Source organism: Lycium ferocissimum, chromosome 1, assembly GCF_029784015.1.
Source record: "Lycium ferocissimum isolate CSIRO_LF1 chromosome 1, AGI_CSIRO_Lferr_CH_V1, whole genome shotgun sequence".
Taxonomy (NCBI): Eukaryota; Viridiplantae; Streptophyta; class Magnoliopsida; order Solanales; family Solanaceae; genus Lycium; species Lycium ferocissimum.
In genome coordinates, this window is record NC_081342.1 from 16,465,784 (window position 1) to 16,537,872 (window position 72,089).

General features: G+C 35.6%; 4 protein-coding genes across 5 annotated transcripts; 2 read left to right on the forward strand and 2 right to left on the reverse strand.

Moving 5' to 3' along the window:
- The first annotated feature begins 18,269 nt into the window (after window positions 1-18,269).
- On the forward strand, window positions 18,270-23,682 carry LOC132050332 (bifunctional TH2 protein, mitochondrial-like). Its single transcript, XM_059441550.1, has 6 exons — window positions 18,270-18,983; window positions 19,378-19,486; window positions 20,603-20,893; window positions 21,017-21,431; window positions 21,526-21,792; window positions 22,732-23,682. Exons 1-6 carry the CDS (start codon window positions 18,793-18,795, stop codon window positions 23,142-23,144), a joined length of 1,686 nt encoding a protein of 561 aa, XP_059297533.1. The 5' UTR covers window positions 18,270-18,792; the 3' UTR covers window positions 23,145-23,682.
- Window positions 23,683-28,841: 5,159 nt separating this feature from the next.
- LOC132050339 (MDIS1-interacting receptor like kinase 1) lies at window positions 28,842-32,548 on the forward strand. Its single transcript, XM_059441561.1, has 2 exons — window positions 28,842-31,888; window positions 31,982-32,548. The coding sequence occupies exons 1-2, from the start codon at window positions 29,227-29,229 to the stop codon at window positions 32,392-32,394; spliced, it is 3,075 nt and encodes a 1,024-aa protein (XP_059297544.1). The 5' UTR covers window positions 28,842-29,226; the 3' UTR covers window positions 32,395-32,548.
- A 348-nt stretch (window positions 32,549-32,896) lies between these two features.
- Window positions 32,897-38,520, reverse strand: LOC132050345 (auxin-responsive protein IAA12-like). The gene is made up of 5 exons (XM_059441576.1): window positions 38,016-38,520; window positions 34,519-34,841; window positions 34,024-34,159; window positions 33,556-33,623; window positions 32,897-33,478 (listed from the first exon to the last, which is right to left on the reverse strand). The coding sequence occupies exons 1-5, from the start codon at window positions 38,342-38,344 to the stop codon at window positions 33,426-33,428; spliced, it is 909 nt and encodes a 302-aa protein (XP_059297559.1). The 5' UTR covers window positions 38,345-38,520; the 3' UTR covers window positions 32,897-33,425.
- Window positions 38,521-59,946: 21,426 nt separating this feature from the next.
- LOC132050352 (hypothetical protein At1g04090-like) lies at window positions 59,947-64,473 on the reverse strand. 2 transcript variants are annotated; one of them, XR_009413388.1, is made up of 3 exons: window positions 64,159-64,473; window positions 60,398-62,310; window positions 59,947-60,294 (listed from the first exon to the last, which is right to left on the reverse strand). XR_009413388.1 is itself a non-coding variant. In XM_059441583.1 (2 exons), exons 1-2 carry the CDS (start codon window positions 64,259-64,261, stop codon window positions 60,710-60,712), a joined length of 1,704 nt encoding a protein of 567 aa, XP_059297566.1. In that variant the 5' UTR covers window positions 64,262-64,473; the 3' UTR covers window positions 59,947-60,709. The 2 variants fall into 2 exon arrangements, 1 of the variants encoding a protein (XP_059297566.1); XM_059441583.1 differs by having other exon boundaries at window positions 59,947-62,310.
- Between the last annotated feature and the right edge of the window lie 7,616 nt (window positions 64,474-72,089).

The window sequence follows — 72,089 nt, forward strand, 5'->3', positions numbered from 1 at the left end:
GCCTTCGGTGGTAAGAAATGGTGTGTTGATAAGCTAATTAGCTGGTTATTGTATCTATTATTTATTCTTTTTGCTTAATTTACAATCAGCTCTCGATGTTTCCTAACTATCTGAACACTCCAAATTTAAAGTCGAATACTTAGCAAAACTTAAAAAGCACATAAAGCCATGGTTTAAACTACAAAGCAGTAAGACACGTAGCATAAATTGATTGTGAACTGTTTGGTAAATTTTGGTTGGGAAAATTGGAGAAAATGAGAAGATAAGGAACTGATTGGAGCAATAGACATGCAGACAGTTTCTTTCTATTGTACTTTCTTATGCAGTTTCTTATTTCTCCTGGTGGATGAGAGTGACCTTAAACGATTCTATATTTTCATGATGAATAAGAGATCTTTGCGAGACATATTGTGGTTAGTGGTTAAAATAGGTGCAAATTAGCTTTCTATGGTGAAATCTTGTTGAGGGTTTGTGAGTTTCTTTAGCTAGCATTTCCTAGAATAAATTTGCAAGGACAAACATGGATGAACATAGTTTATAGGTTGCAAAGTCATCAACCACAGAAAATTATTCTGAAGATATTAAATGGTGTCCCTACCTATTGATTTAGTGACGTTGAACTCGGACAGTGCTTCTCTTGGGAGCCAAGTGTGTCTCGGGGAAGGGATATTGTTTGAAGTGAAAATGGAGAAATCGACCTTTTGCTATTAGAAATATTTTGGTACAATAGTGACATGGAAACAGAGGCATTAGCTTTACTGTATGGAATGAAGTCATTTTTTCAAGCTGTGCTGGTTCCTGTGATGTTCATTTAAGCTTTGACCCAAGTAGTTTGGTTAATATGGTTTGAGTTTTTTCCTTCAACAGTAACTATTTGATGTGCAGTAAGACTTAAGTCTAGAGTTGTTATATTGTAGGAAAAGTGCATGTTTATGTGACTATGATATAAGAAATGACATCTCTACAGATTAACATCTTTACAATGACTATAATTAGATGATTTCTATCTAACTATAATTTCTATTTGCTTCAAGAAAAATAAAATGAAAAGAATTGCTTAGGTTATTCAAAAAACAAATTAATCATATTGTAAGGTGATGGATATATATAAACCTGAAGAAGCTGGAACTGCTGATCTATAGGTAGTCTTAAAATATTGTTAGAGTTCAAGTTATATACACTATTAGCATAAGAGATTTGTAACTCATATTATTATTGTTATATGCAACAATAGTAGATTTAGACTAGACTAGGCGGAAGTTCGACTAGTCTAGTGTATGTATATACATATAGATATATTCAAGCTTTGCGACACAAAAATATACAGTAGTAGTACAATATATTTTACTTACTATGTACATAGAAAAAGCTAAATTTAACGAGTGAGGGTGAGACAATAGAATAGGCCTTTCCAGTAGTCAATCATTAGTGACAATTAGACATGAGTCTCACGGCCCCAAAGTTAAATGTTCATACAAAGTGGACTCTTTTGAAAGTTTGTATTATCTTAAGGTCAATACAATGTGGATATCCCAAATCCTAGCATTTTAAGACGACTTAAAAACTAGTTTCAATTCTATCTTACATGGGGTGAAATGGCCATTTGTTAACAGTCACTCTTTAGACGAAAAAAGCTCTTTCTATTGTTTTTTTTCTCCCAAGTCTCTACAACATAAAAATTTATGTATGTAGTTACAGAAAAGAAATGTTATGTTTCACGCATTTTGCAGAGGTCAATGATTTGTGGATATTTCAATTGATAGTATTTAAAGATGAATTAAATACTAACAAAATTTCAATTCCAAAAAATAAAAGAAAAAGCCATAAAGATACAATTCTTAGTAAGGTAAGTAGCTACAGATAATGATGGCTAACTTTTGATTGTGGCAAGTTAACCTGTCATCAATAGAACTTTGTCTATTTGGCTGATTGCTAACTCATCGAAGAAGCAGCTTTGCTTTTCTAGTGGTTTAATTGCAGATGATAATCTTATTGTTTAAAGTGATATCTTATTGAACAAGTAAAGTATAAGGAGAAATTACATTAATTCAAGTTAGACGTATTCCTTTCTAGTTGTAAATTTCAATATCTCCATGGTTGTCCATATTAAAGGTGTAAGCCAAATATCTGTCATGGTCTTTATTTGCTTGGAACTTTAACAACTCTGAAAGTGAGTATGACATCAACATATTAGTTAGCAGCCTGTGAAACTTTTGAAAGATTCTGGCAAATTTTATTTCTTGGTATAGCTCCTTCCAGTTTGTTTATAAGAAATGATGGTATCTTGAATTCTTGTTAGATGTTTATTTCTTTTCCATAGTTTTATAGCTATTGTATTCTAATACTAAAGTTTCATTTTCCACATTACATTTCATCTTTTGACAAATTTATTTAATATTTCAGGTCATGTTCGAAAAATTCGCATTTGAAAAATTTCAATATGATGAAGAGTTGCAAAAGAATTTTGAAGACATTATTTTATAGCATTGGTTATATTAGTTCAAACAATATATGTTCATTATTTAAGTTGGGACATTAATATTTAGTACTTCCTTTTTGTTTGTTTAGATTTAAAGGAATATATTTTGTTTTATGAATCAATATTAATATGTTTTTTAGCATTTGCCAAACTTTGTTGTCTCTAAGAGGCTTTCTTTTACTAACAATTTTGTTGGATTTTCTAGTTACAAAATTATCACTAGAAGTGCAAACTAGATCATTATTAATGGCGGCAAAACAATTGCCACTAAATCTTGTGACGTTTATCATCAATTTAATTGAATTTACTCGCCATTAAAATGGATGCTAAAAGGGCAAGCTAAAATGCTTTAAGAAGGGATATTGTATCCATTAGAATTGCCACAAAACAATTGTTGTTAAAACTATAGATGTTTTAGCGGCAATTTAATTGAATTTACCGGCTATAAAAATGAATGCTAAAAGAGCATAGTTAGCCGTTATGTATTGAATTTAGCAGCCAAAACAATTGCCGCAAACAATTGCCGTTAAAACTAAGGGGATTTAGCGGCAATAAATTATACCCTTTACCAGCTTTTGTGAGAATGGCCGCCAAAGTCTTTGACGACTCCCGATTCACCGGCCAAAGATCATTAGCCGGTAAAGGATATAGCGACAATTCTTATTGCCGCTAATGCCAATTTTTATTGCCGCTAAAGTCCTTTTTTGGATTCGCAAGGCAGCTCAGGCAGAGTTTCAAGTTTTGCCTTGAGTCAATTTTTTTTTTTTTTTACTTAGTTGAAATTTTACAAACCTCTACCTTAAGGCCTAACTTTTTCCCGAATGGGGCTAATTCTAGGCAAAAGTTAGGCCTTAAGGTAGAGATTTTCCTTAAGTCCTAATTTTGGGTAAAAGTTTGCCTTAAGGCAAACCTCTACCTTAAGGCCTAACTTTTGCCCGAATAGACCTAACTTTGCTAAAAACCTCTGCCTTGCGAAATTCCTTTTTTTTTTTTTTACTGAGTTGGGGATCGAAGCCAGAACCTCTTAGGCAAATGAAAAATTAAAGACAACCAATTTGAGGGGCAAAAATTAAAGACCAGTGCCTTTGAAGGGCAGTCCGCACAAAAAATGTAAGTTTATATGTTCACATCGTAATATCCTACAAGTTATATTCCGGCCCTTAAAGAACTTAAGCCCACAAGCATAGGTCTGATTGCTAAAAGGTAAAAATTAAAGACTAGCCAATTTGAAGGGCAAAAATTAAACATTCCATGTGAAGGGAAAATCGTGAAATTTCTTCTCTAAGGCCACCTATTATTTAAAGGCACAAGTATATATACAGTCATCCGGGTAAAAATATTAACAACCAGATGGCCACAAAAATCCAATATACAAATCATAGCCCATATAAATAAATTACAATGGCTCGCCGACATAAACAACGCTAATTCTAACACCAAGCACGAGAAAATCTCGGCTAGCAAAGATCCCCTCCCCGTCTCCCCGGTTTCTAATCATGCAATCGCACGTTGAGTATGAAATTTTCAACCTATAAAAGGCATGAACCACACCCACAAGTTCTATTTGCTACAAAATGGGGAGGGTTTCTGAGAAGTAAGATCAGAGCAGAGCTCCAAAGAATCACAAATTTGGAAAGCTTTCCAAACAAATTGTGATCCACAATCAGGTTCGTAGAGTTTATTCTTTCTGAAATTGCGAAATTCATACCAAATCGCCAAACTTATACCATGTCTTCTGTTCCAAAATTTGATTTCAATTTTGATACAACACAGAGGTGAATGAGTAAGTGAGAGTAAATTTGATAATTTTAGTGTTAATGGAGTGTCGTTCAATTCAGAGTGTAATTATGGGTATTTTGTTGATGAATATACAAGTAATTGGGTAGAGATTATACAATTATGATGTAGATAAATTACACATTACAACAGGAATATCAAGCAATGCATGTATACAATGATATGAGTGTCCGCTTGTGATAAGTTGGTATTTTACCAACTTATCTCTTCTTTAATTTTATATTTTTGCTATGTTTGATTGAGAAAATAGTGCATTTACTGCTGTTTACTTTCACTTTACAGGTTTTATGTGATTTAGAAGTGATCGGGAAGAAACCAATTGAAAACAAATCAAAAAGAGGTCAAATTGAAGAAATGGGAAAAAAAAATAACTAGAAGTGCAAAAACGGAACAGATTTGCAAAACTGAAACTTTGGGGTAAATTTTGTCATATTTTGACTTGAAAAAATGGGGGCACTACAAAAGCAAGACTTGAAGACATTATTTTTCATCTTTGGCCATTTTACAAGTCTTGGAGAGCTAGGGTTCTAACACCCACACTTGGGGATTGAAGATTTGAAGACTTAGATGAGAAATTTCTTACTCTTTTACTCATTTCTTCAATTCCTTATTTTGTATTGACTATTTAAGTGTGTAGTTTTTCATTTCAATGCTTGAAACTTGTTTATGGAAATATTCTATGATTAAAGTGTTGGATGAAACTCTTGTTTTGCTTATGTATTGGATGATTTTTATTACTAATGAAGTGAGTTAATGTTGTTTTAATTAATCTTGTTCTTTAATATTTCTTAAGGGATCAGCTAACCCTAAGACCCGCCCATTTACTTCGATTTGAGCTCGAGAGAGGAAGATTGAGGTTGGAAAAGATTAATTAACAAGAATTTGGGGCTTTAAACCTCATCTAATAACTTGAGCTCAGTGTTTTAAAAGGCACGGGCGTAAGGCGAGGCGTTTTACATATGCCTCGCCCAGGCGTAAGCCCCGAGGCACAGGGCATAAGCCTCATGGGTACTTAATTTTTAATATTTTCTAAATTAATAAAATAAAAATATAAGTAAAAAATATATTAAAATTATATAAATAAAAAAGAATTAGTATAAAAATGTATATATTTATTATTAACATGTTAACATATGCATGAACTATTAAAAAAATCTTGAAAAAGTGAATGTAAAGATGCATTACACAATAACATGACTATGATGAAACATAATTAGAGTTGACAAAACTATGCTCTGTCCTAATAATTCAAAGATAAAATTGACAATAATATAAAGTTATTATTTTAAAACCTAAAACTAGATACAAATTAATACTCATTATAATACAAATAGTCAGAGTAGAGTCTTTAGAACATTATATAAAGTAGAGTGATATCAAAAGAAATTCTAATACTAAAAATTATCTTGAAAAAGATAAATTGAAGAATGCTAAGAAAATCTTGAAGAAAATAAAGCATAAAGAAGGAAAATGCAAACATGGAAGCTAGTAAGAATTGGAGGACAAAAACTATTTGCTTTGTAGTTTACTTTGCATACAAAGGTGTAAAGTGTATATGTTACTCCGTAAACAACAATGAGAAAAGCTTATGAAATTAGGATAAACGATTAGAAAAAACTTTTGACTTTTTGAGATATTTAGTTTGAGAATTTACGATGAGCTAATTACAGGATATTTAACTTTTTTAAAAAATATATTTGTTATATCCCGTATTTCGTACATTGGAACAATCCGGTTTATCTATGGTAAGTTAGAGACAAAACCATTCCGGGATACAAAGTCGGGACTTTTGACCTTCGATTTTGTTTTAAGACCTAAAGTGTTCATGAATTTGTTGGCATGGAACAATTAGAAAAAATTTGGGACCAAAATTGTAGTATTGGAAAGTTGAAAATCATGAAAAATTGTCATGTTGGCCATGTGGCTTGGAAATGGTCCCACACACTTTGTGGCCAAATTTAATTGGTCCAACCCATGTGTGGGCCATGGACACTTGGAAGATTCATCTAGGAGCTTAAAAGATGACTAATAAGTCATCTTTGTTCACTTCCACACTTAGAAAAAAAATCAAGAACTTGGAGAAAGAACAACCACACCATTCGGCCAACTCTTGGAAAATTCAAGTCAAAAATTAGCCATTCGAAAATTATTTCTTCTATGCAAATCCACTAATTGGAGGTCCCTAAGTAGCGTGGAAGTGTTGTTTGGGTCATCAAACCATCCGTTGTGTCAATTGGAAACCCTATCCTATTTGTGAAGTTGAAGAAGAAAGGTAAGATTTAATCATGTTTTATGTGTTATGAAGGGTGTATGTATGTTGTAGTATGTTAAAATGGAGGAAATTCATGAAATATGGCATGTTGGAGTTGAGGTTGTGTGTGTAGTGTATAGCCGTGTAAGTGTGTGTGTGTGTGTTGTGTTGTGTTGTGTTGTGTTGAAGCTATGAATTAATGTCTAGTTGGTATGTTGTGATTGTTGTAGAATGGAGGAATGAATAAGAATCATAAATATGTGCATATGTAGTGTTGGTCGAAAATGGGTCATATGATATGACAATGAATGGATTGATTCTACTTAACATTTTAGTTGTTGTCGTTATGAATTCCATGATGAGAATGAGAGTTTAATGACTCAAATTGATGTGGTAATTGTTGCGGACTGATTTGGAGGTTATTGTACATTTAATGTAATTTGTATTTTGATGAGAATAGCATTGTTAGAATATGAATTGTTGGTGCAAATCATGATTTGGAAGTGAGGGATGAGTTATGGAGGTGTTCTCGGGTTTGGGCAGTTTTCGGGTGAGTGGGAGTATTATTTGGAATGTTTGAAATGTTGTATGAATTGCTTAGAATGTCTTTGAATATTGTTGGTATGGGTTCGGGTTAGTATTCGAATGTATAAGCGTGGATGTTGGCTTGAAGGTAAGCCGTTGAATTGAATTCATGAATGTTGTTGAATGATGAAAAAGAAAGCTATTAATGTTGTATTGCCTTTCAGATTGATTATGAATGCTGCTAGGTTGGTTGTTGTTGTTGTTGTTGATTGATTTGGCCGAGTTAAATTCTCGGGGTGGCCTATTTACGGAAATGCTTGCCTAAATTTACGTAGAATTAAGGGCTAAATTGGAATTTAATGCCCAAAATGTCTTTAGCTAATGTTTGGCATATTATGACTTGTTTGTAGACCTTGGGCAGCCCGAGGCGTAGGTCGTGATTAGCTTGAGTTTGGAGTAGCGTTGGGAGCGATCGAGGTATGTAAAGCGCAACCCTTCCTCCTTTTGGCATGCCTTAGTCGTAAATAGGCGATGATACGAGCCTCGAGGAAATTCTACTCTCGCGATCCGACCATGTCTGTGATTCTTATTTGTTTCTTGGTCTTCGTATTCTTGATATGATGAAATATTGGTTCTTATGTCTTTTGTATGACTACGTTTCAAAAGTTGCATAAAAATTGATTTTTAATAGAGTTTTGTTCCTAAATGATTTCGAAAACTACGAAAGTCCGTAACTTTCACAGACAGAACCGGATCGCCTCGATATGCTCAAAAATGATTCCATGATGTATGATGATTATGTTTTCCATAGGCGGGCCCGACCTGAGTCGACACCTTTCTGTGGGCCCCGCGACTTTTCTTATGTACTTATGACTATTCTTGAAAGGATATGATATGACGATTATTCCGATTTCAAGTACGATCAGTTTACGTGTCTTTTGAGTTGGTAATAATGATTTGATAATATATGATAACTATGATTTTCGTAGGCGGGCCCGGATTGGGTTGACGCTCGTCCGTGGGTCCCGCGATCTTCTTTTGTAAATTCTAATGGCTTTTGAAAGAATTCAATATGACTATTTTTCCGACCCCCGAATATGATTACTTATTTATCCGTTAAGTCTGAAATGAGGATTTTTATGCATGCGATTTGGATACGTGGTTATGATTTCTGAAGTTCGGTTTGATATATTCCGAGTGACAATCGGAGAAAATTTGATTTGACTATTATCTTGGTTTTGAAATAATAGTTCGCTTTGATGATTCTGTTGAGTTTGTAATAATGAATTGTATGCATATGGCTACTTACGATTCTGCTCGTGCGTTTTGTTGTTACATCCTTCACCGGATCCCGGGCCGGTTGCTATCGTCCGCACTATTCTGAAGTATGATGTGTTTTCCGAAGTATGATGTGATACGAAGTATGATGTGACCGGTACGCCGAGCCCCTCTTGGCCGGGTACCGTGTATATGTGTTATGATGTGTAACGGAGATGTTCGGAGATATAAAACCTTCTGAAGTATGATGTGTTGTGGCGTCCAGATGGAGTGGCGACCACGTTCTGTCTGCCGGGTCCCATTGCGAACCGTATGTGATATGTGATATGATGCTTGATGATATGATAATTTGATATGATATGATATGATATGATATGATATATGATGGTGTGATGTGATGTATGATTATTATTTTATTTATGGATCGGGCCGTACGTTCCTTGGCATTATTATTTTATTTATGGATCGGGCCTTACGTTACTCGGCATTATTATTTTATTTATGGATCGGGCCGTACGTTCCTCGGCATTATTATTTTATTTATGGATCGGGCCGTACGTTCCTCGGCATTCGGTTAACGTCAGTTTATACGATATATTCTATTTTCTGCATATGTGGGACAGGAATGTTTTTCAAAATAAAGTTAAGCATTTTGGGCGTTCTGATGGTTATACTCGTCTTCTACACTGCTTATGTGTGATTTGTATTTCGGGTATACGTACTTTGGCGTTTGGGTTATTATGCTCACGTTCTGTACACCTTACTTCGGTTATGACTTCGTTTTTGTACTTCCTGCTTTGCATACTCAGTACATATTTCGTACTGACCCCCTTTCTTCGGGGGCTGCGTTTCATGCCCGCAGGTACAGATACGCATTTTGGTGATCCACCGGCGTAGGATTTCCGTTCTGCTGTTCAGAGTGCCCTTTATTCCGGAGCCAGCATTTTGGGTATATACTCTTCCGATGTATATGATTATGTTTATTCAGGGTACGGCGGGGCCCTGTCCCGTCATATGATTCTATTGTTCTGTATTAGAGGTCTGTAGACATAGATGTGGGTTATGTACAGTTTTGTTCGGACGCGTTGAGTAAGGTGTGTTTGGGCGTCCCATCCGCCGTGGCAGCCTTATCGGCTGCGTGTATGTATGCTTTGTTATGTTATGTACATTATGATAGCTTTGCCGGCTTCTGCGCAGTATATATATTTGTTGGCGCCAGTTTGGAGCCACGTTTGATACTGATTTATGTACGAGTCGTTTGTATGCCGAATCTGATTAGTGAGCGTGTATGAGTGCCCAGTTCGGGCACTAGTCACGGCCTACGGGGTTGGGTCGTGACAATATTAAGCAATTTTGGCTCAAATTTGTAAAAATTCCCGGAATTTACGCCCCAAATGTTGGGGCTTATGCCTAGGCGAACGCCCCGAAGGTTGGGGTTTACGCCCCAAAATACTTATGCCCCGCCTGTACCCCTCGGTGCGTTTTTGGTACGCCTCCTCCCGGGGCTAGCCTCGGGGCTTGCCCCAAAAGGACCTTTTAAAACACTGCTTGAGCTAGAGATAGGAAAGTTACTTGAGATTATATTGATTGTTCACATTTTCTACATTCTAAGGCTTGAGAAAGCTTAGTAATGACATTCATCAATTTGGTCGAGAGACTTTTGATGAGATTTTAGAAATCATTAGCTATTAACATCAAAAACTCGCTCTTAGTTGTAAAATCGTGAAATACATTGGATCATTATTTGAGCGTAATTTCCTTTGTGACCATTGATCATTTTACCCGCTTTCTAGTTAGTTTTATCTTTGTTAGTTGTTAAACCAAAAATCAAATATTGAAAAAGTGTTTGACTTAGCCTAGTTGGTGATAATTCCTTACTTGTATAAATCGCCTTTATATTGTTCCCTGTGGATTCGATCCCGACTCATAGTTGGGTAAATTATATTGCGACGACTGTGTACCCAATTTGGCGCATTTGGGTTAGTTTGGGATTTAAGCTTGTTGGCTTTGGTCCAAACTTGTGAATATGTGTCGGCGTCTCAAATCTATGCTGAAATCTAAATATCAGATAGATAGAGATATTACTGGGGAAGGTAGTGGAAATCAGGTGGCTGGTTTATTTATTACGAGTAAATCTGATGCAAAGTCCATATACAACAATTTAGTGTGTCATTATTGTCATAAAAAGGGCCACATTAAGTTTGACTGTCCTAAGTTGAAAAAAGAAAAATGAGTACGGGGATTCTGACATTGCAGAAGCAAGTGTTGCAGTTGATGAGATTGAATGAGCTATATTCTTCGTAACTGAAAATAATTTTAGTTCTAACGATGAGTGGATTTTTGATTCGGGTTGTTCGCATCATATGTGTCCCAACAAGGACTTGTTTTCTACATATGATTCTATTGAAGATGGAGTTGTTTTTATGGGCAATAATGCTGCCTGCAAAATTGTTGGAAAAGGTACAGTCCGAATCAAAATGCACAATGGTGTGATGAGATCTCTCACCAATGTTAGATATGTTCCTGAGTTAAAGAAAAATCTCATCTCTTTGGGCACTCTAGAATCTCTTGGGTGCAAATACACAGGTGGAGGTCGAGTTCTTGAAGTCTCTCGAGGTGCTCTTGTGGTTATGAAGGCACGTAAGTCTGGGACGTTGTATACATTGTTGGGATCTGTTGTTACAGGTGTTGCTACTGTTTCGACATCATACGGAGATCCGTCTGATTCTGACATTGTGAAATTATGAAATTTGCCTCTTGGAGCGTTTTGAAGAAAGTGGAGCAATATTGGCCAAAATCAGGCCAAGGTGGAGATTTGTAAGATGTGGCCTTATTTGACATGTGCCAATTTAGTTGGTCACAAATATTTCTTGGAGCCAAAGCATGGTTATGCGGTAGAGAAAATTTGACCATTTATTTTTTCCTTTATTATAGAACTTGAGCTCCAAGTTTTGCTCCTATAAAAGGATGTTATTTTTTCATTCCAAGAACACACCAATTTGAGAACTTAGTTGAGTTTTTGTTCTTCTATAGAGAGTATTTTGTAAGAGAGTTGTGTTGAGAACACTTGTGTGAACCCTTCGTTGGAGTGATCTTGTGAGGTTATTCTCTTGGGGGTTTTGGGATATTAAAGTATTTAATTACTCTAATTATGTACTCTTTTTTGTTGTTTTGTACTCTCTTTTGTATCCGTTAGTGTCAGTAAATTTGCTCCTCTTTTGGTTGTGGATGTAGGTCAAGTTGACCGAACCACGTTAAATCTTTGTCTCCTATATTATTCTTGTTATTGTCTTTAATTGACTGCTTTGTCTAATTCCGCACTATCCCGGACTCCCGATCCTAAGACAAACAATGTATAGGCTGGACTAAATGTTAATACAATGATTATTTTAAATAGTGCAGCCTACCAAACGGATCCTAAATGTTTGGGAGATTTGCACAAGTTGGATAATCTAATATTGGGCCATCAACACTTCTACACTTATTTTGGGTTGGTCTTTAATTTTTCCCTCTCAACAAATAATTTTTTCATGGGGCATAAGTTTATATGTTCGCATCATAATATCCTACAAGTTATGCTCCGGCCCTTAAAGGACTTAAGCCCACAAGCATAGATCCGATCGCTAAAAGGCAAAAATTAAAGACCAGCTCATTTGAAGGGCAAAAATTAAACATACTATTTGAAGAGAAAATCGTGCAATTTCTTCTCTAAGGCCCCCTATTATTTAATGGCACAAGTATATATACAGTCATCCGGGTAAAAATGTTAACCACCAGATGGCCACAAAAAGCCAATATACAAATCATAGCCCATATAAATAAATTACAATGGCTCGCCAACATAAACAATGCTAATTCTAACACCAAGCACGCAAAAATCTCGGCTAGCAAAGATCCCCTCCCCGTCTCCCCGATTTCTAATCATACAATCGCACGTTGAGTATGAAATTTTCAACCTATAAAAGGCATGAACCACGCCCACTAGTTCGATTTGCTACAAAATGGGGAGGGTTTCTAAGAAGTAAGATCATAGTAGAGCTCCAAAGAATCACGAATCTGGAAAGCTTTCCGCACAAATTGTGATCCACAATCAGGTTCATAGAGTTGATTTTTTCTGAAATTACGAAATTCATACCAAATCGACAAACTTATACAATGTCTTCTGTTTCAAAATTTGATTTCAATTTTGATACAACACAGAGGTGAATGAGTAAGTGAGAGTAAAATTGATCATTTTAGTGTTAATAGAGTGTCATTCAATTCGGACTGTAATTATGATTATTTTGTTGATGACTATACAAGTAATTGGGTAGAGATTCTACAATTATGATGTAGATAAATTACACATTACAACAGGAATATCAAGCAATGCATGTATACAATGATATGAGTGTCCGCTTGTAGAGGAGATTAAAAAAAGAAACTGAATATCAATGAGTTGACATTATACATCACATTGAAAGATGCATGTACAATTGGTGAATGTTCAAATGGTAACTTGTTGGCAACAACTTCAACTGCTATTCAATGTCAGGCCATTTAACAAGTACAGATTGCTCCAATTGCTATGGATGCAATAGACATTGTTGATATTGTTATGATCGATTGCGAAAACGAACGACATAGCAACGGAAGAAAAATGTATAATAAATGATCCATTTCATAAAGAAATTGTGTTAATAGTAGTGGGACAAAGATACAATATCTAGTGTGATGAGACACTACGCGATGCGAGAGAGATTTCAATTTATAGTTCATAGATCATCTACAACAAGGTATGATTCCTAACTGTAATGTGTGTGTATTACTAGTGCATAAATGTATGTATAAAAATGTATCACTAGTGTATATGTCTGTAATCAGTGTGACATTGTGTATGCTGCTTATACATTTCAATTAAACCTGCATATTGTCATTTATATGTTTTACATAGCTATTGTCTTACGTGTATGGGTGAAAGTTGCAAATGAACTTGATTTATCAGAATCTATAAATGTCTTCTTGTTAAGGTTCATGACCATATATATATATAGGCGTGAAAGTGACTTGAATAGGCGAGTAAGAGCTCGGAGCTCTTACGATTAATATTAACCCTGTTAATTACTAAACTAGATAAATCATTTACCAATAGCCCTGGAGTATTTTTCTCTTATTGAATTTAGTCTTACTTATTTACTTTACTTGTTTAGTTTCTAGTGTTGTAATCTTTTTAGTTAATAAAAATCACTTTTAAGAAATTGTTTGAATAAATAATTAGCATTAGTTTAATTTAGTAAATAGTTAATCACAATTCCCTACGAGTTCGACGCTCTAATATCATCACTATATTACTTGTACGACGATCGCATATATTTGCATGTGCATTTGAAAGCACCAACAGTATAATTTACGATAATATTTAATTTTTTTTGAATAATAAAGGAATAAATAAGACCCTTTTTTCTATAATAATCTACAACAACTTTAGCAAAAACGTAGAACCGACGTTACTTGTGCTGTCAACCGCAACCACCTCGATCACATTACGTAGTTCTTCTTAACTGTCTGAATCATGCAGTTCCTTTCTACTTTGCTTAAGTCCAAAAATTTCATTCACAATCATGCAATTTGTGGATGGTATTATTCACTCCTCATTAAGGTTACATTATTATTTTATTATTATTATTATTATTAACAGAGAGTCGGTTTCGTCGACATACAACATATTTGAGGTACCAACACTTCTGACGGATGTGCAATATTTTATATGGTATTTACCCGCATCCATTAGTTGTTTTAAATACAAAGCCGTATTTGATCATGTTTATTTTTAGTTCGTTAAGAAAAGAATGATTTTTTCCTACAATTAGATGTAATTTAAATTTAAAATTCTTATTTTACCCTAATTAAAAGTTTTTTCAATCACAAAAATGTTATGATATGCATGTTTAAGATCACAAGTTTTAAAAAATTTCTAGCCGTATAATTATTATATCGTGTTTGAGACCATAATTTTTTTAAAAAAAATATTCTAAACTCTATCTAATTGAATGGGTTCACGTAAATTAGAACGCGGAAGTACATTTTAAACTCATAACATTTAATCATCCTATGAATGGGAAGGAAAGAGCAGAATGTTTCAAAAGAGAAGAAAAGAGTTCAAGCTGTGCGAAAGAAACAATCTCACACTGTTTAACAGGTTTTTCTCTTCATTTTCCTTTCCAACGAACGATACATATTACATCATGGAGTAATTAATATCTATAAAATTATTGAAAGTTGTAAATGTACTGTTTGTATAAAGTAATTCCCACTATAAATCATACAGTTCCATTTAAGCATATTTTGCTTTAAGTATAAAATAATTGAATTGTTAGATAAATAAAATAGTAATGGTCATTACAATGTTAAGATGGTAATGGTGGTAGAGGAAAAAGAAGTATTAGTGATGAAATAGCAACTGGAGGAGAAGATTAAATTGGGCTAGAGCGTTGAGGTGGCATGCCATGTGACGTTTACCTCATCAAAATGGCAGTGCGACATAGAATTAATTATCCACATTCACCTTGAACGGGCCTAAGAGAGGAGTGGTGTATTTGAATCATTAAAGTAATGTCGGAGGTATTTTTGTACGGATGATATAACGGAAGGTAAAACATTCATTTTCGCATAGTAAAGGGAACCTTTTTCCCTATATTTAAAAGGGTACTTAGTAAGTAAATTAATTGTGTGAAAAAGTTATACTCCCTCCATCTCAATTTATATTAAGGTGTTTGACTAGGTACGAAGTTTAAAAATGAAAGGAAGTTTTTGAAACTTATAGTCCAAAATAAGCCAAAAAGTATTTATGTGGCTATAAATACCTTAAACAAGGCTAAAATGTAGGAATGACAATGGGGCAGGACGGGGCAAGACAAACTCTTAACGGACATGATAGTGAAAATTTTAAACGGGTTAGGACAGAGCGGGACCGAGGAAGATCCGTTAATTTTACATTTTTTTTTTGCACTGATTGCCCTTCTTTTGGGGTGGTCTTTAAATTTTGCCCCTCATATTTGTGGTCTTTAAATTTTGCCCCCCATATTGCTGGTCTTTAATTTTTTCCCTTCGTATTGCAACCCTGAGCGTTCGCGCAGAAATCATGAGGTTCTGGGTTCGAACCCCCGCTCAAGCATAAATTAAAAAAAAAAAATCGCAAGGCAAGGTTTGGGTTGCGTGTATGCCGGACCTGACATACGCTTGTTAAGGAATAACCAAAGTTATGCCGGACCCGGCATACTCATGCTTTATGGGCAGACTTGGCATAAGTATGCCGGGTCCGGCATAACTTTGGTTATTCCTTAACAAGTGTACGCCGGGTCCGACATACTTATGGGCAGACTTTTCGTTAAGCCTTAACTAAAAGTATTTTCCTAGTTATGCCTCATGGGGCAGACTTTTAGTTAAGGCATAACTAAAAGTATGCCCCATAAGGCATAACTTTTCCTTAAGACATAGACTTTGTCTTATAAGGCAAACTTTTAGTTATGCCTTAAGGAAAAGTTCCGCCTTATGGGGCAGACTTTTAGTTAAGGCATAACTAAAAGCATGTTCCTAAGGCGGAACTTTTCCTTAAGGCATAAACTTTGCCTTATAAGGCGGAACTTTTAGTTATGCCGGGTCCGGCATAACTTTAGTTATTCCTTAAGGAAAAGTTCCGCCTTATGGGGCAGACTTTTAGTTAAGGCATAAATAAAAGCATGCTCCTAAGGCGGAACTTTTCCTTAAGGCATAAACTTTGCCTTATAAGGCAGAACTTATAGTTATACCGGGTCCGGCATAACTTTAGTTATTCCTTAAGGAAAAGTTCTGCCTTATGGGGCACACTTTTAGTTATGTCTTATGGGGCACACTTTTAGTCAAGGCATAGCTAAATGTTTACCTTGAAAAGTAAAATATATATATATATATATATATATATATATCATATATAAAATCTTGCTCCATCGGCGGACTTGTGGTTAAACATAACTAAAATTCTGCCGGTGGGGGTATAGCGAAATTTAAACTCTGCGTTGCGATTTTTTTTTAAATTTTTGACTGAGTGAGGGTTCGAACCTGAAACCCATAAATTGTAGCCGAAGGACAAAATTTAAAGATTACAAATATGAGGAGCAAAATTTAAAGACCACCCAAAAAGAAGATTTAAATGGGCTAGGGCAAGTAGTGGGTTTTTAAGAAGAATAGGCCCAAGCCCACGAAGTTAATAGGAAACCACAAGCTGACTTCCCATGTAAACTCCGACGCATCTTTTATCATTATATATTCAATGTTATATAAGTTACTGCCAAAAATTTTAGGTGCCGTTTGGCCATAAATACTAAAAATAAATTCTTTTTTTTTGGAATTTTTGAAGTTGGAGTTGGAGTTGTGTTTGGCCATAGTTTTTGAAATTGTAGTTTTTGGTGAAATGTAGTGTAAAAAAGTGATTTTTTTTTAAAAACAAGTTTTTCTTGTTTTTGATATTCGAAATACAACTAGAGTTGTATTCCGAATATTTATATTAAAAACGCCTAAAAGTAAAAAAAGTGAAAAAAAATTTCGGAAAAAAGTGAATAATTTTTTTGGCCAAACGGCTACTAAATATTTAATGAGTGCATGACATTTCTAAGATTTAGACTTTTCTTAATATTTAGAGAAATTCTAAATTGGATTTTTGAATCAAGCCAGTTGCCGTTAGTCGTTAGACGAATAAGTCAATGGACTAAAATTCTTACAGCGACTCAAATGGAAAAAGCTAGCTATAGAACTTGTAGAAAATTTTAGTTTCATTACAAGGGTCTTCATTGTCCGAGGAAATGGATTTTACTAAAGTGTTATTTTTCAGATGGTCATATTTTCCTCAAACGTTTGTTATAGAATCGAAGTAAACTTTACATCACTATTTATTGATTCATTAAATTGTTTCTTGCATTGAATATAAAAAACGTAAAAGGAAACCAAATATTTTGTAATTAATGTAGATCTGTATTTAGAAGGAAAATAATTATTCTAGAATATTTCTAGATAAAAAAATAGATACTATCATTAATGTAAATCATAAAGTAGAAGAAAAGTGAATTTTAACAACACTGTCGTTAAATTTGATTATATTATATAAACTCTACTCTATAAAGTTCAACTAAATTTTTTTAATAAAATACTGCAAATAAGAAATAAAGAGGAAAAATAATATATAATTAAGGTGCGGACGGGCAGGACTAAGGCAAAATTTTGAAAAAAATGTTAATTGGTACAAGGACAAGGCAGGGAAAAATCCTAATAGGTGAAGGCTTGTCCTGCACGCTATTCCTATTTACTTTCCTGATAAAATAGAAAGTTTAAAGTTAATAATTAATTATTAAATACAAAAAAATGTTATTATTTTGAATTTACTAAAAATGAAAGGGGGTTACATAAATCAGGAGGTAGCAATTTAATCAAACCTAAGATCTTATTCATTGTTTTGACTTTTTAGATTAACAATCTAGTACATAGTAATTTAATCAATTCTAACGTGTTATTGATTGTTTTGGCTTTTCAGATTAACAATCTATAATTAAAAAGTGAAACTTAATAAGTTGTTTAATTGTGTGAAAACAGAATCATAATATTAGTAATTACTTCCTCCGTCTTAATTTACGTGATGTAATTTGATTGGATACGAAATTTAAAAAATAAAGAAAATTTTGAATCTTGTTTTATGATTATAAATCATCGCGTTAAATAATAAAAAGTAAAATTTAAAATTAAATTATTATCATTTTTTTTTTGAGATCGACTAAAAGAAAAGTAGACTTATAAACTGTGAGAGAGTGACTACTTTGATTGACCAAGAAGGAGAGAATAATGGGAGGGGTGTGTAGTTTGAATGAAAGTACAGTAGCAGTTAGGTAGTCCGGATGGTATACCTGCAACTTGCTTGCCACCGCATTTAGTGCTGCTGTCCCCAATTAACACCAACCCCAAACTCTCTTTTTCAATTCTTGATTTCGATTCCTTGCTTTCACCAACACGTCACGGTTCTTCTTCTTTCTTCTTTATCATCTACAGTTCTTTCTTAGGTCGACGACCATTCAATTTACCCCTTCTCTGACCAAATTTAGACTACCCCATCTGTGACCAAATTTAGACTTAGTCCCCTAACCTTTCTTTACTTTTTCTCATTAACGCGCATTCCCATTTCTCTTCTACACCCACAATCTATAAAAACATAAGACTTTTCTCACTTCTATTACACACCGTTTTCCTCTTTTTCAAAGAAAGTTAGCAACTTTTCCCCTCAACTTGGGCACATCTTGACTAAATTACATCACACAAACATAGGTGTTTGGATAATTCTAAACGGGTCAAAGTTTTCTAGGAAGTTATAACAGCTTTTTTTAATCAAGTATTGCTGCTACTTGTAGTGAGAAGATAAGATTAGTTTGAGAAGTTGGATATTGTGAAAGGGTAGATTCTTGATATGGAAGGATTCCAAGCAAATACAGATGATGGTGGGATAGCTAAGAGGCTTTGGGTCAAATTCAAGAATGAATCTTTATGTGCTCTTTATACTCCTTTTGTGGTGTGTTTAGCATCTGGGACTTTGGATTCTAAATCATTTCTTCACTGTATCTCTCAAGATGTTTATTTCCTTCAAGCTTTTGCTCATGCGTAAGCACCCCTCCCCCCCGAGTTAGGGAATGGATATAGAGAGTTGATTTCGCATATGGTCACTCAACTAATAATATTATCTTGGAAAGTCACTTTCTTTGTTGAAAGAGATTCGAATCAAGAAGAAAGGTAACTCTACGAGATAATAACTATTAGTTGAGTGACCATCTAAATAGTTATTATCTTAGAAAGTCACTTTCTTTATTGAAGGAAACTGGAATCAAGAAGACAATAACTATTACTTGAGGGACCATCTAAGAAATAAATCCTGGATATAGAGGATACTTAACTTGGTATTGAGGGGAAATTGTAGTGGTTGTTGCATATGGTTATAATGGTAAATATGGTGAATTTTATGGAATCTGTTGATTAATTATTTTGTTCTTTTTAACAGATATGAACAAGCAGAGGATTATGCTGATGATGAGGATGATAAGGAAGCTATTCGTGATCTGAGAAAGCGTGTCTTACGGAAGCTTAAAGATCAAGATGATCTTGTACGGGTAAGCTACACCTATGTTAATCTCTATGTGTTCATATTGAAATTGATAGAACATAATAGGATGATGGTAGCAACTAGTAGATTTAGCAAATGATGATCTTGTTAGGATTAAGGCTCAAGTGGTTATTGTTATATAAATTTAATGGTCTTATTAGAGACTTGTATCGCAGGTTAGTGTAGGGGTGTGAGATCTGGAATTGAGGCGGAAAATGTTTTCGTGGAAATTAAGTGGTTTCTTCCTTATTTTCTAGTGTTTGGTTACTAAGCATAAAATATTGTCCTAAAAGCATTTGTGTATAATCTATTCAAACACTATGGAGGTGGGGGCGAGCGAAGGGTGTGTGGGTGGTGGGATGGGGGCGGGGTGTTGGAGGGTGGAAAGGAGACAATCAGACATTTTCCTCAATTTTAAGGAACTTGTTTTCCGGTAGAAAATGTTTTCCAAAAATTTTGACCTGGGAAAATTGGAATACCAAACACACCCATAATTGATTAATTTTTCATATTATAGTTCAGGCTTAACCATTTGAAAGTAAACATTGACTAGGTCTCTTCTTGTATTTTCTACTCAGGCTTGTAACATTGATGGTAATTTAGAATCATAAATAGAAATAGATTCTTTAGTTGAACTCAAGAGGGCCGTGTTCATTTTTTTTCCTGCGACTCAAGCCTTAGTTGATTAGGTTCAAATTGAGTTTCCTTCTTTTCCATTTTCCCATTGGGGGAAAAGGGAAGGTTGAAATTCCTCCATCCCCCAATCTGATCTCGTCTTGTGCTTTTTGAAAAGGTTAGTTTAATCGAACATGAATTTTGCTGGATAAACAGTGATCTAGTAGTTTATCTGTTGGTAAATTTGGGGTACTGCTAGAAGATTTTTTTAGAGTTAGAAGCTCACTCTTTAATATGTCCGTAAGTTATGAAGTGAAATACGACAAAGAGAAGAAAGATGAGAGTCCAGTGGTTTGATGGACTGTTGCACACTTAGCTGAACCTTTTCTAAAAGTTCAGAATTCTTTTTCATGGAATGAATAAAGTCCAAAGAGCGTCTGTTCTTGCATTAATAAGTATTTATTGGTAATGTCCATTCTTCAGTTTTAAAGGATATATCATGATGCAGGAATGGGGCTTTGAACTTCCAAAAGTCAGCACTTGTGACAGTGCCACAGTTAGATACACAGACTTTTTGCTGGCCACGGCAGCAGGAAAAGTTGAAGGGGAAAAAGGTCGTGGTAAAATCGTGACTCCTTTTGAGAAGACAAGACTTGCTGCCTATGCACTTAGTGCAATTGCACCCTGTATGAGGCTTTACAGCTATCTTAGTACGGAGATCAAGGCTGTTCTAGTCCCTGAAGAGAGCAATAACATCTATGAGAGATGGATCGACTGTCTATGTTCAGAAAGTTTTGAGGTGCGTTTGATTCTTTCGAGATATGCATTGTCTTTTAATTGTGTATGGACCCCTTAACCAAATGCCAAGTATTCTACTAGTTGAAATTTGTCTAACTGCTCTCTTGTGATGATTCTGTACTAGGCATATGCTTCAAGGATTGAGGACTTGCTGGATAAACTAAGTGTTACCTTGACTGGCGAAGAACTTGATGTCGTGGAAAAGCTGTATAACAAAGCTATGAAACTTGAATTGGAATTCATCTCTGCTCAGCCAATTACTCAGTCCACTATAACCCCTATTTCTCGAGTACAAGAGCCAGCAGGAGGCAATCTTACTATGTTTTGTGATTTCGACATGACGTGCAGTGCTGTTGATTCCTCTGCCCTTTTGGCAGATGTTGCTATCATTGCAGCAGCAAAGAGTGATCTGGATGATTGCGAATCCCCATATGCTCGTATATCTGCAGCTGATCTTCGGGCCACTTGGAGCTGTCTTTCCAGCAAGTATATTGAGGAATATGAGCAATGCATAGAAAACATCATACCTAGTGAAACAGGTATGTAGTCTTCGCTTGTTCTTTTGATAGATGCCTCTTTGTAGTCTAATATCACGACAATGAGAAGCCCTAAGACATCTCCAATTTATCGCAGTTGGGAGATTTGATTATGAGGGTCTGTGTAAAGCACTAGTGCAGCTATCTGATTTTGAAAGTAGAGCAAATGATATGGTGGTTCATTCTGGTGTATTAAGAGGGTTGAGTCAGGAAGACGTAAAACGGGCTGGGGAACACCTCGTTTTCCAAAACGGTTGCAAAAAAGTTTTGCAAGAAATTTTGGGAAGTGAAAACCTGCATGCAGATCTTCATGTACTGTCATACTGTTGGTCTGGAGATCTCATCCGATCAGCTTTTTCATCAGGTATGCTTGTTTCAGCTCATTGACTGATCATGTACTTCATTATATTTTCAGATCAGCCATTACCTCATAAAAATCACCAATATGAAAGTTTTGAGGGCTGACAAGTGGATATCTGAGTTATAAAGATAAGAATTTTAGATGACCCACGCAAGAGATCCCAATGAAGGATAGAGAGTTCACTAGAGAAGATTATGTGTCTCATTGAAGGAGAAAGTTTACGAGTAGAGAATTTTAGGAATTCTCTAAGAGTTGATAACCAAAAATAGCTAGTGAGTATCTTTGCACTCCATTAACGCATTATCTGGAAAGATATAGATTGCTGCAGAACACAAAGCAAAGGAAACGTCTCCAATGTGTAATAATTAACTGGCTGAATGTGATCAAAGCGGGAAAAAGAGTTTTATACCAACCCAAAAAAATGTAGAAAATGCACACAGGGATTGGTTAGTTGATTATTCATGCCCGGTATTCTATAGCTTAATCAAATAGTGCAGATGTGAACACTAATGAAATAAAAAGGAACTTGTGGATGGAACTAGGTTGTGTACCACTAGATGCAGGTATTTTTCTTTTGATGAAGTAATGGTATTTCATTGAAAAGCATCAAGAAGATGCATAATTACAAATTACAAAAAACAGAAGTACTGAAGTGCATAAAAAAGAGTTTGATGCCCCTTTACAATGTATCGATCTATCAATAGGGAGCTAACAAAACCCAAAAATCAGTCAGTTTAACTTGATACAGCAAAAAATGGTTAAGTAAACATTTAGCTTTGAGAGGGTGATTTGGAGTTGAAATCCCGTCATAGATTCAGATATTCTTATGCCCCGCTCCTGTGGTCAAAGCAAAAACTATGATATCTGGAATTGTTTTTGTGTTAGATATGGGTTTCTTTCTTGAACTTTAAGCTGTTGGCTGATATTCTCTTCCATTAGCAGGGGCCTTGCCAGTGTTAAATGTGCACTCAAATGAGTTACCTTATGAAGGATCTGTTACCACTGGTGACATGATTAAGAAGATGGAATCTCCTATGGACAAGCTTCAAGCTTTTAATGACATCCTGAAGTCCCGTGAGAATAATGGCAAACATACTACAGTTTATGTTGGAGGTTCAGTCGGTGACTTGCTTTGCCTGCTCAATGCAGATGTGGGCATTGTGATTGGTCTAAGTGCTGGCCTCAGGAAACTAGGTGAACAGTTTGGTATTTCTTTTGTTCCATTGTTCTCTGGTTTGGTAACAAAACAGAGAGAACTAGCTGAATGTCGCTGTTCTGGTTGGACGGGGATGTCTGGCATTCTTTACACCGTGTCCAGTTGGGCTGAGATACATGCATTTGTTTTGGGATTATAACAAGCATATAGATAGGTTATATCGTCTAACATGTGGCTAATCGAACTAATAGATTCCATGTTTCAGTCCTTGGTCATTTTTTCGTCGAGGACTAGTAGGCTGTGTCAAGTTGTACTTTACTGGGTGATTTTTAGTGGCCCAAGGCAATTCTCACTCAAGGCGGTTAGTATTATACTTTGTTTTCTTTGTGCTACTCACCTCTAGTCTGGTGCATCTGCTTCTTGTTTCGAGCAGGCTGATTACTTTCTCAAGCTTTTAGAGTTTGAGAGGAGTATGAGACTCATTGAGGGAATGCTACAGTGAATTTGTTAATGTGTAAATCCTGAATATGAGATGATTTATTAGGAATCTCATTTTCAGGATATTGTTGCTTCACATTTATTTTAGTAAGGCAGCATGGAAATGTCAATTGTTTTTACAGGTTATTTACTTGTAAACTCTTTTTTTTTATTTTTATTTTTTATAAAGCTATTTACTTGTAAACTGAACTAATTGATTTGAATTATTGTTCACTGTCATACTGAGATTTTTTTGGCTATCTTTTTCCCTTGAGTTATGAACTAATGATGGGAATGTCTTAGTTTATCATTTGTTAAATGTGTATCTCGTGCGAGGTGCCTTATGACTGTTAGCATCTAATCGTTGGCTATTTGAGATTATATTTCAAACTCAGGCAGGAGGAATCTAGATTTCCAATATTTGATTTCCTGGAGGTAATTGCAAAAGATTATTTTCTTCTTGGAACACTAAACCAAATTTTTACATGTTCTCTACAGTGTCTCTTAACTGGTGGAGCAATATAAGTTAGCAATCAGTGTAAAAAATGTTTAATTATAATGAATGCTTTCGTAGTACTGATCTTAACTACTTTCTTGAATTGATTGTTCCCTACACATATGCTGTCTACTTTATTGAAGTACTTGGCTATAAATTAAGCCATAACTTTAAAAGGACAGCAAACCGAAAGATTGCTTTGCGCCGTTTGCCAAACAGATTAACAGAAAAAAAGGAAAAAGCTACCCAAGGAAACATAGCATAAAACCAGAAAAAGCTCCTTAGCAGTTATGTCATTGTTTATTTGTCCCTATCAAAATTAATTATCTTTTGCTTTACTTAATTAGCTAGTAATATTATTAATAAAATCAGCTAGTAGGCTCCATGCCTATTAGCATATTTTTTCTAAAAACAATTCCTAATTTGAACGCACTTCAAAAAGTAGATGTTACTTCATATAACAAGCATTAAATAACTTTTTTCACGAAAACTTAAACAAATAGGAGTAATAATTTGTTGTCATTACTAAGATTTGGCACCATTATTCATACTTCATACATTTTTAAAGGAATGGCCTCATTATTAGTTGTAGCGTCAAGCATTTTTTGTTTAAGTCTGACATAGAATACTTTAAACAAAAAATTAGATGTGTTAACCCCTCCCTTAATCTTAATGAAGGCACTCTCTTGGAAATAAGAGGGAGTAGTAAATTTGCACAACGCTTTGACGTTCCTTTTTTTCTTTTCCTAATCTTTTTGTAGGGATGTAACACGTTAGTGAGTAAGACTATTTGTCAAGCACGTGCCACATGTGGAGCCACTGTGATTTTGTTTTTGTTTTTCCATCAATCATTCAATTCTCTCTGTTTGGGAAATGAAAAATTGAAAACATTTGTGTATGGGTTGTACATTTGGTGCACATAACCCCATGTGGATTATGGATGCCTATTTGCTCCCACTCCCATCTCTCCCACATCAAATCATTGAGAATCCTCTCATTTTCGTATCATTAAATAATTTGTTTTGTCTAAACAGATTAGAAGATTAGATCACCGAATGTGAATGTCGAATAAGTACGTAAATATATAATTTTGTAATTATCATGTGCTAATCACTCACTAACTACTACTACTCCGTTACAAAATAAAGCAAGTGACAATTAAAAAGACTCGCGACTTGCAAACTACATGTTAGAATCACTGAATTTTTTACTAAAATAATACATTATTTAAAATAGTTAACAAGAATAATACAATACTTTTAAAATTTACATAAATAGAATAAACATAGTTGTGAGTAACGTTTTAGGTAATATTTTATTAAAATATTTTAACGGAAAAAAGTTAGGACAGGCGGAATAACGAAAATATAAAAACGTAGCTTGTGAGAACGTTTTACAAGTATTCGTTAACGAAGTTACGACATTTACTCGATTCTATTAATTACTCTCTACTAAAGTACAATTTGTGGGTCCAAGATGATTTTCATTTCTCTCACACCTTTTTTCTATGCTTATTTTCTTACTTTTTTCTTACAAAAGTGAGAAATCTCCCATACTACAATGTATATTATAGTTTCTACACAATTTCCTAAGATAAAAGATAAAATTGAAGACCATTCAATTTAAATAAACATATGTAAAATTTATTCGGTTGTGAAATTTGATTGATACGAGTCGCTTTTTTTATGGCTTTTTGTTCCTTGTGGCCGAAGTGCATTATTGTCCTTACATATTTCGAAAAAGTATGCAAAGATATTTGTCTATCATAATATAATTACAATGCAATTTTAAATATCATCTTTGATTGTAAAAGTATTATTAATTACAAAGAGATAGATATTTCAAAAAATGAAAATAAAATTTAATTAAATAAACTTTAGTGACACAAGTATGTATATTAAATAAACCTTTTTTCTTTCAGTTGAAGAAGTAAATAAGAACTAATGTGTGGTTAGGAAAAGAAAAACGAGTGTATCATTTTTATTTGTGCAAATTGAATTCATTGTGTATCATTTTTGGTGTAGTTTGTTAGAAAGAAATAAAAGAGAGAGAGAGAGAGAGAGAGAGAGAGAGAGAGAGAGAGAGAGAGATAGGAGAAAAAAGTAAGAAAAGAAGCACAGAAAATAGGAGAGAAATGAAATCACTTGGACCCACAAGTTTTAATTTAGCAGAAAGTAATTAATAGAATCAGAGAGTCGTAACTCCCAGTAACGAAATACTTGTAAAACGTTACTCACAATTACGTTTTATGTTTTCGTTATTCCGTCCGTCCTAACTTTTTCCGTTAATTTTTTTAATAAAATATTACCTAAAAACGTTACTCACAACTACGTTTATTCTATTTCTGTAAATTTTAAAAATATTGTATTATTCTTGTTAATTGTTTGAAATAATGTATTATTTAGGTAAAAAATTCTAGAATCACTAGTCCAAGTGCAAAGCAAGAAAATATGTATAGCTAAATAATATTTGTAATGGACTATATATAAGAATAAATTGCAAAGCTTAATAGTCTGTCTATCCATAACAAAGAAATCAGATACAAAGTAGATATTATATTTTCGAAAAATGAGATATTTATTCGATCTGCCTTGCGTGAATAATGGAAAGACTTTAGTTGGTCGTTCCATTTGAGGACGCATCTTCTAACGTATGCAGGTTGGGCAAATTTAGGCAAAATGATAGAAGTTTCAAAAGATTCAGTTCTCAATATTATGGACAATATATATATATATATATATATATATATATATATATATATATATATATATATATATATATATATATATATATATATATATGTTTATTACCCATAAATTCAAAATATTTATTGCTAGATAAGGAAAATTAATATATTCCCTGCAATTAATAAAATATTAAAAGTATTCATAGATTCTTGTAAATTTTAACATGTCTTTTTTTTTTCTTTTTGAAACTAACATGTCATTTTAATTCTTAAGAACATGTCATTAATCATAAAATAGCATGCAAAATTTAAAGAGCGTAAAAGATATAAATATGTGTCAATGTTTTTCAAAGATATATATGTAAAAAAAAGGTATCATATGAAATAGAGCTATGAAATTGGGAGTATAAAAAATGAGAAAGAAAAAAAGACGGAGTATTAAGGTTTTAACATCAATTCTCTCTCTAATAATTGGGAAAGAAGAAAATTGACAAGGAAGCTGCAGTTTCACATGGCCTCCATACAAATCCTTCACCACTTTCACTACTTTGAGAAGCCAAGAAGCATCACATAACAAAGTGACACACCACTCACTATTTTTATAATTAGAAAAAAATAACCTCAAATGCTCCCACATGATTCCATGTGAAATCTTCTGTTTTGGCCTTTGTTTTACTCTATTTTTAAATGAATAGGTACAGTTGGTGCCCTCAGACATAGCCCCTTCTTTTATCAAATTTCCTCCATTGTGCCTATCTGTTTTATCTACTTTTAATTTAGTTAACTTTCTATTGATTTGACCATCCTTCAATATCAGCGAAGGGTCATATTATTAAGATTCAGACAAAAAAAAAGGGTCATGTTATTAAGATTCAGATAAAAGAAGAGTTCAAAACTTTTATGCTTATATCTTTCAGTACAAGTATGGTATATGTACAAGTTCCGGCAAGGATGATTGAGAAAGATGATAGTTAAAAAAACTTCAACCAATTGAACCGCTTGCATCACAATAATAGTAGAGTTTCAGTTCTGAACATGATTTGATCATCCTATTTCATTAATTTGTGTATGAAGAAGGTTGTGAGTCGGTTACAAATTTTCTGTTGTGTTGATTCTTGATATTACCTCTTCGAATAGAAGTTTCTTGGATCCGGATTAATAAATGAACAGAAAACGAGGGTAAGGCCCTTAACTAGATTTGTTGCATAGCTTTAGAAAAGATTTTAGAAAGTCATCTTTTTCTAGTTACATCTTGTAACTACTTTTTGCTTTGTCTCAACTTCTTCAACACAATAAAAAAAAAAAAAAGTTTTAAGTCATGTGCGTGGATAGTACTAAAAATACTTGCACAATCAGGTCACTTTTAAGGTGATTACAAGTAAATTTTTATTTCTAAACATTAATCAGTAACCTTATTAAAATTGTACTGACTTGTTATTACAAGTTAAACGACAATGATCGTAACAAAAACTTTACTCCGTGAATATACATCTAGCTTAGATCCAAAGGAAAAAAAATAGTACAATAAGGTTATACTGTTTTTGGGTAGTTATGTTTGTCAACCAGTACAGTCTTGTTAGCCTTTATAATTAAAAAAGGGTAACTCAAACTTTGAGAATAGAGTAGAGTAACCTTCACTCGTAATTAATCTTGAAATCTTTGTCATTCACATGAGTTAAGAATACCTTTGTCCTTAAGAAAGCTGCCTTTCCCTAAATTCTCTGACTATGCACCTTTTTGCTCATCGACCATGTAGGTAAATTAAGCCATCTTTTACAAAAAGTTATCCACAAATAGAGAGAGAAGTAAGACCTAATACCTGAAGATAGATCTAGGATTTTTATTTTTGTAAGACAGTCACAACACCTTTGTGACAATATACACGAACTTAACATAAATATGTAATTTATTTAAAATTGTTCAACTATATACGTGCAGACCGAGTCGCACAAGGTTGAAAATAGTTACATGCAACAATAACAATTATATTTCAATCTCAAGCAAGTTGAGGACGTTATGTGAATCATTACTGTCCATGTCACCATGTTTAAGTCCGTTACGGTCCAATATTATACAAATTTAATTTCTCTAGTATTAAAGTTCTCTACACTTTTTACTGGCCTAAATCTCCTAGCAAAAAGAAACACAATAAAAGGGGAAAACAAAAATAAGAACATTAACCCTTACTGTGGTGATGCAAAATTAAGTTGACTATGATAAGGAGAAAAAGAATTAACTGATGAACACATGAAGAAGAAGAAGAAGAAGAACACATTCTCTCCATGTTCATTGTCGGAGTCACTTACAATAAAGTCCAAATATTTCCCGTGTCAATATATTATTTGCATATATTAACACAGCTGTTTGTTTGCAGAACCCAAGATCTCACGACCTATCTATCCCTTTTTCTTAACTAATCCCCATGTGAGCTTACTATTTTACTAACTCCATTAATATTGTACTATACTTATATAATATTACTAATACTCTTCTTCTTTTTCTTACCTTCTCTTCTTCCCCTCATATCCCACCTTGTTGGCCCCATCATCTCCCTCACAATCATGATGCAATGCTAGCAAAGAAATTACTAGCAAAAGAGTGTGTAAGCAGAGGAAAAAAATAATGAATTTGCTTACTGTTTTCCTACTGTTCTTGTTCAGCTGTTACGTTGGTTTTGCTAACGGGGTAGTAGGAAAAGTTGAGTTGAGTGATGAAGTGTCTATTCTACTTTCTATTAAAGAAAGCCTCGTTGATCCGTTGGATCAACTCCGCGATTGGACAGTGCCCAAGAATGCAGCTGCACGGAACATTTCGGTTCCCTGCAGCTGGAAGGGAGTTGAATGCAACTCTGATGGTGCAGTCGAGAAGCTTGATCTATCCCACATGAATCTCACTGGAAAAGTATCTGATGATATCCAAAAGCTGAAGAGTTTGACTTCTCTCAATCTATGCTGCAATGGTTTCTCATCACCATTGCCAAGAAGTTTCTCAAATTTCACTGCATTGAAAAGCATTGACGTGAGCCAGAACTACTTTGTCTATGGCTTCCCTATGGGTCTTGGAATGTCACCAGGGCTAATGTACTTGAATGCTTCGAGTAATAACTTCTCGGGTTATCTCCCTGAGGATATCGGAAATGCATCATTGCTTGAGACTTTAGATTTTCGAGGGAATTTCTTCGAAGGTTCAATTCCTAAATCTTACAAGAATTTGGGGAAGTTGAAGTTTTTAGGCCTTTCAGGGAACAATTTGACTGGCCACATTCCAGGAGAGCTAGGGGAGCTTTCGTCGCTTGAGACTGTAGTTCTGGGATATAATACTTTTGAAGGTGGAATTCCAGCTGAGTTTGGAAATCTGACCAATCTCAAGTATCTTGATTTGGCTATTGGCAATCTTGGAGGTTCAATTCCTGCTGAGCTGGGAAAGCTGAAACTGCTCAACACGGTTTTCTTGTACAAGAACACTCTAGAAGGCAAGATTCCACCAGAGATTGGCAACATGACTTCATTACAGCTGCTTGATCTCTCCGATAACATGCTTACGGGTGAAATCCCAACTGAAATTTCTGACCTTAAGAATTTGCAGCTTTTGAATTTGATGTCCAACAAATTATCAGGCTCAGTTCCTCCTGGGATTGGAGGTTTGCCTCAGCTGGAAGTGTTTGAGCTATGGAATAACAGCTTATCAGGTCCTTTGCCAAGTGATCTTGGCAGAAATTCACCATTGCAATGGGTGGATATTTCATCCAACTCATTCACTGGTCCTATCCCCGAAGGGTTGTGCACCAAAGGTAACCTCACAAAGCTTATCTTATTCAACAATGCTTTCTCTGGTCCAATTCCAGCAGGTTTATCAACCTGCACGTCCCTTGTTCGTGTAAGAATGCAAAACAATCTTCTTTCCGGGACAATCCCAACAGGTTTCGGTAAACTTGAGAAACTCCAAAGGCTGGAACTGGCAAACAATAGTGTAACAGGCCAAATCCCAAGTGATCTTGCTTCTTCTACCTCTCTCTCTTTTATTGATTTCTCTAAGAACCACCTTCAGTCTTCTATTCCTTCATCCATTCTTGCAATTCCAACTCTTCAAAATTTCATAGCCTCAGATAATAATCTGGTAGGTGAAATCCCGGATCAATTCCAGGATTGCCCTTCTCTTTCTGTTCTGGATCTATCCACCAACCAATTCACTGGAGATCTTCCAGCAAGCATTGCTTCCTGTGAGAAGTTAGTAACTTTGAACCTTCGAGACAACCAATTAACTGGTCCAATTCCAAGAGCAATTTCCATGATGCCCACATTAGCTGTTCTAGATCTATCCAACAACTCTTTAACTGGTGGAATACCTCAGAACTTTGGCAATTCCCCAGCTTTAGAAATGCTGAATGTTTCTCATAACAAACTGGACGGTCCTATCCCGGCTAATGGCATGTTAAGAACAATCAATCCGGATGATCTTATTGGCAATGATGGTCTCTGTGGTGGCGTACTTCCTCCATGCGCTCTCAATGCAGCATACACATCAAAGCAGAAGAGCTTGCACGCGAAGCACATTATTGCAGGATGGCTAACCGGTGTGGCAGCTCTTTTACTTATTGTTACAGCAGGTGTTGGAGCTAGATCTTTATACAAGAGATGGCATGAAAACGGAAGCTGCTTTGAACGAAAGTTTGAGATGAGCAGTGGTGATTGGCCATGGAGGTTGATGGCATTCCAGAGGCTGGGATTCACTAGTAATGACATATTGGCTTGCCTTAAAGAGTCAAATGTCATTGGAATGGGAGCAACGGGGGTCGTATACAAAGCTGAAATGCAATGCCAGAATAAAGTTGTTGCAGTAAAGAAGCTATGGAAATCTGCAACTGATATTGAGATGGGGGGTAGTGAAGATCTCGTAGGTGAGGTGAATGTTCTTGGGAAATTGAGGCATCGAAATATTGTCAGGCTTCTGGGGTTCCTTCACAACAATAGGGATGCAATGATAATATACGAGTATATGCAGAATGGCAGCCTTGGAGAAGCTTTACATGGTAAACAAGCAGCAGGGAGACTGCTTGTTGATTGGGTCACTCGATATAACATAGCACTTGGAGTGGCACAAGGCCTTGCTTATCTCCACCATGATTGCCATCCACCGGTTATTCACCGGGATGTCAAGTCAAATAACATACTGCTTGATGCAAATCTAGAGGCAAGAATTGCAGATTTTGGATTGGCAAGAATGATGCTCAAGAAGAATGAAACAGTTTCCATGGTTGCTGGATCTTATGGATACATAGCCCCCGGTAAGTACTTAATACACACTTTCCATTAATGTTTACTCTGGATTAATCTTTATTAATACTTGACAATCATTTATATGGATGATGACTTTGCAGAGTACGGGTACACGTTGAAAGTGGATGAAAAGAGTGATATTTACAGCTATGGAGTTGTTCTCATGGAGCTCCTAACGGGGAAACGTCCTCTAGATCCTGAATTCGGGGAATCTGTTGACATAGTAGAGTGGTTTCGGATGAAGATCCGAGACAATAAATCATTAGAAGAAGCACTAGACCCGAATGTAGGAGCAACACAACATGTTCAAGAAGAAATGATGTTAGTTTTAAGGATCGCAATTCTATGTATAGCCAAACTCCCTAAGGACAGACCTTCCATGAGGGATGTTTTGACAATGCTCGAAGAGGCAAAGCCTCGGAGAAAAAGCAGTAGCAACAGTGGAGGTAGTCATGTTACTACTAACAAAGATAAGCCAGTATTTAGTACATCACCTGTAAATGGCCTTCTGTAAGAAGTCATGTCCCATTTCCTGTTTATGTTCATTTTATTTGTAATTGTCATGTAGTATTTGACTTGTATTTAGAAGTTCATACATCGATTCTTGTATCTGTAGAATTTAAGGCAGTACAGGCAGCATTCTTCCTGCTGAAAGTGATGTTTTACTATTTTTTTTGATCATGTAAGAAAAAGTTATTGATCGAATAATAGAATTTTAACATAGAGATAATTCTCTAATCAAGATTTTGAATTGTATTACTCACCTTAAAAAACCAACTCAAATCAAGAAGAGCTCGTTTAATCAATAAACGTGCTTAAGATAAGCAACATAAGAATCCAAGGAAGGTTATTCTTGTCCAGAACTCCCCCACCCCCCCCCCCTCCAAACACACACACACACATTCTTTTTCCTCCCACCAAACTCATTTTCAGAATTTTCTTTCTTCCAACCAGCATGGCAAAATGTGCAGTTCCAGCACTCCTCCATGGCTAAGCTATAATTTCTTCCCAAAACCTCTGACAATCAAGTAATTCAAGTTATATAGACAACAGATCTTGATCCAAGCAATAGTTGCAGAAATACTAATAAGAGAATACAAGAAATTGAAATACAAACATGACACAATGAAAGCTTGTATCAAAACAAACAAAAAAGGTTCCCAGTATGAACCTAGCAAACTTTCCTTTCAACAACATTAGTGTTCATCTGTTTCAGGGTGAGGCAAGCTCATCATCATACTATAGTATAAATGGACACATCCATGCTTCACAAGGGCGGAATGCAACTTTCTCTGAAGATAGCGTAGTGTATGACATATACATGCATCTTCTGAAATCCCGCAAAAGGGCCTCTCCTCCCAGAGAGTGGGGTAAACACCGTGTGGTAAAAAAGCTAGAAAAGTGACAAAAAAATAAAGCCAATAAGGTCACATAGGACCAGTTTGTTACTGAGAAAATTATTTTTACCATCCTCTATAATTTCCTTCTGTACTTCATCCTTCAATGGGTCTTCTTTATCTTTTGAAAGTAGATTCTTTATCGGACTTATATAGGCTTAGTCTTCTGTCTTCCACCATTTCTTTCCATGAAACTAGGAGCTGAAATTTCAACAAGAATTTGGTCAGCATGAAGTTATGTCAGTTTTTATCTGTATGATATATGACTCAACACGTACATGTACCGAGTCCATTGGCATCAGATGTCCTCATGATTCGTAGTCTCTTGACTGAGCTAATAAACATCCTGAAACAAACAAGGAAACAAATAAGACGACCATATGAAAAACATGGGTACATTTTGTCAGTTTCCATACAGCAGAATGTTGTGTGTCCTAAAATAAGCCAGAAAGCACAGAATCACTAATTACTAGGAAGCCAAAGCTGAAACAAAATTCAGCCATCCCCAACCGTTTTATTAGAACATAATAAGTATTTAAATCCCCCATGTTGAGCCAAATTGCCCAAGTCATGTTGCAAACAATCCCCCTATTTGTTTGAGCATCTTCTCCATTCATATTCACTTTGAGAAAACAAAGGTTCAGACATATATCTGTTGATTTTCTCAATGCATTTTATAAACAATAATTAGGTGTATTTTAGTTGCCATTGTGCAGGAGGAGCAAAGTAGCAGATGCATGACATACTCCCATGGAACATCACCAACAAGCATCCAGTCTCCTTCTTTGTCTTCGTAAGTTAGCACAAATTCAGATGATCCATCTATTAATCTTGAAGACGACGTTGTTTCTGCCATGACACCTAGCTCCTGTGCATTTGATGCTGGCAGCAGACAAAAATTGCTAACGTCAGACACCATGGAAAATGAACCTTAAATACTAGGATAGAACTCCAAAGAATTGTTGTTTAAAAAAAAAAAAAAAAAATTAGTAAGGATGACATATTTATCAGTTCCCCCCGGTCAGGCTCAGAACATATGGAGCAGCAAATATTTCCAACAAAAAGCCATAGTTTTTTACAACCATGAACATTGTTTCCTGCAATACTCATTGTATGATTCATTCAGCTTGTAAAGCAACTAAAATAGTTGATCTCATTATCGTTTATGGGATCTCAGGGGGAATATCTGTGGTAACACTTGCCATTTTCAGATTAAAGTGCTAGGGAGAAGAACGACTCACATCTTGCACAAACAGTCGTGCTGGGTGTTAAGAACATGTCGTCTAGAGTCCGTGCCAAGTTCACATAGCTACTATGAGCATTCAGATCTACTTTCCTTCCAATTGTAACTCCATCCATATTGACCTTCACAAATAGGGAAGTCTTGACAAGCCCTTTCTCCTTTGCAAAGCTGTTGATCTTGCTGCTCCCAGCATCAGTGATAGTATTTTTGCTTTTGCATTTCTCAGAGGTCCGGGAAAATTCTTCTGTGAGTGGTGATTTTGTCTGGTTAACTAGGGTGTTCATCCTATGAGTTCTTATAGGAGGCCATCCAACAACCTGACTGCATTATTGGATTTCAAGCAAAAGTTAAGTAATAAATAAAGAAAAAGAAAGAGTACTATAAATCTAGAGTATGTTTAAACAGCTTATTATAGTCTACTCACTAAATAAATGCACCATCTATATTTGTTTGTAAGAAAAAAAAAAAAAGAATTTCCTCTGATGTAGCACAAATTTCAAATACGGAAGTTAAGTGTGCAATAATAGTGATGCCATAGTGAAGACGATATTTGTTTTCAGGGATGCCAGGTAGCAGAACAATCAAAAGGAGCATACATGAAAATAATGTCAGATCCGAGATGAACCTTAAGAGTAAGTGACCCGGAACACATCCTAAGCTCTATAACTAGAATACCATCTGTCGAGACCGTATCTACACCAGACATTTTTCTTACATCACACACACATCATTCGTCAAGTTTTACATAGAAGAGAGGAGTATAAAATTGTCATTCAAATGAACCATATTCATATGAACATAATGATAATGTAGCATGTCTTTAATTTTTAAGAAGAAAAAAAAGATCAATTAGAATCCTGAAGTAGCATTTTACATTTCCAGAAGGCCACCCTTTGTCCGCAGTCAATATAGAGTCACACATCTGATTAAAAGATGGATGCTTGTGATGCTCACAGAAGTAACAATGATACAGAATAACACCACATTACGTACCAAATGTAAAAACCATAACAAATACTTCGTATATAGTATGCACAATAAGCTTGCTCGAAAGGGATAAAACCTAATATCTCCATCCCCAGACATATTAGAAGTGCAATTCTTTAAGGAATAACATAACTAAAAAAAAAGCACCAAAATTATGTAATCACACCCTTAAATGAACAATTATCCATAAACCTATCTATTGGTTCAATGAAACCATAACTTTTTGAGTCTGAACCTAAGGAATGTTACAGAAAGATGCAACTTTGTGTATTGAGAAGGTAAGGTAATTTTAGGACAAATTAGCACAAAAAGTGTGCTATTACAACTGTACACCAAGATGTAGCTTTTGGCAAGACATCAATGTCAAAATCTTCTACCAGGAAGTTTTATTATGCAGGCTCTAGCCAACCACCAATCGTGAAAAATGAAAATGAGCTCAGTATACAAAAGAGCACACTCTCTTTTCTATGGGAGGATATCCTTTTCTTTTCTCTTTTATATTGAGCGTAGACAAATTTGCCGAGAAACCAATTCATGCTGGCTTGACTAAGATTAAAATAATTCATATACTTCCAACACAGGAGGACCCACTGTACTTTGATGTATACCAGGACCCACTGTACTTTGATGTATACCTAATTCTTGCTCGAATTTATCATCCTGGAGATGGAAAACTCTCTCACAACAGCTCATCTTATCCTAGTGTCTAAAATACTATAACGGACTCATTACACAAGAAAAGGTTGAGAAAAAGAGTTTGATCTAAAATGACTTAGAATATGAAGAACATTATCTCCACATCAATAGCAGGGGAGCCATATTAATAATAAACAACTTAAGAATAAGAAGCTTATGAATTGTTGTTAGTTGGCATTGCATGCGCAAAAGCCAGAAAGAGATTGTGGATGTTTCCTACTGCGTTGCAGTTATGGTATTCCCCATCTTCAACATTCCATAGGTGCTTCCTACGACAGTTCGGCAAGTAGGAGGATGAAAACATTGGATGCTAAGAGAAGAAACAAGTGGAAAACCGTCCCAACATGTATTTTTGACTACTATTAAGAGAGGAATAGAAGAACATTTAAGGAACTAGAGAAGTTTTTACTAAATGTCAAAATCTCTCTCCTGCTTCTTTTTTTTTTTTTTTTTCCTTTTTTATGTTTGTTTAAAACATAATTTTTTGGGAGGCCTGCTGCGTACTTGCACAAAACTACTTTTGTCATCACCCACTTGGTTTGGTATGTCAGCAGAATTTTCAAAAAGTGAAGCTCCTCTAAATCATGACTTTCTACACATCCAAAATACTGCTTTCGTGAAAACAGGATGGTCGGAATTGTATCATAGCATCTAGAAGAGGCTAGGCAATTTCTATAAAGTAGTAAAGAGTACATCCATCATCCATTCACCATTCAATGGAAATGAGAAGGAAACCCAAATCTATGAGAAGAACCTCTGTCCTGCAAAACTCCCAACCGTCTAGCTGGAAGCTTGCCATTGTTTGTATGAAAAACTAAAGCAAGAGAACTTCCAGTTACTTTCCATTTCTAATTACCAGAGTGTTGCCTTCCTTTTTGAAGAAAATGTTTTTTAAAGGTTCTTACAAAGTAATCTTTGTCTAGCATCTTCAAGAATTCTATTAGTTTAGATTGATTCAAGTTGTTAGAATCATCGATCAACATGACACCGATCGCATTGTTAGTATCATTTCCAATAAAAACCAGAGATGGTGCACCAAAACAAGATACCAGTGTTATTTGTGTGTGCAACCTGTGACATAATAAAAAATCAACTTGACATCTAAGCCCCATTTCCTTCCACTTAAAATGTGTAGACCCCACTCTCCCGTCAACTCTTTCTCCCAGAACAATGTTTTTTGCTAGTTGATGTCAGATTAAACCTTCAACTTCATGTCACCTCAAACGAGATTCTTCCTTTAGATGAATGGACAGAAATATTTAATTAGTATTGGGTATTTTAGTTTAGTACAATATCTTACCACCAGGAAGAACATAATACAGAGAGATATAGAAGTATATAGACAAGATAAATGCTTCATCATAAAAAAGAACTAAAAGAAAACACACTTCATCATAGGCATCCGATTCCTCAAGAACCGAATGTAGAGCAATCAACTGTATCATGTTAAAAATCAAACAAGGTGCATTAAGAAAAGCAAAGTCTTTAAAAAAGGATAAAAATTGACACATAATTACATCAAAGAACCATATTAGAACAATAAAAATTAGAGGGCTAATCCAAAATCTTTGCAAAGCATGAAACTAACACCACCACCACCACCACAATAACAACAACATACCCAGTATAATCTATCCCGCAAGTGGGGTCTGAGGAGGGTAGAGTGTACGCCCTTACCCCTACCTTTGTTTTGTGGGGTAGAGAGACTATTTCCTAAAGACCCTCGGCTCAAGTAACGCATATCAAAGCTGTTTTAACATGAAACTAACAGCTGATCATACAATACAAAATTGAATGCAGAAATAGTCATACCTGACACTAGAACGGGGAGGTGAAATAGAATCAGCACCTCTCTTAGTACCACAAGAAGCATTATTAGCTTTATTAGCTGAAGAAGATGAACAAGAAGATGATGAATTAGAACCCAAACAAGGAACATCTTTAGCCATCAAGAATTTCCCATATTTAGACTTAGGAACAACAACAGCACCACCAAGACTTAGTCCAAGACCCAATTCAAGTTCAGACTCATCAGGATATGAGGATGAAGAAGCTTCAGATGATAACACCATAGTATTCTCTTCTTTTGACACAGTTGAAATTGAACCACCTAAGTCCATTAAACCAAGTGTGCCTTTCATCAAAATTTTAAGTAAATGGGGTTTCTTGATTTTTTTTCAGTTGGGAAAGAAGAAAAGAAAAAGTTTTTTCCAGAAAATGGGGTTTCTAGATTTTCAGTTGGGAAGAAGAAAAGAGAAGTTTTTTCAAGAAAATGGGGTTTCTTGATATTTTTTCAAGAAGAAAAAGAGCAAATGGTAATTGAAGGTTGGTGGGCGTGGGGGTGGGGTGTTTGAGAAGGTAAGAAAGCGGGATGGGGTGGGGTAGAGGTGGGGTACCACATGTCGGGTTTGTGCGCTACAGAAGATGGATATGATGATACATATCTCCTAATAACGGTCCCCAGTAGCAAGTCTGCAATTACAGCTGCTATTTTTGTAGCAGGCAATAACTAACCCACCAGATATCTTGTTTTTCTAAATTGTATATATATTGAGACTAATTTATGGGAGGAGAAAATGGGAAAAGGTCCAAATTTGCTTTGAAATTTGGAATTTGTCCAAATTTGTTTGGTTAAATACATATTATTATCGTTACTGTATTCATTCGAATATAAGAGTCTTATTCACTAACAAAATGAAATATTCCTAACACCTGAGGCCTCACTGCAAAAGGAATACATCTGCCAATAAAAAAAAAAAATGCAATAGTATTGTTTATTGTTGCAAAAAGTACTTTTGATAATAATTTTTTTTTTTTTTGCATAAACTTTTCCCATCGACCGTTATTGCAATAACGTGCAACAACTTTTTATTGTTGTCAAAAGTACTTTTTGCAATAATAGTCAATACTATAGCAACAAAAAATAGTTTATTTTTAAATTTTTCATATTATATGCCTACAATAAAACTAAGTTGTTGCCAAATATTGAATTTTGCCAACGATATTATTTTTTATTGCCAAAGAGTTGTTGCCATTTCTGTGCTTTCTTGTAGTGTCTTTCAATATTCATTTTCCTGTCGTGATGGGTTGCATTAGGGATCAGCCTTTAGCCCTTTTTTATTTGCTTTGGCGTTGGATGTATTGACGAGTCACATTCAAAAGGAGATGCCATGGTGCATGTTATTTGCGGATGATATTGTACTGATTGACGAGACGCGACGCGAGGTGAACTCCAGGTTGGAGGTTAGGAGACATACCCTGGAGTAGAAAGGTTTTAGGTTGACTAGGACTAAGACAGAGTACGTAGAGTGCAAGTTCAGTGGGCGACGAGTGATGCTGGCGTAGAAGTGAGGCTGCACTCACAAATCGTCCCAAGGAGAGAGAGTTTCAAGTACCTTGGGGCTATAATCCAAGGTAATGAGAGATTGACGAGGATGTCACACATCGTTTTGGAGCAGGGTGGTTGAGATGGAGGCTCGCATCTGGTGTTCTGTATGATAAGAAGTTCCCACCAAGACTTAAAGCTAAATTTCTTGAGTAGTGGTTAGACCGACGCTATTGTATGCGGCGGAGTGTTGGCCAGTTAAGCACTCTCATGTTCAAAAGATGAAAATTACAGAAATGAGGATGTTGTGATGGATGTATGGGCTAGAAATGAAGAAATTCGGGACAAGGTGGGAGTGGCTTCCTTAACAGACAAGATGCGAGAGGCGAGACTAAGATGGTTTGGACATGTCCAGAGGAGAGGCACAGACGCTCCAACAAGGAGGTGTGAGAGGCTGGCATTGGAGGGTTGGAAGACAGGTAGAGGTAGGCCGAAGAAGTATTGCATGCGGAGAGGTGATCAGGCAGAATATGATAAGTCTTCAGCTTACCGAGGACATGACCCCAGATATGAGGGTGTGAAGATCAAGGATTAGGGTAGAAGACTAGTAGTTGGATTAGTATTATTTTACTTTCTTGTAGGATCGATATTATAGTCATCTTTTGTATTTTTATTTTAGTATTAGCATATTTCTTATTCCTAGTTTCCATTACTACTTCTTGTTTCTTCTGCTTTAGTTTTCTTGCTATCCTGATGTTGTCTTTACTTTACTTGAACTGAGGGTCTACCGAAAACATCTTCTCCACCTACCAAAGTAGGAGAAAGATTTGCGTACACTCTGCCCTCCCCACTTGTGAGATTACACTAGGTATGATTTTATTGTTGTTGTTGTTGAAACCTTTTTCTAAGGAAAAATGGCCAAATTTAATTTTTAAATTATGTAAAATGATATAGATTTGCCCTTGAACTTTAAAGAATGAGCTACTATTTCGACCGCAAACATTGTCTTCTCATCACTCAGAATCTCAAATGACAAGGTTTCTATTCTCGAAGCTCAAATTTTTTCCTTATACCAAAAAGTTACATTGCTCCTACCCACCCACTTAGTGGCATACGTAGGATTTTTCATAAGCGGCGTCACATTTTTAAGAAAAATAAATAAATGAAATATTGTAACTTCATATTAAAGAAACAAAATATAAATAAAATGAATTGTATTTTACTACAACTCTTATCGATAAGTTTTAATTTATTTGAAATGTATTAAAAATAATCTCAATTAAACTAATACTTACTAAACACTTTTTTATAGGTGCCAAACGATTACTAAACAACTCATTATTCATTTTCTTTTTGCAATCGTTCTTAATTAATTTCACTGGTCGAGAGAGAAAGTGAAAGAAACAAATAGCACAATACCCTAAACTCCACATACTTTAGCTTCACAAATTTCGATAATCAGCAAGGTCTGGATAGCATATCCCTTTTCTAAATGAGGCGTCTTTTAAAAAAACATCAAAATGAAGACGCGGAACTTCGAACTCACGACCTCTATGTTCAATTAAGGTTGTTCTTTATGTGAAGCAATGTCACTTTGTCCAATATATCGCCTTTTTATCTATGTTTTTAAATTAAATATACTTATGTAGTAAAATTTTCCGACGGAGCAGTGTCACGTGATACCCCTCGGCCTAAGGTAAATCCGGCCTTGCACCCCCCGCACTTGCACTTATATGACACGATAATTAGTAAATTACAATTTCTTATACTACAAGTTTACATGTTTTTATTTATCAGAAAATTATGATAATACTAGTACTCGAATGAAGAAAAGAAAATTAAATTGTTTGACCCTGTTAAACTTAACCTTTCCACACTATGGATGGAAACGAATTAGTATTTCCATTGTAGGCAGGCCTATTTTTTTCAATTATTAAAAATGATTCATTTATTTTTGGAAATAATTGCTTTACCTCTAATGGATCTAGAATCCGAATTTATTAGAACAATATGTTTCAATGTTGGATTAAACCAATAAGTAAAGAAATTGAGATTTGCTTTTGTCCTCAGCATTCTTGTTATTTGGCGAAAAGCGCAAATGACTTACGGCTCATCGACCAACAAAGATTGTGATAGAGTAGTAGGTACTCTTTCATCCTTAATTAGAAGTCTCGCGTTCGAATCTTCCTAGATACAGAGTCGCCTTTGTTAGAGAACGCTTTATTTCCCAATGTGAGACTTTTCGGCGTGAATCTGGATTTAGGCGGACACTAATACGAATACCGAACACTGAATTAAAAAGAAACAAAAAAAAACTTACGGCTCATCGAAGACGTCCCCGATAATCTTCCAATGCTGTCCCTAATTCCTCGATACTAATTCCAGTATTTGCCTCCACTATGTTTAACAGGTAATACTACTCTAGATTTTTCATCTTTTGACCAGAAAATAAGTGACTAAACTTGTTATCCCAAAATAGTAACGTGGCCTTTTACTTATCCGATCTTTGACTAATTTAATACGAAGGGTCCTTGCTTATGGACCTCACATATTACTCAAAGGTTCATAAGATAATTCTAATTTAATTTATTTATACTATTATCAATTAATAAAATTTATAATTATTAGCAAACACTATTTTCAATGACTGTGTGTGTTTTCACATTGTTTGCTTTATGTTGTTTCCATAATAATTCAGCAAAAGACCAACGAGAAATATAATAAAAATTGAAATAGTTGAAATATTTCAATCGTTGATTAAAAACTTTTACCCGAATTTTAGATTTGGAAAACACTTTGGTAAAAAGTGAACTTAACCTATTCAACAACAACAACAACAACAACAACAACGACGACCCAGTGAAATCCCACACCGCGGCCCAAAAAAGGTAGAGCGTCTGTGCACCGACTCCTATCAAGGAGGACGACATTTCGAAAGCACTTTACTAATAAAAGATAAAAGAGGTCAGATAAGGCCAAGAAAATTCAAAGCGAGAACTTAACCTATTCCTATGTGAATTTAAATTAGTCAAGTAAATGAACATTCATTATTGTATACTTAAAAAGAAAGGCTATTTATGATGTGTATCCAGACGACCAACAAAGTTATGAAAGTATTTCAAACATGTATGTAAATTACACAATCAAAGTATATAATTTACATGTTAAAAGATATAGAATAGTGTGATTTACTTATTTTTATAAACCCTCAAATATAAAAAATATAAATTATATAATACAAAAATATATAATTTATATAACTACTGTAATATGGAGTAATTGTTTTAGAAGTAAATTGCATAAATTAATACACATAGAAGATATTTTATTTCATCTGAATAATGATGAAAAAACCCCAAAAGCAAAGGCCAGTTCCGGAAAAGAAGCTACAAAACCTAGAGTCGTAAAAGATGGGGCTTCTGGAATGTGTCATATTCATTATGAAGGAAAGAAGAATTGATTATAACTGGACCATTACCTTTTTAAAATCCCACCATAGAATGTGGTGATTCGGATGTGCTGCTCCTCTCTTAATTAAAAATTTCTATTTTGAGCAATGAATATGAAACTTTTTTTAATAGGGAGCGTTTTCTCCGAATGAACCCTATATATGTGTGAATCTTAATTAGTCGGATTCTAACACATACGGATTCCGGACATCGGATTAAAAAAAAATTGATGGAAGAAGAGTCGATGAGGTAGGGACAAAGGTAGAGGAGGAGTGGGGACAAAAATGAGTAGGCTTCCAAACGACAAACCGACAAAAAGTGGGCAACCTAATAAGCATAGTCTAGTCCCCAAACTCAAAGTACATAGCGTAGGCCTGGGTGGAACGCCACTAAGCTAAGCAACCACTAAAATGAGCCATATAACACATTGATGAAAAGTAAGACTAAAGGTACCAAACGTCCAAACCTGTGGCTCGAGTCGTATGAGACGGCTCAGTAGAAATGTATTCATAGGCCCCAGGACTTGTACGGGTGTTAAGAAAAGTCGAAAGAAATTAGTGTAATGTTTTTCTTTAAAGATTAAGGTAATTTCTTTTTATAGTAGATTGAGACAAGCATGAATAGTGCGACATGAATAATATGAAAATTTATAACTGATTCAAACTCGATGAGGATTAATGAGTAGTAATAGTTATTGTTGTTGTTATGATATTATGACAGTAATTTATAAAGATTTGTGATTTTAACACAAGTTCAATATTCATCATCTAATCACAAAATAAATGAAAGAAAATCTTTAGGGTTGATTTACAATTTGGTAAAAATGGCTAGAGGCTTGCTTCAAATTTGTTAGGATGATATTAACGTGTTGACTAAGGACAAAATTATTACATGTTGAATTGTTACAACAATAACATTGGACATTTTCATCGGAGATGGAGACATCATTAGTGATCAGGAGTACACTTTTGAACTACTTAACTGACGGTGAGGATATTTTTAGGTTTAACACAAACCAAACTGTTGTCTAATTTCGAATTGAAGAGTCTTTTCCCAAAACACTATAGCTTATAAAAATTATTCTATTTCTAGTTTGATCTACTCTTTTTTATGTATTCAAAGGAATTGATTATGTAAAATTAGTTGTTCCATGCGTAAAACTCATTCAAACTAATTCATCAAACACTCTGGTTGCCGTGTGGTAAAAAACTACGGGCGTTGAGGAACAAAACTGGCGTAGGCTTAACGTGGTTTTTACTTCCATGATGACATTTGTGTTTATTAAAGTAATTAAAGTAATAATAATAATAATATAATAAAACGACGATCAGAGAAAAAGATGTATCAAATGTCAGGGGTAGGGGGCCATTTGAAGATTCTAGAGTACAATCATGCTAATAATTAGAAAAGAATCATTATATGTTTTGACTCCCCTTCTGAGGAACAGTAACTACTAACAAGAGGAGGAGGTACAATTTGCTTTTTCATCTGGTTGACTTGCAGATACACTTGATATAAATAAAGTTTGACGGATGGTGACAATATATTACTGTATCACTGAAGTACCTCCTCTTTTTCCAGTTTTCTTTGACGAAATCGACTTATTTAACTACGGAGTACTTTTATTGGAAGTGCTTTTGCAGAAAAATATTTCGTGTTTGGTTAAATTATTTGAGAAATGCTTTTATTAGTAATTTATATTTAATCAATATTTTCAAAAAAAAACTTTTTAAGTGTCAAATTATGAACAAAAAAATTAAGCAAAAGCTATAAATTGACCCTTAAGCTATATCCCAAAAGTCATTTTCACACTTAAACTTTAATGGTGTGTAATAAGTCACCATTAAAGTTTAAGTGTGAAAATGACTTTTGGGGTATAATTTAAGGGTCAATTTATGACTTTTGCCAAAAAATTACTACGACTAATTAATTTAGTAAATATAATTTTCAATTTTGCTAATCTTATCCTATGAAAATAAAAAACACTTATTTTTAAAAATAATCTATTTTTCCAGCTTCTTTTACTATTTGAAATCATTTATTTCTTCATCAAAAATTTGATGAAACACTTCCATTCTCCAAATATATATATATATATATATATATATATATATATCCTAAGAAGAAAATCCTCTTTTAACATTTCAGAAACCTAGTTAAACAAGAAAAATTTTAATATGTGTCTCACACAACTGACATTAGTTGTGTAAGCCTCCTTTTAGTGAGATAAAAAAGTGAATCTAAAATATGTGGACCCAAAAATGTAAGATGTGAGTCCACTTTTTTGTCTTACAAAAAAAAAAAAAAAAAAAAAAAAAAAAAAAAAGCCACACACAACTAAGACACATAGTAAAACTTTTCGTAAAACAATCTATAACACTGTTTAACCATCCTACTACAAGTTGTCAGATGAAACTCTACTTGAGTTGGCTTCCTCAATAGTAGACATGTAGTATCCCCTTTGGGAGGATACCACTTACGAAACAAAAGCTAATTTCACACTTACAACGTTTAGAAGAAATTTATGTCGAAAGATATTCACAAAAATATTTAATCGCGGAAATAGGCCCATGCGAAAAAAAAGGGTTGAAAGTGCGACATTTTTTTTCGTTGTACCCTCCGAAAAATTTCTTAGATGAAATACAATATCAGAGTATCAATTTAAAATAGTAATTCCCTTCTCAATTAGTCAACACATTTAAGAAACTTCGTTTTGAAATTATATTTTCAAATCCACACCATTGCGGGTCCATAAGATACACGAAACTCAAACTTGCGATTATCACAGAAACTAGTATCTTCCTTTGTACATAATTACAAGGCAAAATGTAAACCCAATACATGGCATGACCTGGGTTGGAAGTACACCCTAAAATAGCAAAATAAGTCACCAAATTCAAATTACAAGCATATGGTCTTGTGTCTAACAAGCCTCCAAAATTTCATACACAAGTGCCGCATATGGATCATGTACAAGTCCCCAAAATTTTACAAGACCTAGATGCATATGCAAATGTGATCTTCACTAAGGCTCCCAAAAAGTCTACTCTAAATGGCCATCTTCAAATCTCTTCCCGTACATTACCTACGATAGAAAATAACTATCGCTAAGCATAAAGCTTAGTGGTGTATAAACTTTGGGCTTGGAGCCATTAGATTCTCCAATTCCCTTGTCCGTAGTAGATAGTCAAATAAGATAACAATAAATCAAGTAAACAAGTATATCAAAGTATCAAATACCAACCTTGAAGAGTTTCAAAATATCGATATCAATATTCGAAGGCTTAAGTATCAAGAAAGCTTATAATTCAATTCAAGAGAGTTTGTCAAATGATCAATTTCGCCCAATATGTACGTCATGCCATCACACCAAGCACAATCAATATCAAGATGGACCGAAGCCCCGAATCAAGAAGGGTCGTCATCTAATAGTCAAGAGAATCAAGAGCCATGTTGAAAGTGGCTTTCCACTCGTACTTGAAAATGGACGAAAATCCATCATCAAGACGAAATGTAAATCCAAAGTCAAGATGGGCAAGACAAGATCCGAATCAAGAAGCATGCCGATATCGATGACAAGGTCACCGCAACAAGAAGGACAAAGTCCCAACAAGAATGCAAAATAATCAAGCAATTCGTACAAGTGGGCGATTTAGCGAAAGTTTTGCAATACTTGAGATAATAACCATACAATGATATAAGATGAAGAGTAAGGAAACAACCCATCAAGATACTTCAAAAATTCCAAAAAAAACAAAGATATTCCAAGTTCAAGTTTATACACAAACCTTGGCGTTTTACCACACAACAAGTTCTACCAAAACTCGAGGAGGTCAAATCGTCTACGCCATAGACCAACCAAAGTCCACTTCGTCAAACAATTCCTCTTAGCTTGTACAAGAGCATATGTACCTTATAGTAGAAGAACTTCACTTTATTCAACTCTTTCCAAGATCAAGTTCATCACTACCTTAAAGAGAAACAAGAACAATTACCTTCCATGGATTGTCCTTAGGGTTTTGATGTTGATCTTCTCTCTTGATGATATGGAAAGGTTATAGAAGATTATGGAAGATTATGGAAGGTTATGGAGGATTATGGAAGGTTATGGAAGGTTATAAAATATTATGGAAAGTTATGGAAAATTATGGAAGATTGTGGAAGGTTATAGAAGATTATGGAAAATTATGGAAGATTGTGGAAGGTTAATTATGGAAGATTGTGGAAGGTTATAGAAGATTATGGAAAATTATGGAAGATTGTGGAAGGTTATGGAATCCTCAAGAACTCTTTGGAAGTGTGGGGATGAGAGGATAAGAACCAAAGGGTATATATCTTACTTAGTAAGATGAGGATGAAAAATAATAAAATAAAATAAAATAAAAAGGGGGCTGCCCACTTTTATAAATATCTAATCCATTTAATAAGACAATCATAGTAGGAGTAGTTTATACAACTACACCATAACACTTCGAACAAGTTTCAAATGTCGTCAAGTTCACATTCAGGAAGTGCGAAGTAAAATATACCCGTACTATCAAAATATGGTCAATCAAAAATTCAAGAGCTAGTTTTAAAAAAAATTGGGGTGTTACAACTCTCCCCCCCTTAAGAAATTTTGTCCCGAAATTTACCTTATACTAGCCTCAAAACAACTGTGGATATTGAATTCGCATATCCTCTTCTCACTCCCAGGTAGCTTCTTTGCCAGAATGATTTCTCCAAAGGACTTTTACTAATGGGATTTTCTTGTTTCTAAGCTCTTTTGTCTCATGCGCCAAGATTTGGATAGGTTCCTCTTTATATGTCAAGTTAGGGCTGACCTCAATGGATTCAACAGGAGAACATGAGATGGATCTGAGCGATATCTTCTAAGCATAGAAACATGGAAAACATTGTGGATCTTATCTAACTCCGGTGGAAGAGCTAGTTTATATGCAACTGGACCAACTCTCTCAAGTACTTCATATGGTCCAATAAATCGAGGACGAAGTTTTTCTTTTTGGCCAAATCTCATAATCTTCTTCCATGGAGAAACCTTTAAAAATACCTTATCTCCCACTTGATGTTCAATTTCACGCCTCTAAGATCAAGATAAGACTTTTGTCTATCCGAAGCAATTTTCGTACGATCCTTGATGGCTTTTACTTTATCCTCGCCTTGTTGCACAATCTCCGGACCAACCAATTTTCTTTCACCAACTTCACTCCAACAAAGAGGAGTTCTACACTTTCTCCCATATAAGGCTTCGTAGGGAGGCATGCTAATACTTGATTGGTAGCTATTATTGTAAGCGGACTCTATCAAGGCTAGGTGTTTGTCCCAACTACCCTCAAATTCCATAATGCAAGCTCGAAGCATATCTTCCAAGATTTGAATCACCCTCTCGACCGGCCGTCCGCCCGAGGATGGAAAGAAGTACTAAAGTTCAACCTAGTGCCCAAAGCTTCTTGCAAGCTAGTCCAGAATCTGGATGTAAACCTTGGGTCTCGGTCGGATACAATAGAAACAGGAACACCATGTAGCCTCACAATGTCGTTAACGTACAATTCTGCTAAACGTTCAAGTGGGTAGTCCATTCTGATGGCCAAGAAATGAGCACTTTTGGTTAGCCTATCAACTATAACCCAAATTGCATCATGATTTCTTTGAGTGCGTGGAAGCCCAGAAACAAAGTCCATAGTTATTCTTTCCCATTTCCACTCAGGTATCGACAAGGGTTGTAACAAACCAGTTGGGACTTGATGCTCGGCCTTTATTTGTTGACAAACTAAGCATCTAGAAATAAATTACGCAATGTCCTTCTTCATACCGTTCCACCAATAGTGTTCTTTGATGGTTTGGTACATTTTAGTACCTCCAGGATGCATTGCATATGGTGAAGTATGTGCTTCATTCAAAATTTCTTTCCTCAAGTTGTCATCTTTAGGAACACATAACCTATTTTGATAAAGTAGAACACCATCCTCCCTTAATTTAAAATCAAGCTTTCCTCCAGTTTGAACTTCTTTGATCAATTTCACAAGCTTCTCATCTAACTTCTGTGCTTCTTTCACCTGTTCAAGTAGAACTGGCTTGACTTGCAAACTAGCAACAATAGAGCCATCAGAATTAAATGCGAGACAAGCATTCATGGCTTTTAATTTAAGAAGAAAGGGGAAATGACTTAGGGATAAACTAGCAAAGGCTTTACGACTTAGAGCATCTGCTACCACATTGGCTTTACCCGGATGATAATCAATCGTGCAGTCATAATCTTTAATGAGTTCAAGCCATCTACGTTGTCTCAAATTCAACTCTTTCTGTGTACCCAAGTACTTCAAACTCTTGTGATCAGTAAATATGTGACACTTTTCTCCATATAAGTAATGCCTCTAAATTTTCAAAGCAAACAATATGCAAACGAGCTCAAGGTCATGAGTAGGATAGTTCAATTCATGTGGTTTCAATTTTCGAGAGGCATACGCAACCACTTTCCCTTCTGCATCGTGACACAACCCAAGCCATGATGAGAAGCATCACTATATATCACATACTCTTTCCCTTCAAATAGTAAGTAAGTATAGGAGCTTGGTCGGTAAGGATTTGAGCTTTTCAAAGCTCTCTTGGCATTTGCCATCCCATACGAACTTGACATCCTTCCTCAAGAGTTTAGTCAAAGGAGAGGCTATAATGGAGAAGCCTTTGACAAACCTTTTATAGTATCCCGCTAAGCCCAAGAAACTCCTTACTTCAGTTGGACTTTCAGGTGGTTTCCATTCAACAATAGCTTGAATCTTACTAGGATCCACCTTCACACCTTCAGCTGACACAATATGTCCCAGAAAAGCCACTTCACCAAGCCAAAATTCACATTTGGAAAGCTTAGCATAAAGCTTTTTCTCTTGCAAAATTTGCAAAACAATTCGAAGATGCTTTTCATGATCTTCACTATTCTTGGAATATATTAAAATGTCATCTATAAAGACCACCACAAATTGATCAAGATAAGGCTTAAACACGCGATTCATCAGATCCATGAATGCCGCAGGAGCATTTGTCAACCCGAATGGCATCACCAAAAATTCATAATGGCCATATCGAGTCCTAAAGGCAGTTTTAAGGACATTTTGTTCCCTTACCCGCAGTTGGTAATACCCAGACCTCAAGTCAATTTTTGAGAACAACCTAGCACCCTTTAACTGGTCAAATAAATCATCAATCCTAGGCAGTGGATATCTATTCTTAATTGTTACCCTGTTCAGTTGCCGGTAATCAATACAAAGCCTAAGGGTTCCATCTTTCTTTTTCACAAATAAAACAGGAGCTCCCCGGGGAGAAACACTCGGGGGAATAAAACCTTTCTTAAGAAGTTCTTGCAATTGAATTTTCAACTCCTTCAATTTTATTGGAGCCATTCGATAAGGAGTTATAGAAATAGGAGTAGTTCCAGGAATAACCTCTATAGGAAATTCAACTTCCCTTTCCAGGGGTAATCCAGGAAGATTTTCAGGGAAAACTTCAGGAAATTCACATACCACTGGTATATCCTTAAGGCTTGGACTTTCCAGGTGTGTATCAAATATATGAGCAAGATAAGCTTCACAACCCCGACTAACCATCTTTCTTGCCTACAACTCAAGGAGATAATATTAGATGTCAATGATCTTTCACCTTGAACAATGATGTGTGAAAGTGAAGGAGCTACAAGGTCACATTCTTCGACCTATAATCAACTACCGCATGGTATCTATGAAGCCAATCCATACCGATGATGACATCATAGTCTTGGAAAGGCATTTCAATCAAATCGGCAGGGAAGACTAGATTTTGAATCACCAAGGGACAACCTCGATAGATTTGATTACAAACAACTTTGTTGACCCAAAGGACTTTGGACAAGCACACCACAATCAAGTCTCGTGATTTCATATTTTTAGGAAAAACCAATGATGAGCAAACATAGGAATGTGTAAAACCAGGATCAAATAATGTAACAACATATAAGCCAAATAAGTGAAATTTACCAACAACTACGTCTGCTCCATCTTGGTCATCCCTCTGTCTCATAGCATAAGCTCGTGTTGTAGCTCTTGACTCACTAGCTTGATTGGCTCCACCTGCACCTGTTGCTTGTGTGTTTCTAGATCTTGCACCTCTATTCCCTTGAGAAGGAGCGGTAATAGATTTTTGAACTGAGTCTTCCGTACGCGAAGAAGAAGTAGGGTTAGGATTAGGACAATCCTTCACTTTATGATTAAAGCTCCCACAATTAAAACAAGCACCAGAAGCTCTCCTACAAGTACCAAAGTGATTCCTTCCATATTGTGCACAAGTGGGTATACGAGTCTTGCCTTGGCCATAGCTTGGAGTGCTAGCAGTAGAGAAATTTGATCTATTTTGCTTATGCTGGGCTTACTTGTGAACAGTACTAGCTTTGGAATTGGCAAACCTTTCCCTTTTTGATGGACCTCCTGAATCTACATCAGCCTTTCTGAACTTGTTTTCATTTCTACTAGCTTGTTCCTTGTCGATCCTTTCCCAAGTAAGAGCAGCTGAAACTAATTTACAAAAGTTTTCATGTTGTAGGACCGCCACAGATTTTCTGATGGAATTATTCAAACCGTCTTCGAACCGCCGGCACTTATCTTTTTGGTTATTAATAATACCACCGGCATAACGAGAAATCCTGAGAAACTTCTGCTGATATTCAGCAATAGACATACCTCCTTGCTCTAAATTCAAGAACTCCTTTTTCTTTGCATCATGATAAGCAGGTGGGACATACTTCATATGAAATTCTTTCACAAAATCATTCCAAGTAAGAACAGGAGGTTTTGCCTTGGCATTTGGTACACTTACCCACCAGTCATAGGCATCTTTTTGTAACAGTGAGACAAAGATAGTTAAATTTAGCAGCGTCTGAACACTCTAATTGCTTAAACACTCTTTCCATCCGCTCCAACCACTGCTCGGCATCCGTAGGATCAACAGTGCCTTCAAACTCAACTCCACCCATTTTTCTCATTTTCTCAAAGTTCATTTCATTAGGGTCGGGCATTCTTCTAGCCATGTGACGAAAGAAATCGATCATTGTTGAAAAGGAGGATCAACGGCAGGAGCACTATGACTCGTTTTAGAGGTGTGGCCCAACTCTTGTACCCTCATTATTTCCCACTTCGCATCCACTAGTACGAGGAAGATTAGAATCAGAAAAATGTTCTCCAACCATTCTGAAGTGAGGTTGGGCATTAGAGTTATTTAAACCCTCACGAGCGGCTTCCATAGGTCTATTAGAAGAAGAAGAGGCCATGACTTAATTCCTACATAAGGGAAGATCACATTGCATTAGGGACATGTACATGATGCATGTGCGCAATACACTCAACAAAACATGTAAAAAAAAAAAAAAGGAATAAGTATACCAACAAGTCACAACAACAAGTCACAACAAAAATCCTAGAATCACAAACCTAGGCTCTGATACCAAAACTTGTAGCATCCCCTTTGGGAGGATACCACTTACGAAACAAAAGCTAATTTCACACTTACAACGTTTAGAAGAAATTTATGTCGAAAGATATTCACAAAAATATTTAATCGCTGAAATAGGCCTATGAAAAAAAAAGGGTTGAAAGTGCGACATTTTTTTTCGTTGTACCCTTCGAAAATTTCTTAGATGAAATACAATATCAGAGTATCAATTTAAAATAGTAATTCCCTTCTCAATTAGTCAACACATTTAAGAAACTTCATTTTGAAATTATATTTTCAAATCAACACCATTGCGAGTCCATAAGATACACGAAACTCAAACTTGCGATTATCATAGAAACTAGTATCTTCCTTTGTACATAATTACAAGGCAAAGTGTAAACCCAGTACATGGCATGACTTGGGTTGGAAGTACACCCTAAAATAGCAAAATAAGTAACCAAGTTCAAGTTACAAGCATATGGTCTTGTGTCCAACAAGCCTCCAAATTTCATACACAAGTGCCACATATGGATCATGTACAAGTCCCCAAAATTTTACAAGACCTAGATGCATATACAAATGTGATCTTCACTAAGGCTCCCAAAAAGTCTACTCCAAATAGCCATCTTCAAATCTCTTCCCGTACATTACCTACGATAGAAAACAACTATCGCTAAGCATAAAGCTTAGTGGTGTATAAACTTTGGGCTTGGAGCCATTAGATTCTCCAATTCCCTTGTCCGTAGTAGGTAGTCAAACAAGATAACAATAAATCAAGTAAACAAGTATATCAAAGTATCAAATACCAACCTTGAAGAGTTTCAAAATATCTATATCAATATTCAAAGGCTTAAGTATCAAGAAAGCTTATAATTCAATTCAAGAGAGTTTGTCAAATAATCAATTTCGCCCGAATATGTACGTACGTCATGCCATCACACCAAGCACAATCAATATCAAGATGGACCGAAGCCCCGAATCAAGAAGGGTCGTCCTTAATAGTCAAGAGAATCAAGAGCCATGTTGAAAGTGACCCGCACTCGTACTCAAAAATGGACGAAAATCTATCATCAAGACGAAATGTAAATCCAAAGTCAAGATGGGCAAGATCCGAATCAAGAAGCATGCCGATATCGATGACAAAGTCACCGCAACAAGAAGGACAAAGTCCCAACAAGAATGCAAAATGATCAAACAATTCGTACAAATGGGTGGTTTAGCGAAAGTTTTGCAATACTTGAGATAATAACCATACAATGATATAAGATGAAGAGTAAGGAAACAACCCATCAAGATACTTCAAAAATTTCAAAAAAAACAAAGATATTCCAAGTTCAAGTTTTTACACAAACCTTGGCGTTTTACCACAAAAGTTTCACTAAAACTCGAGGAGTTCAAATCGTCTACGCCATAGGCCAACCAAAGTCCACTTCGTCAAATAATTCCTCTTAGCTTGTACAAGAGTATATATACCTTATAGTAGAAGAACTTCACTTTATTCAACTCTTTCCAAGATCAAGTTCATCACTACCTTGAAGAGAAACAAAAACAATTACCTTCGATGGATTGTCCTTAGGGTTTTGATGTTTATCTTCTCTCTTGATGATAGGGAAAGGTTATAGAAGATTATGGAAGATTATGGAAGGTTATGGAGGATTATGGAAGGTTATAGAAGATTATGGAAGATTGTGGAAGGTTATAGAAGATTATGGAAAATTATGGAAGATTGTGGAAGGTTATGGAATCCTCAAGAACTCTTTGAAAGTGTAGGGATGAGAGGATAAGAACCAAAGGGTATATATCTTACTTAGTAAGATAAGGATGAAAAATAATAAAATAAAATAAAAAGGGGGCTACCCACTTTTATAAATATCTAATCCATTTAATAAGATAATCATAGTAGGAGTAGTTTATATAACTACACCATAATACTTCGAACAAGTTTCAAATGTCGTCAAGTTCACATTCAGGAAGTGCGAAGTAAAATATACCCTTATTATCAAGATATGGTCAATCAAAAATTCAAAAGCTAGTTTAAAAAAAAATTGGGGTGTTACAAGACATGACTAAAGGGTAAACGTCCATTTTAGCCTAATTTGCCGAATAGATAGATGGGTTAATGCATCAACCTCGCCCAAAGAAAGTATTTGGGCGAATGGGTGAGTCAAGATGGACTAAATAATGGATCGTAACCCAACCCGCCCAAGTTGACTCAATTCTTTACAATATTCATAACTTTTAAATAAATCAAAAATCAATATTTTTTAAAAACAAATTATAAATTTATTTTTTCAAGCTATATTCAAATTTTGACACAATGCATCCTCGATTTTTCATACACAAAATTTTGACTAATTTTTTTAAGCATTGAGCAAAAAAAAAAAAAATTTTAAAACAAATAAAACATAAAAAATTAATTAAAAAAATGAAAAATGAAGATTCTTATATTTTGTAGTGTTATGTTTTGTAAATAAGAAAAAGTATCGCTATGTTTTGTAATAAAGAGTCTTAAATAGGTAGTTTATGTCATTTTCCCAATAATGAATGGGTCAATTTGGGCTAAAGTAATGGGCTGCTTTGGGCTATCTTGGATAAATAGGTTAAGTTAGGCTAGCCCAAACTTAGCCCATCATAATTGTATGTCATGCCCAAACCCATGAAAATCTGGGCGAGTTGGGCGGGTCAATTGGGCCTGGGCCAAAATTGTCACCCCTAGACATGACTCATCAATTTGGCCTCAGTATAGGTTTCTTGTTAGTTCCATTTTATTTTCGTTTAACTTTTCATGCATTAAGGGGTCGTTTGGCGGTTGGTTAGAGTTATATAGGTATTAGTAATGCAGAAATTAATTTTGTATGGTTTAATTATTCATGTAATCATCTCACACTAATGAGAAAATACATAAAGTCACCCCTAAACTTGCACTGAAAACTTACTTTAGCAATTATACTTTACGGGTAATTCTTTACCCCCCTAAATAGCTTATACCTGAATTATGTTCAACCTTACTTTACCCAGACCAGTTGAGAGTTAGGCGTTGTTTCACCACTCGCTTTGTGATAGATCCACGTCATTTAATGAAACTTTTTTTTTTTTTTAATAAATTCGTCGAAACTAACTAAAAAAATTATTTTATTATTTTTCTTTAATTTTTTCCTTCTTTCCCTATTTTCTATTCTTTCCCATATCCGTGGCAACTTATAGAGTTCCACTTTCATGACAAGAAAAATTCAAAGATTCACAACGCCCCCGCCCATAGGAGCTTTTCAACATGGTAATTTATTGATGAGAATTGAGATAGACATTAAAAGAAATATAGCCAGAATTTGATTTTCCGGTGAAAATGCATTCACAACAAGTTTTTCTCTCTTCAAATCTTGAAATACCCGACAAAACTTACACATTTTGCATACCCAATTTACAGAATTCATCAAGAAATTAAGCTTGTGTATAGTTGACGCATAAGCCCTACAGTTTAATCGACTATCAATTCCTTCTTTATTTTCTTTTACCTTTTTTGTTGAGAAGAAGAAGAAGAACGGAAATTCAAGAAGAAAAATTGGGTTTAGTTGAAAAAATTAGTTGAAATGATGGGGAGTAACATAAGGGAAGAAGGGATTGTGATGGTGAAGAATTCGAACGTATTTGCGGCGCTTGATAGTTTGAGGAAGAAGAAGAAATCTGATAAAGGGAAGAGTGAAGAAATTAAATGTACCGGAAGGGGTTTTAACATCAAAGTTTCAGAAATTCTTGAAATGACAATTTAGCTCAAGAACGGATCAATTTTGAGAAATTATAGTCATGAAAATAAGATTTGATAAGAGACAAAGAGGGGCAGGTTTAAGGAAAAATAAAAACTCAACAAATCGGCATAGCAGCGATGATGAAGGAGGAGCCGAGAGTTTTGTTGGCTCCGACACCGTTGACAGTGAAATCGCTATGAAAAAAATGGAACGGGGTGGTGATGGGCGGCGGCTATAAATCTGAGAGAAGGAAAAAGAAAAAGAAATCCTAAATGAAAAATGAAATAATAAGAAAAACATAATTGAGTATAACTAATTGCATTTCCAATTAGAATGACTGTTACACCTCGAAAAATTCATGTCGTCATGTGATAGATAGACTAACGCAGGGTGAGATGTATACGATGTCCCTACAAGTAAGAAAGGTTACTTGGCGATTCTAATTAAGATTCCAAAGACATTCGAGACAAGAGAAGAAAGTTCGTTGAGGAAGGCAAGGTATAAGTCGTGTTTTGGAAAGGCTTTGCAAAGTACCAAGCTAATGTTGGTTTAAAATTGTCTTGAGGAAGAGTTATAATGCTCCTTAGATTGCTAATGAAGTGTTAAATAAATGTTAAGAAGGTTTCATAAGGATTGTAGATCAAACGAAACAGCAAGGACAAGTTGGAAAAAGGGGTGAGTTATACGACCCATTATACGGTCCGTATAGTGGTCCGTATAACCGTCACAGTGAGGGGTGATCACTGGGAGTATTATATGGTCACTTATACGGACCGTATAAAATTATACGAACCGTATAAGGTACCGTATAATGGTTGCAGAAAGGATGATTGTTGGTGCAATTTCACGGTCACTTATACGGACCGTATAAGTGTCCGTATAATCCATGACGGGTCAGATTTTCCCAACTATAAATATAAGACCACGCTTCTTGAAATCTCTAGAACACTCCATATATCTTATGAACACAAATTCAAGAGAGATCAAAGATCAAACGCCAAAAATTAGTGAAATCAGGTGCAAGGATGCTAACTAGGGTTGATGGAAGCTAGAAATTTCTTTGGAATTGAAGTTAGGGTTTTCTCCAAGTGAAGCATTTTCATCCAAAACCCATTTCTACACAATCAAAGGTGAGTTTTATGTTCATTTCATGCTATTAAGAGTATTGAATGGTTAAAAGACTTGGATTATGGAAGGAAGTAGAAAATGGAGTACAAATACGAGAATAGTGGAATTCTTGAATGGTAACTTGACTTGAATTATAGTTCTTGACATGTTATGAGTATAATATTGTTATGAATGATATTAAGAGTGTTGAAGAAGCATTATATGTGAATAAATACGATGTTGCGTGATAACCATGATTAAGGATGACTCGAAGACGGAGTCTTGAGAATTGAATAATATCTAGCTTAACAAGTTTATTGATCATGATATTGTGGATGTTGTTGTTGATGTTTAGGAGTTGTTATATTATATGGAGGAAGTTGTAGAAACAAAGGAAATACTGCCCAAATTTCATTAGCTTTTAGTCGCTTTAGCTTAAGCTTAAGTATATTACCGATTATCTAATCTTAGTACGAATTCTCTTGAATGTAGAATCGCTAGCTTCGAAGGAAACCATTTAGTTGATAGAGCTAAGGAGATGAAAAGGTATGTATGGCTAGTCCCTTCTTCTCTAAGGCATGATTCCTACAACATGACTTCCTTTATCTTTCCATAACTCTCTTATATTCCGGAAACTATAAGTCTATGAGTATTAAGAGCTTCTCATGAGCTAAAAATAAGAGATGTGCTATGAATATGACAATGATGATGATGAATCTAAGTCTAGAGACTCTAAAGCTTATGATATGGTAGTCTTATGAAGCTAATGATCCTTATATGATTCCTTGATATTATTCATTATTGTTAAGCTCACCTTATAATGCTCGTTCCTTCAAGGTGAGATATGATGACTATGACTGCTCCATAATGGAGTCGGGGGTTCTTGACCTTACGTCACCCCGATAGAGTTGTAACTTTTACTTGAGTTCTTATGCATGCTTTATGATAAGTATATAGTGATGAGATTACACCGTGCCTGCACGTGGCCGGTGCGTACAAGGCGGGGCGACATATACACCATGTCTAGATGGCATGGGCAGACACCACTAGTGGGCGACATGAGATGTTTACCCCGGACGAGGGAGGCCCGGACGCAGGCTAATGATGATCACACCGTACCTATATGCTCGGGCAGTTGCATATATGCTTACATGATATGATGTTGTTTATTATATGAGTTAGTATGCATGACTACGCAGCAAGAGGCATCGATTCATGTGTTACCCCGTTACCTTATACTCTTGCATCTCTTTATCATGTTATTGTGTATACGCTTTACATACTCGCAGAAATCGTTCGTATCGCGTCCTTTTCTTTCTATGGACGGCGTGTTCATGTCCGGGGGTAAGCGAGGGAGGCGGCCCAGATTCTTAGGAGCTACTCAGCAGATTCACAGGAGCACTCCACTACTCCAGAGGTGCCATTGGTTGATACATTCTTTTGTGTACATATTTGGGCACGACGGGATCATGTCCCGTCCTTATGTCTCAGTACTCTAGTAGAGGCTCATAGATACATATGCGTGGGTAGTAGTTGTCTCATGAGTACATCAGTGTATATTTGGTACATCGTTTTTGCAGCCGTGAGGGCTTATGTATAGATATGTATTGCCTTGGAGATTATGTGCGTTCAGGTTGAGTATGATAATTAGCCTAATGAGTGATGCTCGGTAGTCGGCCCGGGTACCCGTCATGGCCCCTAGTCGGGTCGTGACAATGACATGTGTACACTTTGGACCATTATTAATGTAATTCTTTCCTCTTCACACGCTTTTTTAGAAAGTGATAACACTTTCCTGTCACGCCATTCATTAAGGGGTGTTAACTTCACTTCGTACTAGAATATGAGGTAAATAAACGCCCGTAAAGTTAGATTGCTAAAGTGAATTTTGGCGACAAGCTAAGGGGAATTTATATGTATTTTCTCCACACTAATTAATACAGCGTTCACATCTTATTAAAGGTTCTTATTTATTTCCTTTCGTCCTTTTCACGAGTCTACTTTCATCTTAAAAATAATAAAAGTTAGATACATGGTCTCCAAGTATCACATGTTTTCTGAAAGTTCTTTCCCCTTTACCTTCTTTCTTTTACGTGAAAGTTCATCAGGAAGCCTTTGTTTCAAAAAGAAATTGACAAGATTTGTAATGGTGTGAAGTATAATGGTTAAGCACCAGTTTATTTTACCTTTCTCGAATTCTTTAAATAGGGCGAAGAAGAAACAAAATTTACTCCATCAGGCAGGAGATGCTGAATGAATGGGTAAGACAATTGGACAAGTAAAAATAGATTATGTGATTTCAACTTGCACAAATCATTTCTTTTTAACGATCATGGTGTATCTAGGCCAGCTTGCGCATATGCTAATTCCGCTAGTCTGACAGATGAGAAGAAATCATCAAATGTTTTTGCCTCGGCTAGTTTAAACATGAGATTCCGGGGTTCTCAACCCACTTCAACTTGCACAAATCTTGTCAAAGGTCATTATGGTTGGATCAAATATGAGTTGAGTAAAGCCAGTCATGACATAACTTGTCCAACTATAAACTAATTCTCGACAACTTCTTGTTACAAATTACAACTGGGACAAAGGATTTTTTTTTTTTTTTTTAATTTACTTTAACTAGCGTATGTGGACTTTTATATTATATACAGTATATCTAATTCAATGCAATGAAGCAAACATTCACTAAAAAGAGCATCTGCAGTAAACAATCCAGTGTTACTAATCCCCATATGACAATGAGGCACTATGATCTCTTCATGACTTTATCTGCGAACCAGCCGGTCACTCTCCCAAGTGTCTGCCTGCTTAAGCTTAGTGGATGCATGGAGACCGCTAATGCCAAACACTACACCAGCATAGCTTGCCTATAAATTAGTGAACGTCCGCAGGGAGAAGAAACGACAGAGGGTATATACAGAAGTCATTTTCTTTAACCCAGAATGAAGGTTAGGATATGGATTGAGGAATTTCCTCAATAATCTTTACGCAGCTCGGCAAAGAATAACCTGATGTCACAATGAAAGAGAAGCAGTACATTGCGATAGTTGCAGAGCGAAAATGGCCATAACAAGAAGTCAAGAATCAATTTACTTTAAGATGAAGGATTACCGCGTGCTTGATGTCCTCTTGGTTGCTCTGCTACCCTTGTACAGATAACCGAAGAATCAACACAACTCCTGCTGTGGACTATAAACTTGTAGGATCCTCAAAGTAGCCCTCACAAAGTACTAAGCCAAAACAACTACAAAGCCCATTTCTCCACCTCTTACTTCCATTGCATCTCGCGTACTTAACTTTTAATTTGAACACTGGAGTCATAGAGTAAGAGGAATCTGTACATTATGGTACAACAAACTCCAACAAGCCAATTGTGATCTACTGGCAAGAATAAGATACCCATAGACAGAAAAAAGAAATGTACTACCATCTTTCGTCTCCAAACCAATTGTTCTTCTCCTTTGGTCCAGTAGGGCCTTCCTCCTTAAACAGTTCCATTGGCAACTTATCACAAATACTCTGTACTGAATTCCGAACCATCATTGGCAAGCGACTAACAATTTTCTCAAGCTCCTTTCTTGAGTCATAAATAATGGTTGGACCCCACTCTCTCATATATTGTAACCAACACGGCTCACTGACAGCTGCATGGCCGAGATACTCTGCTGCCATAATTTCATAATGGGTACTTGAATCTACGTAGAGATTACTGCGGGCAGCATCATTTCTAATTCCAAACGCTAGCTTTGAGGACCCTTGAATGTAATTTCCAGGATGAGGAAAGCTAGCATGACCACTTTTTGATGAGTAAACAATAGCTTTATTTCCTGCAATAAACTCCAAATCATAAGCATCCACCCATTCACCACCACTGTGCTGAGAAAAATAGATACTGCACAACTCTCCTGTGAAATTGCTCACTCGAAGAGTGAAATGCTCCCAATCACCTACATGCTGGCCGACTTTGCTAAGAGGAACATTCACTACCCCTACCTTTAGAGTAGCTGGCCCATTGAAGGGGCAAAAAATCCACATTGCAAGATCCGTGAAAGTACCACCTAAGGCTGGCTTCACATGAACATAAAGTTTTGCACTCTGTAAGTTTCCAAACTTGACAATATCCCTCTGAACATCGCTTGGCAAATCAATCCAGCATTGGTTATCGTTTGTCCCATCACCAGGTAAATTGGAACCGTCAGGCTCAATAGGCTTAGCAACTGAATCACCTCTCATATAGAGCATTGCGCCATTGTCGAAGAACCATTGTACAGAAGATGGAAGATAGGCCTCGTCGGGATGGAAAAACAAAGTAGGACCGTAGTGCCTAATGATTGCATGAATCTGATCAAGGTTTGGCATTGCTTGTAGACTCGTATCAAAGTTCTTTAGGCAAGCGATGCTTAGCTCTTGCCCCGTGCTCCAATAGCTACTACAGAAAAAGGTACCAACTGAAATACCTTTACCATGCAATCCTCTATGCCGCGGTCTTATGCTCCAAATTGCCAGTACTTCTGAAAGCACAGAGCTGGTTTTGAGTATCAAGCGGTAAGCTTCACATTCATCAGTGAGTTCAGCTCGAACACATTTAACTTCCCCTAACTCAGGTTTAACAGGCTTACTAGTCGCAATGAACCCCAGGGCTTTATAACCTTCAGGTGGTTGAGGTAACCAGAAGTAACCAGATCCATCGAAATTTTCTTCAATTCCATCATTAGAACTCCAGACTAACGTGTAATCAAGGGGATTCTGAAGCGCAGGCAAACAAGGATTTCCATTGCAATGATCACCTGGCTCAGGTTTAGCCACTTCCCGAGCAACAAGCACAAACCCTCGTAGAGGCTTGTTGTTAGATTGGCAGTAGTGGCCAAGGCTGAAAAATCCATCAGGCACCCCCCTTGGCTTATAAAAGCTAACACCCTGATTCCGATCTTGTGACAGATTACAAGCCCAGACAAACTCAAACTTGCTGATTTTTTTAACCTCCAATTCCCCTAGTTTAATTGTTCCACTAGCAAACCCTGTACCTGAACGTTTTAAGACAGTGGTAGAAAGCGGGGAAAAAAACTAGCATTAGAGGTGTTCTTCTCTTAATTGCTTTTTCAAGGAAAGGAAAATAAATAGGTTTGTATGCAATCCGCTGGCATGATTCTAACAGTCTATTGGGGTACAGTGCTGATTCGACGACCCATAAACAGACACATCACATCATGTGACTCTGAAAACTAATGCACGTCCAAGAACATATACAATATCTTTTCCAAGGAAAAGAAAGAAAGTGAATACAAGAATTCTTGCATTTAACCGCAAAAAGAGATTTTATCACAGTGAAAATTTAAGCTGAACAAAAACCCATTTAAGACGAGAAATAATTAGCTTTGGTCTCAAATAACAACGAAAAATCCTAAACCATCCGAAAAAAACATATCCAAACTCTTAAGAATAATCAGTCTGCAGAGTTTTTGTAAGTCTTCTTCAAATGGAAAAGCACATCTTGAGAGATAAGAATGAAAGTATAACATAGAGAATATGGTTAGAGAGGGAAATTGAAGCGAAACTTAATAAACTGAACAAGAATTTGTCAGAAAACAACATCCTATTTTAATATGCGGAAGCTAATTATGAAGGAAAACTAAGTGCATTAGATAAATCTTGAAACAAGTAGAACTTAAGATTTTACTGATCAAAATCGGTTGACCAGATCGGGTACAGATCCCACACCAAACCCATGTCATGTCGACACAGGTGCGGCACCGAAAGTGAAGAGTCCGAGTAACATAGAGAAACAACATCTGGAAGCTTTCATTTTCCTACTCATTATCTCTGTGCCTATCAATCAAAAGACTACAGTAGCACCTTCCAAGACTAGTGTACTTCATTGACAGCTCTAGGTATTAAAACTTGTAGAGCCTTTGTAAGAAAGGGAAAATAGAATTTAGAAGCACGAAAGAGTGGTAAAAAAGAAACTACCAGTTAAGAATATCTCATACTCAATAACAAGCTTGGAAACTACAACAAAGTTTAGAATCTTTTCTTTACAGCGCTAAAGAATCAAAAGTTGTGACCACCTCATGCGGATTTCACCAAAAACAGTAGTATACATTCTTCTCCTTTTTTTTAGAAGGTATACATTATTCTTCAACAGAGCAGTACACTAATCATTTTTAACTTTAAAGTTGATCACTGTCAGTCACCAAACCACATTAGAAACATGAACCTCATGGAATACTGAACCTCAATTAAATCAAGCTGAGATAAACATACAAAGAACCTAAGACACACTATAGGCCCCTCTGGGATGGATGTGTAATTTCCAGTTTGCTGGAATATAGAAGCATTTCAATCTCAATCACACTGAGCACAAAATGAGACACGCCAGAGTAGTAATGAAGAAAAAGATGTTCCTTTCTTTCCTTCTTTTCAATGCAAAGGTAGACATAACAATTATAGGAAACAATGGATACATAAAAAAGACAACCCCACATCTTAAATCTAATGTGTAATTAATTACCCAAGTTACTCCTTCCAGGGCCAGAGCTAGAGCTTTGCCAACGGGTTCGGCAAAACTCAGTAGTTTTGGCTCAAACCCTGTATTTGTATTTAAAAATTCACAAAATATATATAAATAATTTATCAAGAACCCAGTAAGCTATATTTTCTAGAATTCAGAACCCATAAACTCAAAGTGCTAGCATAAAAACAACCTAACAATGAGCTTGGATACATAGAGTTTATGTCGGCCAAGCAACTAATAATATTGAGGGGCAGTTGATTGACTGATTAAAGTAACTATTTCGCGACAAAAATCTAATAAATGACAATTGACAGACAAAAGAAAGATCAACAAGATAATTACAATAAATTAATTCCCATACCTTGAGGCCATTGTGGGATTGGTGCAGGGAGAGTAAATGTATCAGGTTCTCTGGAATAAAGATCTGAAATTTTGCTCCAACGAAAACATTTGCATCCAAACATATTGCACCCCCAACAACACAACCACCTTTTTCTTCACAATTCTAAGATTTAGGTGAGTGGATCTCTATAAAAATCAGTTTTTTAGAATACCCAATTGTTGGGAGATGAATCTTTGTTGGTGGGAATCAATTGTATTGCGTGTCTTTGTGTTTTGGTAGAATGTTTGTGGGAAAAGGAAAGAGAGTGGACGATGAATGACAACGTCAACTGTTGTTTTCATTTTTTTGCGCGGATTGCCCTTCTTTTGGGTGGTCTTTTAAATTTTGCTCCTCATATTTTGGTCTTTAAATTATGCCTTTATATTATTGATCTTTAATTTTTATCCTTCGATCAGTAACTACGGCGTTAATAAAATCATAAGGTTCACGAGGTTCGAATATACGCTCAAGCATAAATTAAAAAAAAAAAAAATACAAGGCAAGGTTTGAGTCGCGTGTATGCTTGGACCAGCATCACTTGTTAAGAAATTACCAAATTTATACGGATCCGACATACTCGTGCCTTATGGGCAGATTAGCGCATAAGTATGCGGGTTCGAGATAACTTTGGTAATTCTGCTTTAACAAGTTTATCTTACGTACATACTTTTAATGAAACTTTTGTCTGGACCGGATAAACTTGTGAAGAATTATCAAAATTATCGGACCCGCATACTTATTGTCGCCGCGAGGCATAAGTATGTCGTCAGAACTAACTTTTGGTAATTCCTTCATGCTATCGGTGGGGGCATAAATAAATTTAAATTAGCTCGCTTGCGATTTTTTTTTAAAATTTTATTTGATCAAAAGGGGGTTGAACACAAACCCATGGGTTTTTTCTTAGGCTTAAAAATTTAAAGATTTCAAATATAAGAGGCAAAATTTAAAGACCACCCCAAAAGAAGGGCAATTCTGCGAATTGCCCTGTTCTTTTCGAGTCATCCTCTCCAACATTTATAGGTTACGACCCCCCCCCCCTCCCTAAGGCCTATCCCGGGCTACTTATTTTAACTGGATTTCGAGCCCGTTTAGATGGACTTATGGCTTTTGATCAGGAATTTTAGCTTATTTTTGTTGTTTTACTAAAAAATAAGTACTTAAAAATATTTTTTTATTTTACTTAAACACCACAAAAGTGCTTAAAAGCACCTAAAATAAGCCAATCCAAACAGGATCTTTATTCCTTCTGGCTTGTTAACATGTTAAAATGGTCCTCCCAGTCTCAAATTATCTGTTGTGTTTATTGAAAATAGTTATCTCAAATTGTTTGTTGTTTTAGGAGTTCGAGGAACAATTAATTATTTTTCACCATTTTACCCTTAATGGAATATTGTAATTAATGGAGATGACACATAAATAAAGTAAATATTTAATGGAGAGATTATTATAACATACACATAAATAAGGATAAAATTAGTAAAATATCCCTCTTAATGAATATTTCTTAAGAGCATGTAAACAAAAAGCGATAAATAATTTGATAAAGAAGGAGTACCACTTTAAAGACTCCCTCAGCCATGGCACACAGATGTTAAGAAATTAATTTAAACAAAAAAATAAAACTTCAACTTGTAATTTTACTACTATATATAAGTGAGGATAGTGAGTTTTTGTGGTTCTCACATCCTCACAACACTAATAAGATGCTTACATGTGACTTCTCTTATTGATTTTTCCTTGCATTTTTTCATTTTTTGCACTCATTCATTTTTTTGAGACCACTCCACATGGATTTTGATAATACCAACTTTTTGTAGTCCTCAAATGAATTTATTTTATCTCTTTACCCCTAATTGAAGTTTTTATGACTTTGTGAATCCTCAAACATTTTGGTAAATTTTGAGAATTTTAGGGACATTTTTTTATGCCACTAAAAATAATTATGTCATGGAAAAGATTATAGTGGACCCCACAAAAATGATGTATGGAAAAGATTATAGTGGACCTCACAAAGCATACTCATATATATTTGAGTCTTTTGAGGAAACATTATTAAACTTTGTTTTAAAATATATTTTTCCTTAAGAATTTATTATAGAAACGTAAAGAATTATCCTGTCATTCAAATTCTATCTTAATGTAGGCTTAATAATTGAATTAAAATATTATTCTTATAATACTATTTAGTATTTGTTGATGTTGTTGACTAATTATCATTTGTTATTTTCAATTTTTATTCGTCTGGTTAGAAGTAAAGTTGTTTTATTTTTGTTACACCTCGGAAAAATTTTCCGTTGATGCATAGTAAATAGGCTAATGAAGAGTACGAAGTATATGATGTCTCGATAAGTAAGAAGTAGCTTTTGACGACCTTAAATAAGATTTCAAAGACATTCGATGTTAGAAGAGAAAGATTGCCAAGAGAAGGCAAGGCTTACGATAAGTATCGGAAGGAATGTATGAGTAACGAGTTAATGGTGACTTAAAGATATTATGAAGAAGAATTATAACGTCCCTTAGATTGGTATTGAGGTGTTAGACAAGTGCCAAGAAGGTTCCATAAGGATTGGAGATCAAACGAGTCGGCGAGAACCGGATCGGAACCACCGGCATTATACGGCCGACATGCGGCCGTATAAAAGATACGGACCGTATGTCCGGCCGTAGGTTCGACCAGAATGGCATGCCTCGGCTGCCCACGGGGCCAAATATACGGTCCGGACATACGGCCGTGAAAATTATACGGACCGTATGTTGGTCCGTATATATTCAGTCGGGACGAGATTTGTGTATTTAATAAGGGATCCAAGTTTTATTTCATTTCATTTCCATTTCACTCCCTTCTCTCTAAAACATCTCTCCACATTTCTCCCACAAGTTTTCAAGAGAATTAGTGTTCAACTTCATCAAACCAAGTGAATCAAGTATAAGAAACCCATTAAAGTTCATTCAAGGCAAGAATCCAAGTGAAGGAAAAGCTAGGGTTTTGCTCAAGTGGGGTATTTGCACCCGAGGTTCATTCCTACACCTTTCAAGGTAAGTTTTATGATGTTTCCATGTTGTTTAAAGTATTTGGAAGTTGAAACACTTGGATTGCAAAAGGATATAAGAAATGGGTCATAAATGTGCAATAGTGCCACTTTTGAATAGATGTTGGAATGAGTTATGATTCTTGATACATCATAAATATGATCATGTTATAAATGGTATGGAAAGTATGGAAATCGACATTGTATGTGAATAAACGTGTTGTCGAGTTATGACTATGAATGTGGATAATTGAAGTAAAGTGTGAAGTAAGAGTAATGTGGTTGATTAAAGGCTATTGTGATGATATTATGAATGTTATTGTTCATGTTTGGGAGTTGATATATGATATGGAGGAAGTCGTGTAAATAAAGGAGATGTTGTCCGATTTTCTCTAGAATTAGTCATGAATGCTAAAGCTATCCATTATCTAATGTGAGTACGCACTAAATGAAAGTAGAACGTGATCCTTGAAGAAGAACGTACAAGTGATAGAATAGTTGCACGGAAAGGTATGTAAGGCTAACCCTTCTTTCATAAGGCATGGTTCTTTGGCCAAATGTTCATCTTCCTATGAGTTCATGATACTCTCTAATGATTCTATCTCTAGAAGTTATCAAGCTTATGATGCTCAAATGATACGATTGTACTAAGCTCCTTATATGACGAGTAATACTCTAAGGATAGAAGGTAATGAACGACGATAGTAAAAAGGCTAAGGATAGATATGAGCTTATATGTATGTGTGCCCATGAGAGGCTATTGTGAACACCGAGCTTATATGGCCGCGTAGAATATAATGAATATGTATATCTATATAAAACGACACGCGCGCGCACTGCGGGTTGGGTACGAATAACAACCGAGCCTTGTAGGGCGTACGTGAAACACCGAACCTTCGTGGTCGGGTATCTTATATAAATGCTATGCGTATGACATCTACACACGAGTACGAATAAGCTATGTATATAACATCTATATAAGGTACGATTATGCTACGTATATAACATCATATGAGTACGATTATGCTATGTATGTGACATCGGTAGGAGTACGAATATGTTAAGGCTATGTAAGTGCCAAGTAAGGGCTATGAATATACGAATATATGTGATATGAGCATGAGTATGAAAGGAGATATGAATACGAATATGAAATTAGATACGAAAGGTAAATGAGCAAGGATACGAATGTATGTACGCGAGTAAGCAATAGAAATGGAACGTCCCTATGGAAAGCAGGTAAGTGCTATAATGATGATGCCATTGTCTCCCATCTTGTGATATTTCATATGTTATCTATTATGCTTCCATATTGGTATTGATCATGCTTTACATCTCGGTACACGTGCCCCGTCTTGCGCGTCCTTTGTTTGTGAATATTGCGTCGTATGCTCGCGGTGGATAGGGAGGCAGACTTGATCCATGTTTGTACTATCTCGGGGACTACATAGGCGAGCTCGGCGTTTCGGAGCTACGGTTTTTATATAGATTCTTTTGTGTACATATTTATGGGCACGGCGGGGTCTGTCCGCCCATATGTTATGATATGATGTACCCTTCTTAGAGGCTCGTAGACATTGTGTATATGGTTAGATATGTTCGGCCTTGTCGGCCTATATTTTGGGATGTTGTTTTGATCGCCTTGTCGGCGCATGTGCATTCATATGGGCCTAGATGTTATTGACGATATAGATATGTTGTTGCCCGACGAGATTAGAATGATGATGAATGAAAAGTATGATATAATTATGTGGCTCACCTAGAATATGATGTAAAGTGTGTTAAGGGGTGCCCGAGTGGGATAGCACCGGGTGCTCGTCGCGGCCCTCAGGTTGGGTCGTGACAATTTTCTCCTGTAATTTTGTGTCGTGCATGCTGGCAAAATAAGTAATTAACAAAGATTTCACTTAAGGTAGAATTGAGTTTAAAATTAGAGTAATAAATACATAAAAACTTATATTGATGTTAAATACTTTTAAAATGTAAATTATAGTCCTTTCGTTTCAATCAAAAAATGAACTTCGAAGTACAATAATAATTAATCAAATTTTACAGGCGCACACTTTTAACATTTAAACTTATCTAATACTGTAATATCTTTTGGTAAAAAATAAGTTAGCCAATATGGGTTCAATTCGAAGTATCAAATGAAATTAATATAACATTTGAAAAACTAAATTTGGATCATCAGAGACTTTAATTGTCACACCCCAACTTTTGATGGGGCATGATGGGCACCCGACCCTTACTTAGGGCCGAGCGAACCCGCTGATCCTCGTGATACTCATAATCTTACTGGACTCTTAAATCATGAAATGAATGCATAATGATACATCGGCTTACAGAGCCGCTTACAAGACTGACATGTTATATACGTGACTCTGTCTGCAAAGTCTCTAACATAAACCAAGATACCATAACGTCGATACTCTGACTCGGCAGTACTCCGGAAGGAAATGGAGCTCGCCAATCCAGCTGGAACATCTTCTACTAATATCCTCTACTCATCTGTATACACCTGCGTGGCATGAAACGCAGCCCCCGAAGAAAGGGGGTCAGTACGAAATATGTACTGAGTATGCAAAGCATGAAATACGAAAAACGGGTCATAACCCAGTAAGGAGTACGTAAAGTGAGCATAATAACCAGAATACCAAAATGCTTGCATTTGAAATACAAATCATGCATAAGAAGTACAGAAAACAAGTATAATAACCAGAATGCCAAAATGCTTACTCTTGAAATACAAATCATGCATATTAATAGTAGAAAACATATCCGGCCCATTATAGGGCTCGGTGAACATGGTCGCCACACCGTCATTGGCGCCATAGCACATCATACTCCAGAACATAGCATACTCCGTAACACATCATGCTCCAGAACACAGCATACTCCGTAACACATCATACTCAGGATTACGAAAGATACTCCGTAACACAAAAGATACTCCAACACGCGACATACTCGTAACACATCATACCCGTGAACACAAATACTCCGTAACACAAAGATACTCCAAAGACACAAAGATACTTCGTATCACAAAGATACTTCGTATCACGTATAACGTGTCCCGGCCCCCAACGAGGGACTCGGTGAAAGATGCAACAACAGAATGCACAAACAGAGTAATGAGTAATCATATGCATATAAATCATGTTTTGTGACTCGATAGGTAAGTAAGTAATCAACGCTCGAGGGTTAAGACGATAGTCGCGTTAAGTTCTTTCAAAATGTCATTAGGACTATATAAGGAAGGTCTCGGAGATCCTAGACATGTTTCAAACCAATCCGAGCCCGCTTGTGAAAGTTACGGACATAATTCGTTATAGGACCCTCTACGAACGTATCAAAGCGATCCGAGCCCATTTATGAAAGTTAAGGACCTTATTCGACATAGAATCCTTTAGGAACAAAACTCTTTATGCAACATTTACTATCCAATCATACAAAGGACACAAGGACCATAGCTCGACTATAGTAGGAATGCTAACATCAAGAAGTGAATAAGAATCGTAGACATGCTCGGATCTTATGAATAGAGTTACCCCAAGGCTCGTATCATATCTTACTTACATCTAAGACATGCCAAAAGAAAGAAAGGGTAAGTTTTACATACCGCTTCTTACCTCTTATTAGCTACGCTTATTCGTCCAAGCTCGTAAGCCTACACTTAAAAGGATTCACACTAACGTTAGACTCTTTATTGCACACTTGTTCCAAATTTCAAATCAAACTACTCTATATTCTGCCGAAAATCGGGCAAAAGATCTCCCCTGAGCTCATACTAAGCCGTCCACAGTCTTGATAACGCGAAATTTTCCAAGGTGTAACATTAATCTCAAAAGATTTATGTAAAATATAAATTAAAAGAGCTTTCTATTGTTTGAATTTTTTTTTTTAAAGAATCTAATACAACTAAGAAAAATATTTTCTAACTTTCATATACCTTTTTGTACTTTGAAATTTTAGAAGTCTTTTTAAAGTATCAAATTAATGTTACAAAATAAAGAAGCAAGAGCAGAAAAAATTTAAAAAATATCTCTAAATTAAAATTTTAATGTTGGTTTAGGCCCGGCCAAATGACACTAGCTTTTTAAATATATCATGATATTTGTATTGTTTATGGAATATATAAGGTGCTTGGACCAAATGACAACTAAATATATCATGATATTTGTGTGGTTTATGAAATATATAAGGTATGTGAAGCTTAATTAGGTCATTCGGCCAATTTCATTTTCTGTTTTAAGGACGGGTACGAAGAAACAAAAGCCTCGTGGATAGGACAGCTCTACATCTCATGTCCATACTTTTGGTAAGACTCCGCACTTGTAATCATGAAAAGACATTTACTTTAACTATTTTAGTCACTTGGCCTATAACAATTGGCTATTCATTTTGTCTCATAGAGGTTCCATAGACGATAGTTATTCTTTGGGGTTGTATTAAGTGGCGGATCTAGGATTTTCATTCAAGGGGTTCAAAAAAAAAAAAGCTAAATATAAAAAATAATGTTGTGATGGGAATCATACCCAGGATGCTAGACAAAATTTTGAACAACCTAAACCGCTTGAACTAACCTTTTGCATTTGTTCAGGGTATTTAAAAGTTAATATATGTACATAAACACAGAAATCTACCCTATATATACGCTGTAATTTTTTGCTGAGAGTATTCGGGTTGTAATCTATGGTGCTGAGGGTCAAATCTGGTTGTAATCTATGGTTACTAATATGACACGCATGGATGAAACATTGCTACCTTATTTATTCTCATCTATCGATAAGTGTTGATCTAAAGGTGTGTTCATGCATGGTTTTAATTACTTCTTCCGTGTCAATTTGTCTGTCTTACTTTCCTATTTTGTCCGTTTCA

Coding starts and splice junctions, on each gene's coding strand:
- LOC132050332 (XM_059441550.1), top strand. CDS start 18,793: ATGGAAGGATTCCAAGCAAATACAGATGATGGTGGGATAGCTAAGAGG. Junction 18,984..19,377: donor CTTCAAGCTTTTGCTCATGC/GTAAGCACCCCT, acceptor TCTTTTTAACAG/ATATGAACAAGCAGAGGATT. Junction 21,432..21,525: donor CATCATACCTAGTGAAACAG/GTATGTAGTCTT, acceptor AATTTATCGCAG/TTGGGAGATTTGATTATGAG.
- LOC132050345 (XM_059441576.1), bottom strand. CDS start 38,344: ATGAAAGGCACACTTGGTTTAATGGACTTAGGTGGTTCAATTTCAACT. Junction 34,842..38,015: donor CCTCCCCGTTCTAGTGTCAG/GTATGACTATTT, acceptor CCAATAATGCAG/TCAGGTTGTTGGATGGCCTC. Junction 33,624..34,023: donor GTTGGTGATGTTCCATGGGA/GTATGTCATGCA, acceptor TGTTTGTTTCAG/GATGTTTATTAGCTCAGTCA.
- LOC132050339 (XM_059441561.1), top strand. CDS start 29,227: ATGAATTTGCTTACTGTTTTCCTACTGTTCTTGTTCAGCTGTTACGTT. Junction 31,889..31,981: donor TTATGGATACATAGCCCCCG/GTAAGTACTTAA, acceptor ATGACTTTGCAG/AGTACGGGTACACGTTGAAA.
- LOC132050352 (XM_059441583.1), bottom strand. CDS start 64,261: ATGTTTGGATGCAAATGTTTTCGTTGGAGCAAAATTTCAGATCTTTAT. Junction 62,311..64,158: donor AATCCCACAATGGCCTCAAG/GTATGGGAATTA, acceptor TAAAACGTTCAG/GTACAGGGTTTGCTAGTGGA.